General features: G+C 43.4%; 1 protein-coding gene across 1 annotated transcript; it reads left to right on the top strand.

Moving 5' to 3' along the window:
- The first annotated feature begins 8,532 nt into the window (after window positions 1-8,532).
- ATP6V1C1 (ATPase H+ transporting V1 subunit C1) lies at window positions 8,533-46,420 on the top strand. The gene is made up of 13 exons (XM_079795978.1): window positions 8,533-8,718; window positions 26,927-27,097; window positions 27,829-27,896; window positions 30,202-30,287; window positions 31,508-31,602; window positions 34,004-34,095; window positions 35,139-35,237; window positions 37,840-37,908; window positions 41,665-41,757; window positions 41,852-41,945; window positions 42,719-42,816; window positions 44,633-44,759; window positions 45,806-46,420. The coding sequence occupies exons 2-13, from the start codon at window positions 26,966-26,968 to the stop codon at window positions 45,899-45,901; spliced, it is 1,149 nt and encodes a 382-aa protein (XP_079652104.1). The 5' UTR covers window positions 8,533-8,718; window positions 26,927-26,965; the 3' UTR covers window positions 45,902-46,420.
- Window positions 46,421-72,089: the final 25,669 nt, after the last annotated feature.

Raw genomic sequence — 72,089 nt, forward strand, 5'->3', positions numbered from 1 at the left:
TCCCAGCCTTGGCTGGTGAGGAAGGGTTGTCAGATTTAGCAGGAGAGCCACATATGCATTTAACATTCCTAAGCAGTAACTGTCTCTTCGGTTGCTTCTCAGTCTGGGAAACAGCAAGAACAGTTCAGCACAATGGGGAAACTGTGTTGTTTATTTTAAAGCGAATGAAAATGTTTGAAGAGCCTCTGCCCACCGAGAAAGAGCCTTCTCTTTAGCCTCCCACATGACTTTGTGTCTCTGATCACATCGGAAAGAACCTTGAGTTTCCTAATGTTATCCAAGTTCTGCATTTGGGCCCCGGAACAAGGAAGTGAAGAGATACGTATGCAAGAGACACACGTAAGAGAAATGTAAAGAACAAGCATATCACCTGACAATATATGTGATTTGGAACAAAGACATTGTGGATGAAAAAGGGGCCACATCCTAAACATAACAAACTCAGGGGAGGCCTGGATGGCCGGCCTTACAAACTCGGAGCCACATAGGATGTTCTGAACATAAAAATGCCAACTAAAAGCGAGTCATAGTGGGTAGTCACCTCCTATGCCTGTGGCTTCCTTGACAAAGGTCAGTCTTTACCTTAACTTAGCCTGTCTGTCTGTCTGTCTATTTATTTTTGCATCTAGGATAACATACCTTTGGAATCACAGGGTGATCCCCCTTTTCCCAGACCCCCTCAGGGCACAATCTCCCACCAGAGCAGAGACTACAGCACCCCTCATCGATATTTTGTTACCCAAATACCATCTCTGTGCGCTGTAAACATTCATTGCTAACTATCCTAGACCCATTAATGTAAAAGCAGTATTTGTCTCTGTTTTGCTTTTTATTTTAATTATTTTATTTTTTAAGTATATAGTGAGTATGATTTCAAGAGCTCCCACTTCCATGATCTCAAATCTCAAAATTTATGAGGTGCGAATATTAATCTCATTTAATAGGTTAGGAATGTGGTATTTTCCCAGGATCATAAAGCTAGTAAATAATGGAGCCAGAAAAAAGTTGTGTGTGTGTGTGGTTTTTTTTTTTAATATGCCACAGTAGATTTGGTGGTGTCATATAAACTGGATTTACTATTATAGGATTATTTTGTAAAGTTAAGAGGTCATCTCATATGCTAATATTCATTATTAGCTACATTTAAATGGTTTCTAGGTAAATTGCTACTTTGGGGGCTTAATTCATGTCAGGGATTGTTTTGTCATAATCCAATTGTTTAATGATGCTTTAACTTTTAAGAGTGAAAAAGCTTTAAAAGTAAATGTGTGGCCCGGCTGGCATGGCTCAGGTTTAGCATCGACCTAGGAACCAGGAGGTCGGCGTTTGATTACAGGTCGGGTGCAGGGCACATGCCCAGGTTGCAGGCTCGCTCCCCAGTGTGGGGCGTGCAGGAGGCAGCTGATCAATGATTCTCTCTCATCATTGATGTTTCTGTCTCTTCCTCTCTGAAATCAACAAAAAAATATTTTTAAAAAAGTAAATATGCGGCATGTGTGTTAACAGGTTGTGATTATTCACATGGTTTTTCAGCTTGTGCTCAGCTTCTAAGGCAGCTTTTTTCCTGGAGGCTCAGGGCTCTGTTTCAGTCTCTGAGGTCAACCTTGAGGGATGAGGGAGCAGAGACAGGGGACCCTCTAGCTCACCATGCCGAGATTCACGATCATCGCCCCGTGCCCAACAGACCAACTACTGTTTTGGTAACTTGGCTACTGCCCAAGGCCCCCAGAGAATCAGTTATGCCAAGAGTATTTTGTCAGATGTTAATTTCTATAATTTCTATTAGATACACTGTGTTCCCCTCCAAAAATAAAGTGATAGTATGATATTAATTGTACTTTCCAAAGTACATCCCGCTCTGTCTGAGGATCCCTACTTTGGAATCCAGGTCCCTTTTGCTGCTGTACAGTTCAGGACGGGAATCCCACTGCTGAACTCCAGGCCAAGAGCCAGGGCCCGCCCAAAGGCTCAGGGACCTCACTGAATGTCCGCCAGACCCTTCTGTCACTGAGCTATGCTGATGTGACTTATGGTATGTTACCATGCTCCTCATACACCCTCAGGAGCTCAATACCTGAGGGTCTATTTCTGCATCTTTCGAACACCAGGCTTACCAATTGGTCTAGACTTCTCTGTCACCTTGCAGATAGCTCTAACTTGTCCAACTCCCCAACCCTCTGCTTTCTCTCACCTTCACTTCGATGATTGCTTTACCCCCATGGGCCCATAGAGTGTGTTCCATTCCCTTAGGCAAAGTCTGAGTGATAAGACCCAATTCTATGCAGATAACAGCTTGACCTCTGACCTCAAATACACTCTACACAATTGATAAAATAAACTATTACCCCATTTAATTCAGTTCAATGTGTCTTTATCAAACAGGAACCTATTTCAGGCCTGCAAGGAGCAGTTATGTGGGGAGTGGGTAGGGGAAGGGGGGTATTGTTAAAATGTGAAAAATTGGGGATTTTATTCTGCTTGTAAGCTATCAAGTCAGTCTGACATATTTTAATGGATACCGTATAAGAGACAACAAGCCTTTGGGACAGAGAGAAAGGATTTTATTATTCATGGCATGAGCATAGTAATCGGCATGAGCATTATCATGTTTATGTCAGCTCCCCTGGCCTCTGAGTCCTATAGGGTTGTGTGGACAGACCCAGCCGGACACCTGGATACATGGTGGTTTGCATTACAGGAGAGAAACCCTAAGCTGAGGGAACCAAATCTTTCAGACTAGATGGTATACAAGCTCACCTAGACAAATACACCATACTAATATAAGGTAAAAGAATTGTGGAAACTGAGTGTAGGGTTTATGGGAACTCTATTATCTTTACAACCTTTCTGTAAACCTAAAACTATTCTAAAATAAGTGTTTGTTTTAATAAATGCTTACCTAACCCTTGCTCTGGAGGGAAATACTATCTCTGTCTCCCAACACTGTTATATAGACATCCTTGAAAAGCGTCCAGAACAATGGCAGAAATGCAAGAAACCCTATGAGGCATTGTTTCCCAGTTTCTACACTGTCTTGGCTTCAGGTGAAATTTCCCATAAACAAGCCACTCCACTGGCCACTGTGATTAACCTGACAGGCTGAGACCACATCTGTTCAATTGTCTCATATAGATTTTATTGAGGCCACTATGATCAGGCATTCCAGCACCCAGAGGCCATCCTGCAGCCATGGCCTCAGCTAAGTCTTCTGGGGTCTCAGACTCAATCCATGAACACATCCTAGAAACCATCACAGTCTAACTTAAGAAAAGTCCCAGGACTCTCGCCTGAGTTTCTGTACTGATCTTTCCCCTGGGCCCAAGCCATTCATGTAGGCTCAGCAGGATGTACAGTATCAGCAATAATAGAATCTATATTATAGATGGCCTTGGCCCCTGAGGAAGGAGTGTGAAACAATTCTACCATGTTATAATATTTCTCTGGCTGATAAGTTGGGGCTGACGTGAATGCCTTCCAGGGTCAAGTTGGTGTCATCACTTCAATTAAACTCAGGGACAATTTTTGCACTGCCTTTTCTAGTTGACCTCCATTGTAGCAACAACCGGTTGCTGATGGTGCATAAATGCTGCATAATCAAAGGAAGCTTCATTTTGGAGAAATCCCCAGAGTCATTCGAGGGCTATGTTCTTTACTAGTTGTGTTTCCTTAAATTCTTGAAAGTATCTTATGATCACTCCCTAAGGTTCAAGATACCATGCTTTTAAAAGCAAGTCAAGATAATGCCTGGCTTCCATGCAAGCAATGTAGTTTTGGGGGTGCACATGGTAACCGTGAAAAGAAAGTATTATTTACAACTGTCGGGGCCCCCAAGTCAGGACTACACCATTCAGTGGGCACAGGTTAACAAAACCACCAACATGGCCTCTCCACCAGCTGTTAAATCTTATGGTTTTCAGGCAGCTTTTGAACAATTGAATTCAGTCCTTGTTTATGGAGGAGTTGCCCAAGGGCGGTCAGACTGCTGTTTGTCCACGTCACCAGGCAGGTGGCATTTATCCATCCCATGGAATGGCTGAGCAATGGCTATAGGAATGGGGTTGGGGAAGACGTGCAGAGGTGTTGACAGGTATTTTATGGGGGAGGGTTAGGAGCTGGGGCCATCCCTTGCTATTCAGATAAACATCCTTGTAAGGTTAAAGGGAATGGCAATCAAACTGCAAATCATACTCAGAGCCATCTGGCAGGGGATGGTGGACCCAACAGTGAGTTAAACAGAATGTGCTTGCAACAGTTTAGGAGAATCACTCTAAGATATTTTCCTTCCTGAAAAAAGCCTCCGGGGATGATTCTGAAAGACAAAGACACTGAAGGTCCTTCCTCCCCAACTCTTGCTGAGGTCTAAGGTGTTACTTTCCCAGGTGAGGGTTGTTCTCCCTGTACCCTCACAAAATCAGTCTGTCCCATTCCAGTAGCTATACCTTCACATTTCCCCCGTCATTCTCTACTCTCACCCAGACCTTTCATCTAGAAGAGTTATACATGAGGGACAAGGCATTTTTATAAATTACAGAGACTTATGTCTCCACTTTGGCCCACATGGGCCACTGTAGGGAGACTTGGCAAGTAATGTACACAACCAAGTGGTCATTATCCGAATGATCCCTGTAATTATTGTTTGACAGAGGGTGGGACCTTCTGCCTACCCAGGACAAATACCAATACGAGTCATTACAAGGGGCAAACCTGAGGCTGATTGCCGAAATGGTGAGGAAGTGCCTCTGTCTGAGGGAGAGACTTGAGTAGCATAGCAACCATGGCCCCATTTGGAGTCTTTGAGACAACATGGCCTGCAACAACTTCCCCAATTCTTCTGCATTAACAGGCAATAAAGCAGAGGGCAATTTCTTGTTCAGCAGACCAAACAATTTAGCCTACAGCTGATTCCAAGGGACCATAGTGAAACGGAATTTTTGGACTGGAACCCGGATTCTTTGTCCGCCGGAGTCGAAGAATGAATCCACGGACAGAGAGTAGTATAGCAAATGTGGAGATTTATTGAATAACAAGTACAGACTCCCACGTCGGGAGGGGGAAAAGGGTCCCCCTGAGTTCCTTTTCCCTATGGCAGTGGTTGGCAAACTGCGGCTCTTTGGCCCCTTGAGTGTGGCTCTTCCACAGAAAACCATGTGCAATTGAAACTTCGTGGCCCATGCGCAGAAGTCGGTTTTCGGCTCTCAAAAGAAATTTCAATCGTTGTACTGTTGATATTTGGCTCTGTTGACTAATGAGTTTGCCGACCACTGCCCTATGGCTTATAAAGGCTGCAGATCCTGGTGCCTTGATATCCCCTCTGATTGGTCACTATTCCCTTAGCCTGGTTACTAGAGTAACTCCTGAACTCAAAGGTCAAACACCACATGGGACATATGATGCCCTCCTCCCTCACTGTTCTTTTCTTTCTGGCTTTCTTCCTTCTTTATTTTGTAAATATAGACCTTTTTGGCTACTTCCAGCTCCCTTGTCTTAATGTAAATGCAACTGTTGCTGCTCCCTGCACCCGGCTTCCTTGTGTGATGGAGATGTACCTTCTCCCAATCTGCAGCCCAGTGTTTTTCCATGGACCCCGATTCTAAAAATTCCCTAAGCCTCCCTATATTCCCCTAAAATTCCTGTTTCAATACAATTTGGCTCACTATCAATTTCTATGGACTTCCTGAAAATTCCATTATTGGCCCATGAGATCCTCATCCTTTCTCTTCCAGAAAGCCCTGTCTTTGATGTATTCCATCACTGTCACCCACACTTTCGAGAACTGAGGAAGGGCTAAGATTTTACCCTATAAATTAGCCTGGCATGTCACAGTGTCATGGGTACTGACAGCTGACAGAAGGTCCCTGGGTCAGAGATGGGATTTTTACACACAGCACAGCAAGCAGTATGAGCACAGGCATATTTGTGTCAGTTCCCCGTGCCCCTAATTCCCACAATGGGACACAGATGGGCCCAGATGGATGAGGGGACACACAGTCATTACAGGAGAGTAACTCTGAGCTTAGAGAACCCAAATCTTTTACACTAGACAGTAAGTGTGGCTATTCAGTTCTTCAGAGGGAATGTTATTTCTCTTCCAATGCTGTTTGCTATACAAACATCCTTGAAAAGATAGTTTGGAAAGAAGGGAGTTAGTGTTTCTACTCACAAGATATACAGAAATGTGGAAGATCCATGAGTAATTATTTTCCTACAGTAGTCACATAAATAAATACATTCAATTGAAGCATAGTAACCTCCATCTTGGGTAAAAACTGCTGTTTAAAATGTTAACCCTGCTATTCTGGCTTCTGTAAACATTTGCTTGCTTAAATAATGGGGAAAAATAAGACTACTCCCATTCCAGAGAGGCCATAAACTATGCCCCAGGCAGAGTTCAGTCCTGGCGGCCAGGCTTGAGATATGGTCTCACGGCCTGTCCCAGCACACAGGAGTTTTTCTCAGAAGGTCCGGAAGTCTCATTCCAAATTTGGAAAACAAAGAGCTGAAAAACATATAAATAAGGGAGACTTCCACCAGATTGGGCCCCAGAATTTGAGAAGCAAGATTTCCTCTGGGCCTGCTAGTGCTAGCGAAATGAACAGGACTCCAAATAAATGTGGCTTGTTGATTAAGGCGTCTTCTGATTTACAATATAACACAATAAAATAGTAATATTCAAAGGGTGCTTAAAATGGGTGTTCATTATTTTTGTTGATAATTTTTAAACACATTCTCCCTTCAGTAAATCAATTTTTTTGGAACGGTGTTTGTAAATTGAGAAATTAGGTGTAACAATAAAATAGGAGATGAAAGAGATGTTTATAATTATTAAATACTAGGGCTTTCTTTTTGCATGTTTTTGAATTTTTTTGGTTAACTGATTGGTTCATTATAACTATTGAATGCTAACTTACTGTGCTATTTTAGGACATTTGTGTAAATAAGATGAAAATTAAATAGATTTTGTTCATGGGCAACCACTTAGTACAGGACAGTAGTTGTTCAAAACCTTTCCCACGGTGTCATTTGAAATTGCATTGAGCAAACTTGACTAGTAATAAAGGTAGCAAGATCTTGAAATGAAGGTCGGAGGACAGAACTACTTTTAAAAAATATTTTTCTATGTCTATGAATATTTGCTGCTCCCCAGGTTTCATGACATTTCCAAGAAGATAATGACAAAGACGACAATTTCTATTAGTTTAGGGCCCAAGAATACAAGGGAACAGAAGAAAAGAATGGACAGGTTTAATTACCCAGATAACCTCTTCCCTTCCCCGCTGTCATAAAATGTTTGAAAATCTCGCCTGCACTTTAGTTGTGAAATCTCTGTGGTTATCGAATGCTTACTATGTACTATGTGCAATGCACATGTAAGACTCTGAGGAAAAGGCAGACTTTGTAAGGTCAGGAAGAATGTAAGTGAAGTGAGCTTACATGCCATGAGCACATGAGCATTCAGGGTATGAAAGGAGGGTGCCTAAGAGACAGTTCCAGAAGAGGCTTTATGCTCCAGACTCAGCGGTTCTCACCCTTGGGGGGGGTGGGGGGTGGGGGTGGGGGTCGAAGGACCCTTTCACAGGAGTCGCCTAAGACCATGGGAAAACACAGATATTTACGTTACGATTCATAACAGGAGCAAAATTACAGTTACGAAGCAGCAATGACAATAATTTTATGGTTGGGGGTGGGGTCCCCACCACATGAGGAACTGTATTAAAGGGTCGCGGCATTAGGAAGGCTGGGAACCACTGCTCCAGAGGTTGAGTCAGGACAGGGGAGTCAGACAGCCCGGGGTCAGAACTCCGATCTGCCACTTGCCCCCTCCCCCACCCCCGGGTCCGGTTACATAATCACCCGTGTCTCAGTTTGCTCCCATGTAGATGGGGTGCATCAGGATACCGGTCTCAAAGGGTTGCCCGCCCCGCAAAGGCTCTGCTTCCTCGCGTCCGTGCCTCTGTCCCCCCACCTTCCCTGGCTTCCCCTTCTGAAGTGGTTTCAACTAGTTATGTCTACCACGCACCATGCACACGCATGAACTAGATGACATTAACTAGGCGACATGCTCAAGGAGCGAATGGCTCCGGCACATAATCCTAAAAAATAAAATTAAAAAAAGAGCTCAATTCCTAGTGCACAGAAAACGCGCGGTGACCCTTTATGGACTTGACGTCCGGTGGCCTGGAAGGAAAAGGTGAATCAGCTGAAATGAACTCGGGAGGCTGTGACTCAGAACACGGGGCTGTCTGGACCCACCCCCGAGCGGAGAAGGCTGTGTCGAGGCTGGAGACAGGTACCGGCCCGCAGAAACCTGAAGGAGCGGGATAACGTTAGGAACGGTGGCGGGGACACTCACAGGGGGCGAACGGGACTCCGCCCGCACCCGGCTGAGCGGGAGACTCCACCCACCGCGGAGCAGCAGGGCCGCCCGCCCGCCCCGCTCCCGGCTCCCGGCTCCCGGCTCCCCCAGCCCCGCCCCCTCCGGAGGCCCGGCAGGCGCTGCGGCTGCGCAGTAGAGCGCGCGGAGGCGGAGCGGCGCGCGCGCCGCGGTCAGCTGACCGCTCCGGCTGGCACGTGACTCGCTCCTGGGGCGCTGGGGTCCTGGAAGCCGTGAGGCCCGAGCTTAGCTCTGGGAGGGATGGAGCGCTGAGCCCTTAACGTCTGCCAGGCTGTCCGCCTCCGCACCTGTTCCTGCCGCCACTTCCTCGTTGGACACCTGCCGGGGTCAGTGAGCGATGGCCGCCCGGGGTGGACGTCCCGGCCGGGCCGGAGCTGGCGTTGCGGTCGCCGGCTGGGATGGATGGGGGCGGGCGCGGGGCCCGGGGCTGTGGCGTGGGAGCTGGCTTGGGTGGCTGTGACTGGTTTCTCGGCACTGGTTCTTCGTAATCTGGGGCCCCGGTTCTGCCTCTTAAGAAGAGGAAGGAGGGGAAAAGAAAGGACGCTAGGGGGGTACTCTCAATGGCAGAGGCAAAAAGGAGAAACACTGCGGGTCTGGGATATTTTTCCTTGGCGGAGGGAGGGGGTGTCACAGTGTATCCACGCCCGCTTGGTGGAGGGGGATGAAGGTGAGTGGCCCAGATGAGGACCCGGGGTGGTGTGTGTGAGGTCACAGCGAGCGAAAGAGCCTTCGCTGGGTGTAGGGGCGTGATGGTGTGTATGTGTGTGTGTGTGTGTGTGTGTGTGTGTGTGTGTGTGTGTGTGGCAGTTTGAAGGGGTTGGGAGCCCCTCCCTGTATGCAGGGGCCCCTCACCGAGGCCTCAGGGTCCTTGTAGGCATGGGAAGAACAAGAATCCAGAGAAGGCTAACCATTTATTAGAATGGGGGAAGGGTAGGCAAGAGACTCCTTTACTTATTCATTCAACTAATACATATTCAGCTGTATACCAGGCAAGAGACTCCTGGAAAGGAACTCGAGGGGAGAGTCACATAAGCCAATTTCAATCACCTGAGATACAGAGGCGTCCGGGGAAGCTCATGCTCTCTTCCGAGGAAAAATGGGGATGGAGTATGTCAGGGGAAAAACACGTCAGTGAGCGCTCAGTACTTAGTGCTCTGGGAGTGGAGAAGTGGGGTGTGAACAGGGCAGTTCGCACCAGTGATGGGGAGATAAGTCACAGACATGACACGTTGACGTACTCTGAGATTATATGTAATTAGAAAAAAGAATGCTAAGTGCTTTGGAATTGTGGAGCAGGGACAGATGTATGAATGAACCGGCACTACCACGAAATATCCTGGAGAAAAGATAACTGGAGTTAGGTCTTGGCAAGCCCATGGAATTTGAACAGGTGGAGAGAAATGGGGAGAACTCTCTAGGCAGGGAAAGCCACAGGGTTTGAAGGCCTGAAGATGAGGGAAAAGGTGCTTCTAGCAGCGTCAAAAGTCCGGTTTGGTGGATTTGAATTGCGGAGAAGTGGGAAGTAAAGTTGGGGTCAGGTAATGAAGACTTTTCAATGATTTCTTTACGTATTCATTCAACTGATACATATTCAGCTGTATACCAGGCACTGTGTTGGTCCTAGGATTTAGAAAACGCACAGGGTCTCTCATAGGGCTTACAGTCGAGCAGAGGGCATGCTTTTAATAAATAACCATGTAAGTCTGAAATTTGCTTTGAAGGGATAACAGAGAGTGTGATGTGTAAGAGTTTATAAAGGACACAGCCTTTATAGAAGGTTCAAAGAAGGCTTTTTGGAGGCCATGACTTTTGAACTGACGTCCGAAAAGGATGTTAAGGTGTAAGTGGAAACATTCCAGGCTGCGGGAACAGCACATGTTAACGCCCTGAGGCGTGAGGAAGAAGAAAGCTTTTGAGTAGTTGTAGGAGGACTAGCATGGCTGAATGTGGAGGGAGCCGTGGAAGGCAGGCAGGTGGGGGAAGCCTGGGGTCAGGCCCAGCAAGGCTTTTATTCCTAAAAGCAGAGGGGAGCCAGCGAAGATCATAGGCAGTGAAGTGAGTCGACATGGGTTTGAAAAGAAAGTTTTGTTGAGAATGTGGAGGATGCAAAAGTGAATGAAGAGAGATCATCTCAGAAGGACATTGTAATTTCACCAAGAGATGGCAAAGCAGTCCAAACTTTCCCGCAGGAAGTGAAAAGCCTCTTGAAAGACTGGAAGGCAAGACACCTTATCTCTTCCAAAAGGCAATTAAGGAGAATGCTATATAAACTTTTAGAGGGGCTAGAGATTCGGGGAAGGGAAAGAATGATTCTGTTTGCATCCTTCACTGAGGGTTGTTATAACTACCCCTAAGCCGCGCTGAAGTACGCGAGGTGGGGGTGGGGACGAGCAGGATCGTTTTGTGGTCAACTCCTTTGGCTTCCCAAATTTATCCTTTGGTAATGTTATCTTTCAGAATATCTCCTATGGAACAGTAAGTAGTTAGTCCCGGGGAGGACTCAGTTACCTTTCATGTTCATTCTCACAGGTCTTTGAGGGAAGTAGATGAAAATGCTATTCATTGCATAAATAGGAACCTATATTGGACTTTGGAACTAAGAAACAGATAAAGTGATTTGTCCAAGTCTAGCGTAACTTCCACAGTAGCTGGTGTATTGTTCCTGCTGATTACCTACACGGTACTTAACCACAATACCATCTAGAGAGAAGGGTGAGTTTCTTGAACTGCACTGTTAATCTTTGGTTCAGAACTTCGGGTGAACTTTTTCTGGTAGGATAGCTACAAGGGATTGGCAGCTGGTTAAAAACTGTGTTCTGTAAGCTTGAGTAAAGCTATTCAGTTTACAGTTCAGTTGGAGGTGATAACAAACAGCAAGCTGAAAGTGCTCAGGTTGTCAATCAGGGTTATTTTGTCAATAAGCAAGTCTCAGATTGTGCTGAAGACTGGGCCTCAGGGGTTGTCTCAGAATTCCTGGATCTTTTTTGGTATGTCTTGCAGGGACTAGCCTAGATAAAATCTAAAGAAACAGTACTTGGGGTCTGACTCAAGTAAATGCTGAGAGCTAGGTGGTTAGAGTAATTCTGCTTTTAAAACTGTGCCAGAAATGCTCATTTTTATTTTTTGGCATATTAGGATCCTCATATACATTCATTTTTATAACTAAAAAGAAACTTCTGGCTTCAGAAATCTCATTCTTTGATTTCCCCGTCCCCCACCCCAACTTGTGAAATAATCCATTGGCCAAAGAGCAAAACTGAAATACCAGAGTAAACTTTTGCAAAAGGCTCTCCTTATAGTCCACCAGCCCCTAAACAGTCAGTCTTTTTAACTTAAGTCTGTTTAGGGGTAACTATGGTTTTGTAACTAAGTATCTCCTAGTTAAATTTTGTTCTTGTCTATATTCTGATCTGTCTGCAATAGTAAATCTCTTTCACCCTTTGGATGTGGATTTTTATACAATTTTAATTATAAACTAGTTAATATTAAATTCTCATTTCAATGATGATTTTAAGACATAGTAGAAACCATTAGCATAATGCCCTTGGAAAGATAGCTCAGGCAATGAATGAGGGCAATCTAAAATTTCCTATTGACCTTGGAACTAGAAATTTTAAACTATATTCTTTTTTTAAAAACTATATTCTTGATAATGAAGCAAAATGATTTTCTCGTGGCAAATCTACTTCTTATGCTATATCATTGTGCAAATCTGCTGAAAGGAGGCAGGTGGGCAGTGGAGGAGAGGTGCTTTGGTTCCATCAGAGAATATAAAATGGGACATGAGCTGTATATTTAAAATGAGATGCCTGTGCATCCTATATAATCCTATATAATAAAAGCCTAATATGCTAAGTGTCCGGTCGACCAGTTGGCCATTCAACCAATCAAAGCGTAATATGCTAATGATATGCTAAGGCCACTCAACCGCTCGCTATGATGTGCACTGACCACCAGGGGGCAGACGCTCCGACCCGTAGGTTAGCTGCTGCTAGGGTCCAGCCTATCAGGACTGAATCAGATGGGCCGGACATGCCCTGGAGCCCTCCCGCAGTCCCTCTCCTGCTGGCCAACCTCCCATGTCCCTCCCCGGCCCTGATCGTGCACCGGTGGAGTCCCTCAGCCTAGCCTGTGCCATCTCTCAATCTGGGACCCCTTGGGGGTTGTTGGAGAGCCGGTTTTGGCCCAATCCCGCAGGCCAGGCTAAACACTTAGTATAGTACATATTCAATAAGTGATTGCCATTACCAGTAAAAAAAGGAAGTAACATGTGGGAGCCATGAGTGTAGACTCAGGGAACCCCCTGGCATGGAAGGTATTGTTTGCTCCCTGGGTCACTGCTGAGTTGCCAGAGGCAAAGAGGAAGTCTTTGGGAACTCAGAAGGTTCCGATGATGACTTCAGTAATAGGTGTACAGTGCCCTCCTTTGCCATGCCTACCAATTTATCCGGCCTTCCCAGAAATTATAATTTGTGCACCAGGCCTCTAGTTTGAAAATAAAATGCCAGATAGCCCTAAACAGTGGTTAGAGATCAGTCTGCTAAACAAAGGATCTCGGGTTTGATTCAGGTCAAGGACATGTGACTGGGTTGCAGGTTCAGTCCCGGGCCCCCGTTGGGGTGGCTGTGGGAGGCAATAAATCAACCAATCAATGTGCCTCTCTCACATTGATGTGTCATGTGTCTGTCTGTCTGTCTGTCTGTCTCTCTCTCTCTCTCTCTCTCTCTCTCTCTCTCTCCCTGTTTCCTTCTCCCTCTCCCCCTCTCCTTTCTCCCTTCCCCCTTCCTTTCACTCTCTAAAAATCAATGGAAAAAATATCCTCTGGTGAGGATTAACAACAGCAAAAATGCCAGGTAAAAGCAAAAATGGTGTTATGTAAAATGAGACTGATGTACCTTTTAAGGTATTTTAAGGAAACTATCAATGAATATGAAGTTACTTGTAAATTAAGCTCATTAACAGGTGGATTAACTTTACCATGAAAGATTTTTATTTTTATGAATCAGCCTATAGTTTAGTGTTTTTCTGTGGGTGCTATTGGCATTTGGACAGGCCCTTATTTAGCCCTTATCCACTCAATGCTGATAGTGACCCTCACATTGGGAAAACCTAAAATGATCCCATATATTTATTTCTAAACTCCTGGAGGAGAGAGGTACCATTTGGTTGCAAAACCCTATATGTGGTGCCATCATTTATTTGTTGGACAGATACCTGAGTGCTTGTTAGTGACAAGAAGTCTCCTAGATGTTGAGGATATAGAAGTTAAGAGTAGTATTTTAATAAACTAGCATATAAAATGTATGTAGTTGCTAGCAGTGTGACCTTGGGCAAGTAATTTCATTTACTGTTCTCCTTTGCAAATGGGGATAGTGATAACATCTGTGAAAGAATTAAGCACAAAATTGCTTGACATAAAGTGCTTATTATACAGTATAGTACATATTCAATAAGTGATTGCCATTACCAGTAAAACAGGGAAGTAACATGTGGGAGCCATGAGTGTAGACTCAGGGAACCCCCTAGCATGGAAGGTATTGTTTGCTCCCTGGGTCACTGCTGAGTTGCCCGAGGCAGAGAGGAAGTCTCTGGGAACTCAGAAGGTTCCGATGATGACTTCAGTAATAGGTGTACAGTGCCCTCCTTTGCCATGCCTACCAATTTATCCGGCCTTCCCAGAAATTACAAGGAATTTTCTGCCATTTAAAATTGCCTGTATTCTGTCCTCCATAAATTAAATAAAATTGTGCATTTCTTGAGTAAAAAAAAAGAGTTTAACCAGATTTTGTTTTGCCCTGTACACCATTTCATATATCATATTGCTTTCACTTTTTTAAAGTTTGTAAGCGTCCACAGACAGCATGCAAGAAGGCGGTTGATATATTTGAAATTTCTAAGCCCCATAGCACAAAAATCATTTCTGTATTACAGGCCTAACAGTAGTGTGTGATTCTTAGTAATGGTGATAGGACTTTTAGCCATCTTATTAAATAATATTTCCTGTAACATTCACTAATCTATAATAATAAAAGGGTAATATGCTAATTAGATGGAACAGCCAAACGTCCTTCTGGACGTCCTTCTGGACAAAGCCAGGGCAGCTGCGAGGACCGAGTGCAGGCAGCCCGGCAGCTGTGAGGGCCCAGTGTAGGCAGCTGTGGTGGCCAGCATGGCAGCAGCGGCGGGGTGATGGGGGTGGCGCCTTCTCCTGATTGGGCCGGTCACCTTCTGCAGAGGGATGCCAGACTGCGGCTTAGGACATCCCCTGAGGGCTCCCAGACTGTGAGAGGGGCAGGTTGGGCTGAGGGACCCCCCACCCCAGTGTATGAATTTTCATGCACCGGGCCTCTAGTCACTATATAACCACAGAAATGGCTGTTTTAGTACAGTGGTTCTGAAACCAGACCAATCATCTGAATTACCTGAAAATAGATTTAAAAAAAAAAAGAGTTTTAAATCTCAACCAGTATAGATTCATGGTATAAAGGAACAGAAAAAGATCCTGGATGTCATAATCCAATCCTCTCATTGTACAAATGAAATTTATGCGGACAGTGATACAAAGAACTGAGATTAGATTCTAAGTCTTCATAGTCTCAGTGCAGTTCTCTGGCCTTTACAGTGTGTTCCCTGAAGTTCGCTTGTGGGTTTTCTCTGGCTGTAGTTCCCGGTGAGATAGGGAGGCTATTACCAGCTTTGATCTCATGCTTCAGACATAGATAGCTACTGCTAACCAGCTTTGCCCTTCTCTTTGGTGTGATCACCGGAGTTCTTTGTTGCCATGCCATTTAATGAGTGGTCTCTAAACTTTTCAGTGTTTTCAAGTGTGAGGTTAGAATGCTTTTTAAAAAGTATTTTGTTTTGTTTTTTTGTGTGTGTTTACATGTAATTTATTTAAAAATTAAGAAATAGAAATATACAGAAAGATTGTAAACATTTATAATCCACTTCCAGGAGGTAATATTTAACAATCTTTAAAAAGTAATTTAATATTTATACCTATACCTATCCTTGTTTCCTTAAAGTTGGAAAAATTGGGCTAAAATGTGTGCACATAATTTGGCTCTCGATAAACATTGACAAACTACCTTTCAGAAATTGTCCTCCCTTTTTTAAAAAAATTTCAGAGAGGAAGAGAGAAGGAGAGATAGAAACATTGATGATGAGAGAGAATCATTGATCTGCTGCCTCCTGCACACTCCCTACCACCTACTGGGGATCCAGCACAACCCGAGCATATGCCCTTGACCGGAATCAAACTAGGACCCTTCAGCCCACCGGCCGACGCTCTGTCCACTGAGCCAAACCAGCTAGGGCTGTCTGTCCTCCCTTTTTAATCACAACATTTTTTGGGGGGGTCTCGTGACAAAATTTTAGATTAAGAATATATTAATGATGGCAGGTTATATCTTTATTAACAATTTTAAATGAATTTATATTTTATCAATCATGATACCATGCCATACATTTGCACATTAATGACACATATGTGCATGTGCGGGACATTTGTTCAGGCTGCATCTGTTCTTATATTTAATGAAAATGAACATTTTCCCTCCTTATTACCAAAGCAGTACATGTTCATTGGTGTGCTTCGTTCTTCACAAACAAAGTATTGCTATAGTCTTTCAGCCTAGACTTGTTACATTTTTCACGTCCTGTTGTTGTTACTCCTGTTTTTTGTTAAATGTTAAAACATGGGGCTGAGAGAGGCTGGGAGGTTGTGGCCGAATCCTTACATAGAAACAAACAGAGCAAAACCCAAAACTCAAGAACAATTCATACAACAAAACTAGATAAGACTTTAATGTTTGACCATGATGAAATAACTGGTAACATATTTTCTTTCCATGAACAACTAGAAAACAACAAATATGTGAAAAACCTATTTCCAGATGTTGGGTAACAGGTAGTATAGGAACTGAGAGGAAACAGATGAAGCGAACTCTGTAATCCCTCCATCTTTCTGCTTGGAGTCACTCTCTTGACCCTGGTTTAGGATGGGGAAACCAAGCAAAGCATGTTGTCATGCTGAGTTGAGGAGACTGGAGTTGGGGGAGGCTTGTCTGGCTGGAATTTGCAGGTCAGATTGGCAGAGAGGAGGGAGGTAGACAGAAACCTGTATTGGTATCTCTGCACAAGGGCCAGCAAAAACCCCTAGAAAGCTGTAAGCTGAATAATTTCCAGGGCTCCTGGGGCCGAGCGGCATTGGGATACTTTCTTGAATACCTGGGGCATTCAGTAGGACCCCAGAAGCTCAGCTCTTGGTAGTAGAGCTAGAGTAGTCCTAGAGTGCCACCTTAGACACATTGAACAAAGTTTAAAACAAGTTTTGAATGGGTCATGCTGATTCTCAAGTGACTTGTCTACTTGTCAGAACAAAATACAACATTCTTTAAAAAGAAAGACAACAAGCCCTGGCCAGTGTGGCTCAGTGGTAGGAGCATCATCCATACACTGAAAGGTTGTGGGTTCAATTCCCGGTCAAACTTACCTGGGTTGTGGGTTTGACCTCATCAATGTTTCTCTTTCCCTCTCCCTCTCCCTCCCTTTCCCCCCCTTGCCTTCTTTCTTAAAAAAAAAAAGACAAAATCCAGTGATCAACACTAATAACATTATAAATTATAAATATGCTTATTGATTTAACAGAAAACATGAACATAGTGAGGAAAGAAATGGAAAGTTTGAAAATATGGAACTTACAACTGGCCCGGTGCATGAAATTCGTGCACATTAAAAGGGAATTAGAGGAAATATTTTAATACTGCTATTTGCCCTTTCTCTATAATAGAAGTGTCAGAGGTGAAAGAAAATTAGTAAAACATATATGAAAATCTCCCTCCTGTCAGAGTCTGGGGTGCACCCCGGGACCCAGAGTCAAGTCCCGGCCCACCCGTGTGCACCTCGAAATCGTGTGAGACCCAGACCTGGCTGGCCCCACCCCCGTCAAGCCCCTCAGGGTGGGGGGCACAGCCTCAGGTCCCCCGGCCCGGTGCCAGGGTCGGGGGCATGGCCTCAGGTCCCTCGGCCCAGCGCCTGGTGTGGGGCACAGCCTCAGGTCCCCCGGCCCCGGCGTGATGGCGTGACGATCATTTGCATATTAGCTCTTTATTATATAGGATGGCCAGTGTGCGTCATGGCAGCTCCTGCGTTGAGCGTCTGATCCCTGGTGGTCAGTGTGCATCATAGCTACCGGCGAGACGGATGGACACTTAGCCTTTTATATATATTGATAAAGCTGAAAAATACATCTACTAAAGTGGGGAAAATTCACTTCATGAGGTGAATAGCAGATTATTCTAAAGAAAAGGTCAGCACACGAAAAGATACAGCAAGAATGTCCAAACTGAAGCACAGAGAACAAAACAGCTAAAAAAATTAATAGAAGCTCATTGACCTGTGGGACAATAGCAGGTAGTTTAACATGTAATTTCTATCTCAATAGAAGTGAAAGGGAAGCAGAAAAAATTTTGAAGAAAATAATGGATGAAATATTTCCAAATTTGATGAAAACTATAAACACAGACTCAAGAAGCTCAATGAAGTCCAAGCAAGATAAATCCTTGTGACCTTGGGGTAGGCACATTTTTCTTATGCTCAGAAAGTATATTCAGGGTTGGGCAAAGTAGGTTTACAGTTGTTCATATGGAGAACAATACAATAATACATAATAATACAATAATAAACTGTTTCAGGTACTCACAGCTGTAAACTTCCTTTTGCCCCTCTCTGTATTATAAAATAAAATATTGATATATTAGACATCAGAATTGAAAACTTCACAGAACTCAGTGTTGGTGAGCATATGGAACAACTAGAACTTGTATAGCTTGCTAATGGAATATAAAATGTTATAACTATTTTGGAAAACAGTTTGGCAGCTTTTTATAAAGTTAAATATATGCTAATCAGTCAACTCAGAAATTCCATTTTAAGATGTTTATCCGAAAGAAATGAAAAAATATTTTTACAAAAAACTTTGTAGAGGAATGTTTATAGCACCCTTGTTGTTAATGGCCCCAAACCAGTAACAATCCGAATTTCCATCAACAGATGAATAGATAAGCAAACTAGTACATTTATGTAATGGAATACTAAGCAATAAACAGAATGAACTGCTGATACACTCAGCATGGACAAAAGTCAGACATGCTGAGCAAAAGAAGCCAGGGACAAAAGAGTACATAACATGCTTCCAAGAATTTGCAATGAAATTCTAGATCAGGCAGACAGAAGTCACCTATAGTGTGACACAAAGCGGATTAGCATCTGCCCAGGGCTGGCATGGGGTAGGGACTGATTGGGACTGGGTATGAGGGAAGGCTTTGGGATGACAGAAATGTTCTTAAATTTGGTTTTAGTGCTGGTTATACCGATGTATGTGTTTGTCAATAACTCATGTAACTACTCTTATAATGAGTATATTTTATTGCATATAAATTATATTTCAGTAAAGTTGATTTTTGACACTTTTAAGTGAAGATACAATTATAAGCCAGGTACTTTATATTATCTCATTTAACCCTTACAATTATTTATTCATTCAAGAATATTCAACATAAACTTTTTGAGGTTCTACATACCAGCTTTCTGTGCCAGGTACTGCAGATACAGTTGTGAACAAAATCTATCCGTGTTTCCACTTACCCTAATGGGCAGTTTATTTGAAAGAGAGACATTAATAAATGGTGTCCTTCGGGAAGGTGCTATGAGAGCATATAATATGTTTATCTTGAGCATATATGTTCTTTGACATATGACATGAATACATATTATGTGGTCTGTGTCTTGGTTTCTTCATTTGCAACTACTACCCATCTAATAGGGTTGTTTTAAAAATACTAAGTGACTTAATACATGTAAAGTGTTTTGACTGGTGCTAGTAGACAGGAAGTGCCCATGCCCAGTAAGTATTGGCTGCTTTCTTGATGACATTTGACAGTTCTAGTTGTCGCCTGGACTGACTCAGGAAACACTGGAGTATGACCAGGTTTGGGGGCGAGATTATGAGTTGGATGGGAAATGTTGGGTTTTAGGTGCTTTTGAGACACCCCAGTGAAGGCATCCTGTAAGCAGTTGTGGAGACTTGCTAGGTACAGATCTAGAAGCAGTGGAGGGCCTGGGCTGGAGATACAAATTTGGGAGAATGTTCAGCATCTAGACTGAAATTGCCTTGAGTGTAGAGAGAAAAACTGTGTACGCACACATCCATCCATACATATAACAGAGGGACTTAGACCTAGATCTGAGTCTTGAGGAACTCCAACATTCAATTGGTATACCTTTTTAACAATTTCCTCTTTAGTTTAAATATGATTGGCCTGCATTTGTTCCTGTCTTCCAAAATACAAGCTGAAACAAAAGGAAATAATTAGGAATAAAAACAGAAGTCCAGGTGCTTGGTGAGATGATAACCAGTGGACACCAACAGTTTTCACTCTGTTTATATGCAGCTGAGAGAAGGGAAATGTGTTTAACAACAAGGATTTCATTTTCTCACCAAAAAAAGCATATACATTCATCTGCAATGAAAACTTTTGTTTGGAACTGAGCTTAAATTGTTCTTACATTTCAAGAAGAGTTTTTTTATGTGACTTGCATAGATGACAGGATAAAAGACAGAGAAAACAGGGATTTTACAAAAGACATTGATGTCCTCATGGGTAGGTCTTACATTTGTCCTTAGGTATTTAAGTAGCTTGTCTTTCCCATCAGGCTCCTTTTATAGATTGCTTTGACTAGGAGATAAAAGGACTGAAGCCATGGCTTTGCTAAAGCACAGGTAAGTTTTTTTTCCCCTCAAGCCCTCTCTTTTATATTTTGAACAGAGGCCTGGTGCAGGAGATTCATGCACTCGGGGTGGGGGTGGGGGTCCCTCAGCCCGGCCTGCACCCTCTCGCAGTCCGGGAGCCCATCAGTTGGACATCCTTAGCGCTGCCACAGAGGTGGGAGAGGCTCCCGCCACTGCAGCTGCACTGGCCAGCTGTGAGCCCGGCTTCTGGCTGAGCAGCGCTCCCGCTGTAGGAGCGCACTGACCACTGGGGGCAGCTCCTTCATTGAGTGTCTGCCCCCTGGTGGTCAGTGCATGTCATAGTGACCAGTTGTTCTGCTGTTCAGTTGATTTGCATATTAGCCTTTTATTATATAGGATTAGATTCACCCTTAAAATAACAAAAGACAAAGGCTTAGTAATCTGCAACTTAACCAATTTTTAATTTATAAACTAAAGTTAGGATTTGTTTTTTGAAAGCCTCTAAATAAAAAATGATTACATATTTTTCTTGGTCCTTATTTTTCCCCTAATTAGATGTTTTGATTAACTCAGAGTCACTGTTATAATTATACTTCATTTATTCATAAGACAAGTATTGTGTATGCTGGCATTCAGGGCTTCAGGGACGATATGATTTTGGCCCTTCTGGATTTCCCAGTATGGTGGAGTGGAAAGTATGTTATTAAAAAGGAGGGAGGATAGTGTGATAAATGCATAATAGTGACATTTGTAAGATATTAAGTAAACAATATATTTTCCATCTGGAATACTGGGAACAGCCTTTGGAATTAGGACGGGTTGGGGCAGTAGCAAATACGGTCACCCCCAGGAAGGGAGGTTGAATGGAAAGGTGAAGATCTAGATGCATCGTTTTATTCCTTCCTTCCAACAGCTCTGGGAGGAGATTTGTAATATTCCACTTCACAGATGAGGAAACTAATAAGGGGGGAGAGTCAGGGTTTTAACTATGTGAGACTCCAAAGTTTGTGCTCTTGAGCTCCAGGTCCTTGAATCTCTATTTTTTTTTTTTTAATTTGCTTTTCTATTTGGAGGAATCATTGTTCTAGGAGATGGAATAGTTTTGGAGGTTGGATGCTACTGTTTTAGAAATGAAAACAAAAGGGAAAGGAAGCCCAGATCCCTTTATCTAGTAGCAGAATTCACTGGGCCTGCAGGGTGCTCTGACCTGGAATCAAACCTGAGGTGAAAGGGTTTAAGGCTGTGTGTGGATCACTCTTCAAATAGGAGAGCTCAGGTAGACTTGGGTGCAGAACCTTCTCTTCTCCTAGCATGACACAGAGAAATAACATGGTCTTAGTGCAATACGACAAGATTTGAATTCCATTTGTTAGTTGTGTGACCTTGGTAAATGACTAACCTCTCTGAGTATTTCTATCTAGTGTATAGGGATGATATGAGAATTAAGATATTGAATGAGAAGTATATATAACACAGTATTAAGCACGGAAGAGGTCTTTGCCTCCTCGTCTCCAAATAGGCTCTAGAGAAAGCTTCAGTTAAAAAATGGAACTAGAGAACATTCTGTAATTTTCCTAAACATTTTTGGATTCCAGTTTCGTTTAGAATCATCGTGATAATCATTTTATTTGATCCTGATGAAAGCTCAGTTGAAGTAGGATAGAGCAGGTATTTATAGATGAGAAAATGGGATCCTTTTTCTAATTTCTTTTTTAAAAAATTTAAATATTTTTATTGATTTCATAGAGGAAGGGAGAGGGAGAGAGGAATATAAATTATGAGAATAAATGAACCAGGAGGTTCTAATTTCTTAAAGTCCTTTGGAAACCTGTTGGATGAAAAAGATTTTCTAGAACTCTTAATGGTATGATAGTGACATCTCTAGTAGTAGCTCATATTATTACAGTCTTTTAAGAAGCTGCAATTTACATAATTTAACAGTATCATCAGGAAGAACTTAACAATTGACTTTATCACTTGCCATTTTTGGGGAGAAAGGGGGTATAAAAAATATGTGATTAACTATACTTTGTTTAACAGAATCACTTGTATAATTACAATAAAACCTCAATTTTCCAAAACTACTATCACTTAGAAGATCTGGATTATTAAATTTAAAGATGTATTGAATTCAACTGAGAATTAAAAAGGTCAAGGTAGTCCTATAATTGGTGTTGGGGCTGAAAAAGCTAGATTGGTTAAGTGCAAGAATATTAGATCCAGGAGACCAGAGATAAGGTGATAACCAAGGCCAAAGAGGACAAAGGAAAGTGAAAAGGTAGCAAGTATCGGAGCAGCTGATGTGAGGTGGCCTGGGAGTTGCAGCAGAGAAAAAGGGGATGACAGGAAAGCAGGTGATAGACCCACACCATTTCACTAGGAATTTACATTTTAAATTAAATTAAAAAAATTTTTTTTAGAGGAAGGGAATAGAGAGAAAAAAAGAAACATTGATCAGCATGCCCCCTACTGGAGATCGATCCCACAACCCAGGCATGTGCCCTGACCAGAAATCGAACTGGCAGCATTTTGGTGCATGGGATGATGCCCAACCCACTGACCAACACTGGCCAGGGCTCGAAAATACTTCCTAAAAAAAATCCTGAAACATCAAAAAGGTTTGTGTTCAATATATTACACTTGGTTATAAGAGGGTATAAACATTTTAGAAAGCATATCTGCTAGGGTTAAAACCGAAAAGTTGCCCGGCCGACGTGGCTCAGTGGTTGAGCGTCGACCTGTGAACCAGGAGGTCACGGTTCGATTCCTGGTCAGGGCACATGCCCAGGTTGCAGGCTCGATCCCAGTGGGGGACGTGTAGGAGGCAGCTGATCAGTGATTCTCTCTCATCATTGATGTTTCTCTCTGTCTCTCTCCCCCCACCCCTTCCTCTCTGAAATCGATTAAAAAAAAATACTAAAAACAAACAAACAAACAAAAAACAGAAAAGTTAAAAACAAAGAAAAGTTGTGCTTGGAGGATTAATTTGGTAACTAGATTATTCTCTGGCTATTCCATTTGAAATTTCACGAAACTTGTATTTTTTATAAATTTGCTAAGTATTGTTCTATTTAATTTATCATAAATTCTTAAAACATCTTAAATATTTAATTTTGAAATATTTCAAGTATACAGGAAAAGTTGAAATATTTTAGATTAATAGACATCCATGTACCCACTACCCAGTTTTAACAGGTATTACATTTTGTCGTATTTACTCCAAATATTTTTAAAAGAAATAATGTCTTATATAAACAACTAAAGAAGCCCCTTTTATGCATGCTTTTGTGCTTTCTATAAGCATATAGTTATGAACAATGTATGCCATTGTGTGGGAATTTATGTTGGTAATTGCTTTAGAGAACAGTTTGGCAATACCCAATAGAATTGACGTTGGTCTTTGTCAATTATCTCATGATACATAACAAACCACCCCCAAATTTAGTGCCTGACACAGTGATTTCTTATTTCTCCTGGTTCTGTGGGTTGTCTCTGTGGTTCTTCATCTTGTTTCATCTGTGCTCACTGATGGGCCTGCATTCAGCTGGGACACTGGCTGGGCTGAAAGCTTCAGGATGGCCTCACGTGTTTGCCAGTTTATGCTGGTTGTCAGCTACAGTGTTGTTCCTCTGCCATGTGGCCTCTTGTCTCACAGTGGGCTAGACTGGCCTCCTTCCATGGTGGTCTGAGGGCAGCCACCCAGTAAACATAAGTTGAAGTTTCAAGGTCTCTCATGGCCTGGGCCCTGAACTTTATATAATAGTGTGGCTTCCATGTGTTTTGTTGGTCAAAGCAAGCCTTCCTTTTTGAGAAAATTCTACCACATTATCATACTCTTCAATTCAGCTGTTTTACTCCTCTCTGTCCTGGGGAAACTCACAAAAACAGAGACATGCAGTACAAAGTTGTGCACTGCAGACTTGTTTATCATAGCCCAAAAGTAAAACAATATAACTATCTTTCAGAGGAAAATGGATAATAAATTTTAGTTTGCTTATAAAATACCATATAGCATTTAAAATTAATGAACTACATCTATATGAATCACCATGAATAATTATAAAAATAGGGTAAGTGAAAAAGTCAGGTTGGAAAAGAATATGGGTAGACTTATCCTATCCTACATAATAAAAGGGTAACATGCAAATAAACTGAACAGCGGAACGACCGGTTGCTAGGACTTGCACTGACCACCAGGGGGGCAGACGCTGATTGCAGGAGCTGTCCCCTGGTGGTCAGTGCGTTCCCACACGGGGAGCACCGCTCAGCCAGAAGCCAGCTCATGGCTGGCGAGCGCAGTGGAGGTGGAGGGACATCCCCGCACGGCTCCCAGACTGCGAGAGGGCACAGGCCGGGCTGAGGGACCCCCTGCTCCCCTCCCCGCCCCCCCCACCCCCAAAGCTAAACACACACACACACACACACACACACACCCATGCACGAATCTCGTGCACTGGGCCTCTAGTGTTTATATAATAGCTTTGAAGTTTAACATTTGAAGTTTCTCATGTAGGCTAGTGAGGATTTTGGTTTTGCTTTTGTTTTAAATCTCAGCTTATCTCTGGATGGCCTCCTTAGAACTGGTGCTTTGAGTGGCTCCCATCCTTGGACAGCCAGTGAAGTTGTACCGTTTTCTGGCCAGACCAAGTGCTTTGTCTGGTCTAGCCATCACTAACAGGTCTGTGTTTAGTTTGTTGGCCATTCGATTGTAGCCCTTTATGCAGCTTTATCCGTATTGTTGGAAAAGACATCTTAGAGTACAATTCTTGACTGTCTAAACTTATACCAGTTTACCTTCTCGGAGTTTCTTACCTGTAAGTGGGTAGGGTGATATGTATTTCATAGAGGTGTTGGGATGACTGGGATAATAATGCATAAAAACTTTAGACCAGTACCTGGTATAATGCAGATGCTCTACAAACTGAAGTTAAAAAAACAAAACACCCAGACATATAGAATGGCATCTATGTTAAGTTCACTTTCAATTGTATAATGATTAGGTAGGGTTACTTTAATTGCAGTGGGCTTCTGAAATTATGAAAGTTCATTATGATGAACTATAATTTACATTTTAAAGGTAATTTAAATTTATCAAGTTCTTTATAAAGTTCACTATCTGAGTTTGTTATCAAGACAACTTTGTAAGATAGTTATCTTCTATCTGAGATAGCCTCCAAGTTTCAGGACACGTTAAACCAGCAGTGGTAGTAGAAAGCTAATAGTGGTTCTAATGAAGGCATATTAAAGTAGAAATAATGATACTATTAGATTTTAATTTTTATGAGTTCCTTTTGGTTTGTGTGCTTTATTACTTAGATTCTGAAAAAATTTGGCTCTGTACTTTTCATGTTTGTGTGTGTGTGTGTGTGTGTGTGTGTGTGTGTGTGTGTGTATGAGAGAGAGGGGGAGAGGGATCTAGGGAAAGGGGGAGGAAGAAAGACTGTAGAAGAGGGTTGGTTGTGTCTTAATGGGACTGGAACTGCTGAAAAAGGAGGCATATTAAAGTAGAAATAATGATACTATTATATTTTCTCACTCAGATCCAATAGTGTTGTATCCTCCACCCCTACCCTAAGGTCATATTTTTAAATGCAGGGCTGATTGTCAAGATTTATTTTTTTCTTTTGCAAATGTATAAATGTTTTATGGCAGCTAAGTATATGCCAGGGATTTGAGGAGAATTCCTTAGGTTGAATATGGATTAAAATGAACCCCAATTTGGCTAACCATGTAGGATTTGCTAAGCCAGCTGTGACAAATATATTTGGTGGCTACTGTTCAAATGCATTGATTCAATTTATGTATATTAAACTAATTTTTTTGAATCCTCATCTGAGGATATGTTTTTATTGTTTTGCGAGAGAGGGAAAAGGAGAGGGAGAGAGAGAAACATCAACGTGAGAAACATGGATGAGTTGCCTCCCGTACGTCCGCCAACTGGGGATGGAACTTGCAATCTGGGTATGTGCCCCGACTGGGAATCCAACCCACCACCTTTCAGTGCACAGGACAGCACTCCAACCAAATGAGCCACACTGGCTAGGGTGGCATGTTTTTTTTATTGTATTTCATGCTTTAAAAGTTTAAGAGAAACTTAAAAATATTTGACTCTCTGACTTTCGTGGAATGTAACTATTGGTGGTTGGTATTTTGGGTAGTCTATCTTCTTAAATAATTCCCCTTTTAGGATGTTTTGTGATTTTTTTAAAAATTAGATACTTAATGTATTAGGTCTTTATTATCTCTTTTATATTATCACTAGAGGCCTGATGCACGAAGATTCGTGCAAGAATGGGCCTTCCTTCCCCTGGCTGCCAGCACCGCCTTTGCTCTGGCTGGAGCCGCCTTTGTGCTCTGCCCCGGAGTCACCTTTCTGCCTTCCCACGCTGCCCAGAGGCCCTGAGTGGCTGGGGTGGTGCAGAACGCCTGTGTCTTCACCATGGTGACGATGCAAGCGTCCTGCACCGGCCACTCAGCGCCTGTGTATGCAAATTAACCCGCCATCTTTGTTGGGTTAATTTGCATACTCCTGATTGTCTGGTGGGCGTCGTGAAGGTACGGTCAATTAGCATGTTTCTCTCTTATTAGTGTAGATAAATAACATCACCTTTTACCATTTATATGGATTTACTTCCAAGTAAGTAATTTTGACTTTGGGATCATATGTCAGTGGTAGATTAGTTTTGAAATAGGTTATATTTATGACTTATCCTGTGACTCTGAAATACTTTAGAAGCAAACAATACTAAATTTTTTTGTTGTTGTTTTACTTTGTATTTCAGAGTCTCTGTTGATTTTGGAAGAAGTACCTGGTAACAAACATGACTGAGTTCTGGCTTATTTCGGCTCCTGGGGAGAAAACATGTCAACAAACGTGGGAAAAATTGCATGCAGCAACTACAAAGAACAATAATCTTGCTGTTAGTTCAAAGTTCAACATTCCTGACTTAAAGGTAAAACTGCACTCTGCAGCACAGTGTGTGAGTTCATCATGAAAGGGAGGGCAGTGTGTCTCTGCTTCCCTTTTGGTGGCAATGAGATATCCAGGTTCCTTCTCTAGCCATGGCATAATTTAAAACCTGTTCTTGTTCTTTCCAATCTTCAGATTTTAGGTAATAAGTAAATTGAGATTTTAGAAGTGAGCTACCTAAACAAAATAACGTTTTTTCTAAACATTTATGCTTTTCTAAACTGTAATTTAAATTGTAATGAGAAATTTTATGAAAAGATTTGATATCTATTTTGGGAGTTATGAATTCCTTCAAAACACTGGACATTTCTTCCAAAACATGCTCATTTACACACACACAGTTTTGCATATAAATTCAGTTACAGACCCTCTAATGCAGTCACGGACCTGTGCTTAAGAGCTGCTATTGTAAACCATGGCTTCAGTTGATCCACCGTCACTGGGCAGGACAAGCAGAGGCACAGGCCTGCCTTTGCAGAATTGTCATGTCTTAAACAGTGGTTATACCCCTGCATTAGAGGATTATCTTGTACATGTAATAGTTTTGAAATGTCTGGCAAACATTTTTTAACCACACTTGCACATTATGAAATAAAAAAAGGAGAACTTAAGTTTGTGGGCCCTTCAAATTAAGATGTTGTACCATCTTGTAAAAAAAAAAAAGAGAGAAAGAGAGAGAAACCTAAGTAATAAAATGCTGTATTGCCCCTCTAGGTTGGCACACTGGATGTCTTGGTTGGTTTGTCGGATGAACTGGCTAAACTGGATGCATTTGTAGAAGGGTAATGTACTTATATGCACCACACGTGGATACTGTGCTTATTGGAATGGTTTTAGAAATGTTGACTCTTTTTTCAACATTTAAAAATTTGCAATTGACTTTATGATGATACTAGAGACCTGGTGCACGGATTTGTGCACTGGTGGGGTCCCTCGGCCTGACCTGCGCCCTCTCGCAATCCAGTACCCTTCGTGGGATGTCAGACTGCTGGTTTCGGCCTGATCCCTGCAGGCCAGGCCGAGGGACCCCACCAGTGCACCCTCTAGTATGCATGTAAGATTTTTGGTTAATCTCTTCCCACTCTCCCCTCTTCCCCCTTCCCTCTGAGATTCATCAGTCTGTTCCATGTTTCCATGCCTGTGCATTGAGCATCTGTCCCCTGGTGGTCAGTGCATGTCATAGTGAATGGTCGAATGGCCGCTTAGACTTTTTATATATATAATTTCCATACAATAACATACACCTGTTCGAAGTGTGATGTTATCATTTTTATTGCGATATACTTTACATATCATGCAATTCACCTATTTAAAATGTACAATGCATTGATTCTTAGTATATTCACAGAGTTGTGCAGCCATCACCATAATCAACCTTACTATATTTTTATCAACCATGAACATATGCACATTTTTGAATGTTCATAGCAATGGTTCTGTTTAAAAGAAACTTGTTAATTTATAGGGGAATAATAGTTTGTCTCCTCTGAAGGAATTCAGTGATGGGCAACCTTTTGAGCTTGGTGTGTAAAACTTCGCCAAAAAACTGAGCATAACTCGGGTAGTGTGTCACTTTGAGGAAAAAACATTATTTCGCAAATGTTTCATCCTCAGGAGCAGCAAATGTTTCATCCTCGGCATGCGGCCGCGTGTCATCAGAAATGGCTACGCGTGTCAGTGCTGACACGCGTGTCATAGGTTCGCCATCACTGGAATAGGTGAATTTTGGAGACACAGCCAAGTGTATGTACAGATTTCAGGTTAAACATGTTGAAGATTTATGGCATATTTTTTTCTGAAATTGTTCCACTTCCTTAGGTTGAGGTCATTCAAATTTAGCCCTTCTGTCCATTTTTCTGGCCCTTATTATTGGTTCTTGTGCAGGAGTTTCTGAATTTGTCTTCCAGTTTACCCTCCCTGCCATTGAGCACACAGTCATCAGATTGTCCGAGCCCTGTTCTGACCGTGTTATCCCTCTCTCTGAAGTCTGACATCAGCGGCTATCTGTCTGCAGTCTGGCCCAGCCTACCTTCCCAGCATAATATCCCCTTGTCCTCAGCATGATATTCCAGGCAGTCTGGACTGCTCATCATTCTCTGATTGCCTGTTGCTTTTCTACCTCTCCTGGTCTTGACTCATGTGATGCCCTGCGGCAAGAGTATACTTTCTTCCTGTCTGATCACCCTTTCAAAACCATTCCCTTCCTTCGTTACCCAGTTCAGGAGCCATGTGCTTCTTGATTACAGTAGCTGGGAGTGATCCCTTTTTCCTTTATGCTTCTCTGTCTATAGCTTGGTAATCTTAGCTGGCACTTAGCACAGATTGCTTTGCATTTAGTCATTTGTGTATTTTGGTAGCTCTCCAATTCAACTTTAAGCAGTGTGAAGTTAGTGATTTTGTCTTGTATACTTTTGAATTTCATCCAGGGCCTAGTGGCACAACTGGATAAGGGAAAGAACACCAGACTGCAGAGTCAAGACACCACATTTCTAGTCACAAATCCGCCGCTAACTGGTTTTGTGATTAAGTCAACTTATTCTCTTTGTAATTCGATGTCTTTACTTATAAAATGAAGAAATTGACAGGGTGATATCTAGGTGCCTCAGAAGTTTTGGCACTAAGGTTTCTTGTATACGATTGCTTCTTGCAAATGTTGCTGAATCATTACTGTTGCTTGTATTCTGTTTCATCCTAAGTGAAAGCATATAATTGGTGATTGCTCACTAGCTCTCTGCCTCCTCCTTTATTCTTGGTCCTTGCAAATCCATCGCCCAGTTTTTCAGTTTATAATATATGGCTATTTACAGACTGTTTCTCGCTACTTTTTCAGATTAATAAATATGTTTCATGTCTCTTTGAAACTCTATGGTTATTCAGTTGAGTTTTGCATAAAACAAAATTTTGGTCCGTTTTATCCTTAAAACATTATTTAAAGAAGTTAGGACCTACTTGTTTTATATTATATAGATATGTGTAATGGGAACATATATAGTCAGTTTTATGTCTTTTTGTAATGTGTTCATTGTATGGCATGGAATTTGGGTCTTTCTCCTGAAAATTATTGTTGATTTTCTTTTTTCTCCCAAGGGTGGTTAAGAAAGTGGCCCAATATATGGCTGACGTATTGGAGGATAGTAAAGATAAAGTTCAGGAGAACCTGCTGGCAAATGGAGGTAAGCTCATGTCTCATGATTTGATGTTGACTTGTACAGAGTGAATGACTAAGCTACAAAACAAAACAGAGTTCAATGTGTGAAGTATTGGCTTTATAAAGGTGGCTTTGACATCATTGTTGTCATTTGTACTGCATTTGTTGTTTGTTATGAAATACCACTTTAGCGTTTGCTTTATTTTAAATTAGGCTGATTTTTAGTTTTATGTCATTACAATACAAAATAACTCCTTTCCTTTTTTTCTGTATTGCCTACTATAAGATCACTAATGTGACTTTGTTAAATTAACATTTGTTAAGTAGAGCCCCAGGGTGTCATGGGATGGTGAGCCACTGTTCAACAAAAGACCTCAAGGGAAAGTGAAATAGAGAAGTTCATTACTCACAGGTCCTGGAGGAGGTAGGGCCCATGGAGAGGTCAAGGCAGGGTACAGGCCAGAGCATCAGGACACATGCCTTTAATAGGGTCTGTGGGTGGAGTGCTTTGGGATTCCCGGGCTAAGTCCTCATTGGTCAATTGAGACCCAAAAGAGTAGGGTTTTGGTAACTTGGAGAGGGCCTTATCTAAAGGGTACTCAAGGGGAAGGCCCGGGGCAGTGGGGGATCAGGGAGAGTTTAATCAGGAACTTACACTTAGTTGTGACTCTGGAGGCTGTGATTTAGGGCTGTTACTGAGGGAGAGGGTAGTGTAATTTCTAGGCCCCTGCAGGCCACTTGGCCACACAAAAGGGATGCTGAGGCAGCATTATGGAGCAGTGTGGTTAAGACTCTCAGAAGGAGCAGTATTTTGCCCAGCCAGTGTGATTCAATGGTTGAATGTTGACCTATGCACCAATAAGTTGCAGGTTCTTGGGTTCAATTCCTAGTCAGGGCACAAGCCCAGGTTGTGGGCCCGATCCCCAGTGGAGTGTGTGCAGGAGGCAGCTGATCAGTGATTCTAATCATTGATGTTTCTATCTCCTTTCCTCTCAGAAATCAATAAAGACATATTTTAAAAAAAAATTGAGTAAGTATGAGATTCAATCAGATTGCAAGGTAAAATTTTGATTAATTGATGTTAATATAGTTCCACATTTATTTAATCAGAACATTTCAGAAATGATGACATATCTTTACTGCTTTTCCAAATGCCAATTTCAAATATCTGAATGTTTACTGTGTAGCAGACTACAAAAAATTCTATTGCTTCTCCTCAGTAATTAATTTATTTCCTTATTTCAGTTGACTTGGTTACTTATATAACAAGATTTCAGTGGGACATGGCTAAATATCCAATCAAGCAGTCTCTGAAAAATATTTCTGAAATAATTGCCAAGGTAAGATAAAAAAATGGCACAGTAGGACACATCGATTTATAGTCGCTTCATTTATTTTATAAGCATTTAGCTATGGAAGTACTCTTTAGGTTTTTTTGTTTTGTTTTGTTTTGTTTTTATTAAGATATTATATGTGTACATATCTTACCATTGCCCCCCCCACCCCACCCCTCTTTAGGTTTTGACAAGGCAACTTAATTACAGGTGATTGATACAAACAGGAGCTACCCTAACTACAACTTTACTTAAAAAAAAAGAAAAAAAAAAGATGTTAATAAGAATAGCACTTTCATGTGTAGAGTATCCAAGCTGTGTAGTTTACTTATTTACATAGTTAATTTAAATATTGCATCAACAATGATAAAATAAGAAAAGAATCTTTAAATTCTGTAATTATTCCTTATTCACATTTTAAGGGTAACTGAGGTGTTGCAGAACAGGAAAGTGGAGTCTATTAAGGATTTATGAGGCATGTAGATGGCAATGGTCACTTAAGTATGTTTATGTGCAGTACTGATTTAGACGTTAAACTTTATGTGTCCTCTGACGCCTTCTGACAGTCATTATTGCTTCTCTACCCAGAAGGACGCCATGCTCACATACCACATGAATCTGTGTACAGTTTCAGAGAGTTCACAGGTCCTGAAGCCCATCCATGAACTCGCTGAGCTAAAAGCTCCTTTTATATCGCAAAGTCCTGGCGCTGGAGAAAAAAATGTAAAAGTCTTACCTGAAATTATAATGAGGCAAATAGACAAAGAGCTATTTGTCAACATTTTTATGACCTGGCTAGAGTGAAAAGTATGGTTTAAACTACTTGGACAGACTTTTCTTACCCCTCAATGACTTTATTTGTATAGTGTGCTCTATAGTTAAATGTAACTGAATAGATTATCAAAGATTTTAACTAAAGTCATAAAATTCAATGAACATGAGTAGTTTGATAATATAAAATGGTGTTCTTACTATGAGCCTTATTTTTTTTTTATCCTTATCAAGGATTTAGTGTTCTTCTTCCTGATACTATCCTACCTAATAAAAGGGTAATATGTAAATTACCATCACTCCGCTACGCCCATGATTGGGCCAGCGGAAGGCGCAGGGGGCAGGACTCAGGGTGGCCGGGGTAGCCGATTGGGCCAGCGGGACGCTGAGCTTGTGTCGCCAGCGGAGGCGCGAGCTCAGCGTCTGCGCCATGGCTGTGCTGCGGCACAGAAGGGGCCTCTGGGGCAGCGAGCTCACGTCCCGCCGCGGACCATCAAAAGCGGGGGAGCTGGGTGCCTGTCTGCTCCGGCACCAGGCCTTTCAGAAACCTCCGGCTCGGTGGAGGCTTCTGAAAGGCCTGGTGCCGGAGCAGACAGGCACCTAGCTCCCCCGCGATTGAAAGCGAAAGCGTGTAGGGGACCCTACACGTGCATGATTCAATCCTGCACTGGGCCTCTAGTATTATATAGATGAGGAAACAGGCTCAGAGAAAGTGAAGGGACTTACCCAGTACACAAAGCTAATAATGCTAGAGTTGAGTTGAAACTAGTCTTTCAAATACTGTCAGGATTGCTGAGTGGTCGAAGGCCTCAGACTCAAGGTGCTCAAATGTGAAATCTACTGCTTTGCGTTTTCTCCCTAAAGTATTAGTAGTTTTAGTCATCTCTTTGAAAAATCAGCTTTTATAAAATTTATAAGCAAATTTAACTACAATTCAGATTATATTGAGAAAACATTTTGTGTAATGATAGTAATAATAGAGTTGTGAACAATAAAACTTCAATTTAGTTCCTTTGGGAATTAATCCTTCAGCTGTATAAATTGAGGCCTTTTAATTAGTAATCTCTAAACTTGGTGGCCTAGATTCCATTTAGGTTTAAGAAGTAATACAGTAAATAATTAAAATACATGTGGACTAAAACACTAACTTTAGTAGAAAAGATTCATATGGAAATTACCATGGTTATTAAAAATAAATAGGTTATTTTATAAAATGACCTTATGAAGATGTGCTTTTAAAATAGAATATTTTTACATCAGGAACTAATTGTGTGTTTTTTAAAGTTAGTGTTTAAGTACAGCTACCGGTACTTTAATTGTATTAATAGAGGTGGATTTAGGAAAATCTTGCCTATTTTATTTATTTTTTATTGATTTTATTTTTATCTTTTAATTAAATCTTTATTGTTGAAAGTATTACATGTGTCCCCTTTTTTCTCCCATTGACCCCTTATAAGCCACCCCTGCCCCTCCCCCCTATCCTAGGCCTCCACCACCCTGTTGTCTGTGTCCATGGGTTATGCATACATGCATACAAGTTCTTTGGTTCACTTCTCACCCACCCACCCACCCTCTCTCTGAGATTCGACAGTCTGTTCCATGTTTCTTTGTCTCTGGGCCTATTTTATTTTTAAAGGGAGTGACTCAGATCGACAATGACCTGAAATCTCGAGCATCTGCATATAATAACCTGAAAGGGAATCTTCAGAATTTGGAACGAAAGAATGCGTAAGCATATCAAGTATTTGTGAATATTAAGAATTAGAGAAGCACTCTAGCATACACTGAATGAGATATTGTTGGGGTTTAGTAAAGTTCCAGCTGTTTCTATAATCATAGTGGTATTTTTTCACTTCATGGAGAAAAGTGTATTAATTGAGTCTAGTCAAAACAGATGTGAGGCTGATTTATTATACTTGTTTCATAAATAACACCTGTGAGTGCTGCTCAAGCGATCAGCCCTGGTGTATGCATTTAGTAGAGAAATGTCTAAAATTAATTGTTTTAAATCAAATCATAGTTTAATTGCACAATCTGCTTAAAAGAATTCTATAGAGGAATTCTTTTATAATCCAATATTCGTTCTTTATTTGTTTTCCAAGTTTAGGTGTTTTACACATTAGGTTTTCTTAAAATCGAATACACTTCTTTTGGTTGATCTCCTTGTAGCATGACTATTACAAGTGTAGCTTTAAGCACTTAACTGTTGAAGTTAAGCATTTATATCCCAGAGGAAAAGTTGGTTGGTACATATACTGTCAGTGGTGCAAACAGGCAAGACATTTTCATTGTGAAAGGATCAGTACTGGGACACTAAATGAAGACCGATTGGGAGAGTTGATTGCTGGGTTAACTAACCAAAATTGCCTGGTATCAAAGGATACCCAGGGAGAGGGAGGAAAACCCAGGTGTGCCTAGATGATATAATTTCATAATTATGATGAAATAGACTTTAGTGGCTATCTAATGAATAACACTTTCCCAGTCAAGATATTATAAATGTAATCAACAAAAGACCCAAGTTTCAATAATGAAGGCAAACACGAAGGTAGACACTAGAGACAGATTTTGATAAATGTTGCCATTTCCTTCATTGCAGGGGTGAGAAATAGCTAAATTTTGATGACTTATAAAGTAAAAATGCTAACTAGACTAATGCCTCTCTTGAGATGTCTTTATAGTGTATGTGAATATAATTAGCTTGCTGTTTCTTTACTTGTGTTATGGGAGCGCGTAATTATTAGCCTAATGATTTTTTTCTTCTTTCTCAGAGGAAGTTTGCTAACTAGAAGTCTCTCAGAAATTGTGAAGAAGGATGACTTTGTTCTTGATTCAGAGTATCTCATCACGTTACTAGTTGTAGTTCCCAAGTATGTTTTTTTATTAAAAAGGTTTTTTTACCTGTTAAAATACAAGAAAAATGTTTGTATCTGACATTTAATTTGAAGTTTTCCATAAAATCCAAGTGTAAAGGAACTCTTACCTGTCATTCATTCTGTCAACTAGCATACCCATGTGGCACAGACAGTAGAATTTAAATTTAGTTCATAACTTGAGACTTCAATTATAAATTGAGATTCCATATCTAATTTAGCAGCTTAATAGAGTTGGCTCATTAAAAGTTAAGTAATGTTAAATTATTTGATTTAGAAAATAGATTTCAATTTTTCAACATACAAAGCTCTTTATATGTGTTTTTTGAAAATGTTTTATGATTGGCTAGGATGAATTAGACCACGTAAGAAGCAAAGGATGGCCCTGGCCCAGGCTCCATTGGTTGGAGCGTCATTCCATGCTCTGGGAGGTCGTGGGTGTGATCTCTGGTCAGAGCACATACCTAGGTTGGGGGTTCAGTCCCCAGTTGGGGCACCTTTGGGAGGCAGTGTATTGATGTGCTTCTCTCACATCAGTGTTTCTTCCTTACCCCCTCCTTTCTTCCCTCTCTAAAATAAATAAATAAATAAATAAATAAATAAATAAATAAATAAATAAAGAAGCAAAGGATGGAATAGATCGGAGCTTAGAAAATTTTTTTTTCTGTAAAGGGCCAGAGAGTAAATATTTTAGGCTTTGCAAGCCATATGGTCTCTGTTATAACTAGTCAACTCTGCCACACCAACTTGGTGGTTTTAACCGAAAGTTGCCATATACACAGTATGTACACAAATGGATGTGGCTGTGGGTTTTTTTTAATCCTCACCCAAGGAGTGAGGATATTTTTCCCATTGATTTTTAGAGAGAGTGAAAGGGAGAGGAAGAGAGAGAGAGTGAGAAACATCCACGTGAGAGAGATGCATGAGAGAGACTCATCCATCCCACTCTCACCCCTACCTGGGCTGGGGATTGAACTTGTAACCGAGCTATGTGCCCTTGACCAGGAATTGAATCCAAGACCCTTTGGTCCAAGGGCCAACACTTTAACCACTGGGCCAAACCAGCCAGGGCTGTGGCTGTGTTTTAATAAAACTTTATTTATAAAACAGGCACAGGCTGTGGGCATAGTTTGCTGGATTAGATAACTCTTTGAAATCTTTTTTGTTAATCCTAACCTGAGGACATGTTTTCCATTGCTTTTTATAGAGTGGAAGGGAGAGAGGGAGAAAGAGAGAAACATGGATGTAAGAGAGACACATCAATTGGTTGCCTCCCACACACACCTGCACCTGGACCAGGGCTGGGGATCAGACCTGCAACCCAGGTACCTGCCCTTGACTGGGAATCGAACTTGTGACCCTTCGGTGCCCAAGTGGGCAATCTAACCACTGAGCAACACTGGCCAAAGCTATTTTCCCCCCTTTACTGAAGACTGTATTATTCTTTGCCTATGGATAAGAGCTTAAAACTAAGAGTTTGGGTCCTGGCTGGTGTAGCTAAGCAGTTTGAGCATTGGCCTGAGCACTGAAGGGTGCCAGGTTCAATTCCCTGGTCAAGAGTTGCAGGTTCCAGAGCTCATGTGGGAGGCAACCAATTGGTGTGTCTCTCACATTGATGTTTCTCTCTCTCTCCCCTTCCCTCACTCCTTTCCCTTCTCTCAGAAAAGCAATGGAAAAAATATCCTCGAGTCAGGATTAACAACAGCAACAAAATTAAAATAAAAGGAAGGCTAATTACCTAGTTTAAAAAAACACACAACACAGAAACTAAGGGCTCCAGAAGTTATATTTTGTGTGTGAGTTATGTAACTCATCCCTGCTGTACTGGAACACTGATTATTTATTGTCAATTTCTGTGTATTTGTGTTTTTATAATATATAGGAAAATACCTTTGCCCAGATAAAAGATTGGTCTCATTTAACCTTTATTTGAAATTGGTGTTTAAAGCCAGAGGTTTTCATAGTTTTCTGTACACTGTAATTGAAACATAGAACATAAGCACCTTAAACAGTGAATTATTTTCTGTCCTGGTCTACAAACACTGAAGTTCTTTATTTTAAATTACAGACACAATTGTCACTCCCCACACCCCCAAAAGCCAGTGTTCTTTAGAGAAGGGTGTTGCACAATTCGCTGTGGCAGCATAGTTTGCTGTCCCTTTATTTACTGAACACTTCCTGGTACTCTGTGCTTTCAGTAAATATAATTTCTTCCAGCCTTTCTTAATGGCCCTGAAAAGAAATGATCACGGTTTGTCATGCATGGCCTTTTTCTTTCTTTTTTAAAAATGAGGTAATAGACTTCAACCCTAAAGTTTGAAAGTAGTTGAAAATCTATACTTTGCCTTACTTCCTTTCTAAACTTAGTCCAGGGCTGTGTCTGCTTTGCAGTAGTTCCTGGATGCAATGTAGTTCCCGTTTCACTCAGCAAGTGTGTTTGAAATTCACTCTCAGTAGGATACTTGAAGATTTTATTAAATAGGTTTGACCTATACTTACTGTAGCCACATTTCCTGTTTGTCCCATCCTTTTTCTCTACCTGGGTATGGCAGGAGGTAGGACTTGTTTTCCCTCAGTACTTACTGCACCTTTCCTGCAGGTTAAACCACAATGACTGGATGAAGCAGTATGAAACGCTAGCCGAGATGGTCGTTCCCAGGTCTAGCAAGTAAGTCGGAGTCTTTGTAAAACCTGTTTCTTTCCTAGAATTCCTTTTACAGTTTGGATGTTGGGTTAGGAAATACCTTTATGTCTTTCCTTTATGGTAAATTATATTTTAGAGTCATCTTTTTCACCTTATCAAGGAGTTATATTAACTCCAGCTATCATACTTTTAGACCTGGGATTGCACAGTCTGGTTGACCTGCTCATGTTTACTGGTATAGACATTTGAGGCCACAGAAGTGAGGTGGTTTGTCCAGAGTCACACATCTGTTAATGCAGGGCCGGCACTAGAACCCAGGTCTTTTGCTACCTTCTAAAAATTCTTTTTAAAAATTTTTTATTTATTTTATTTTTAAATATATTTCTTTATTGATTTCAGAGAGGAAGGGAGAAGGAGAGATAGAAACATCAATGATGAGAGAGAATCACTGGTCAGCTGCCTCCTGCATGCCCCCTACTGGGGATCGAGCCTGCAACCCAGGCATGTGCCCTTGGCTGGAATCGAACCTGGAACCCTTCAGTCTGCAGGTTGATGCTCTATCCACTGAGCCAAGCTGGCTAGGGCAAAATTTTTTATTTTTTTAAAATATATTTTTAGTGCTTTTAGAGAGGAAGGGAGGGGAAGAGATAAAAACATCAATGATGATAGAGAATTGTTGATAGGCTGCCTCCTGCACAGCCCACACTGGGAATCAAGCCCGCAACCTGGGCATTTGCCCTGACCAGGAATCAAACCATAACCTCCTGGTTCATAGGTCGACACTTAACCACTGAGCCACGCCAGCTGGGTCAGATGTTGATTTTTTGAGACCTAAACCACAAGCCAGTGTTCATCATGAAATATTCTTTTGGAGGGAGCATGGTGAGGGAGGGGGGCTCTCCCTTTCACTCACACCAGCCCTTCCCTTGGTAAACTGAAGACTCATGTGTCTTGACACTAGTTTTCCACTAAAGCTCTTTGTCCTGACAGATCACACCTCTTATACCTCTGTGCTCTGTAGGGCATTAAAGCCATAGGGGCTGACTTTGTCTGGGAGGCAGGGGAGGGAGGAGAAGAAGGACCCCGTACATACGGTATGTCCCCCCAAGTTGTACATATGCCAAGCCTGGGTTCCAGGGGAGTAGTGTGTAGGCTAGTTAAGTAAGCCCTAATTTATTCTAAAGGAAGGACTGTAAAATACTGCTTTAGAGCCTGGCTGGCGTGGCTAAGTGGTTGCGCATCGACCTATGAACCAGGAGGTCACTGGTTTGATTACCAGTCAGGGGACAAGCCTGGCTTGTGGGCTCGATCCCCAGTGTGGGGTGTGCAAGGAGGCAGCCTATCAATGATTCTCTCTCATCACTGATGTTTCTCTCTCTATCCCTCTCCCTTCTCTGAAATCAGTAAAAAAAGATAAAAACAAACAAAACACCAAATAAATAATCTTACTTTAGAGATGTCCACCTTTTAAAAGTCACTATAGTAGTTTCAAGGGAAAAGTGTCAGGCAGTTTACAGGTTAGCCCAGGCAATACCAGTCTTCTGAACGGCCTGCAAGTGCTCATGACCACCTGAGAGTCCCAGCCCTTCCTCACCCAGTGAAGACGTCTGTTGTACTCTGTTTCTCAGCTCAGAAGTCATTTGGAATCACTGACTTGAAAACTTACTGTCTAAATGTAGTCAAGAGCAGAGCAGCGGTGCAGCCAGCACTGGGACGAGGGTGGAAGGTCAGTCCCTGTGGGGAGACAGGCTTTAGTGGGTTAGTCTGGAATCCTGTCCGCTGTTTAGGAAAGGTCTCTGTGGCTCGATGCTGGGTGTTTTGGTTATCATAATAACTAACATTTTGGAGTAATGACGATGTGCTAGTCATTGTTCTAAGTGCTTTATTTTTAACTCAGTTATAAGTAGTAATGCTTGTGGCTTTTTGGCATGATACTTGGGAGGAGTGAAGATGCAAGTGGAATTCTGAGGTAGAAGAATAGATTGAAAAATACTATCTCAAACCTGAAAGAAACATTCATTTAAAAATGCATGAAATCTAGACTCGTATGGTTCAGTGGTTGAGTGTCAACCTAGGAACCAGGAGGTCACGGTTCCATTCCCGGTCAGGGCACATGCCTGGTTTGGGGGCTTGATCCCCCAGTAAGGGGGCAGAGGGGTACAGGAGGCAGCCAATCGGTGATTCTCTCTCATCATTGATGTTTCTCCCCCTCTCCCTTCCTCTCTAAAATCAATAAAAATATATTTAAAAATGCATAAAATCTAGCTATTTGCAAAATATTCTACCTAAAGTCTTCAAGTATTGGACAATTTGAACTATTGCCATTATTGTGTTTTATGTGCATGGATGTGTATAAACGCCATGTCAGTATGACAGCCAAGAAAGTGGAGGCCGGGCTGCTGTTCTGCTTCTTGTGTAAAATAAAAGCAGTTCAGAAAGAGGTACTTAGCATTTGTGCTTTCAGAATTACCACTTTCCTCTTTGTCTGTCTGCTTTTGCTTGTTAAGGTGATTTGAAAGGGTCAGGTCCCTGGTTCACCTCTGCCTCTGTTGTTAGAAACAAACTCATTGCTGCTTCATAGAGCTTTTAATTCAAGGAGCGAGAGCTCCAGATGGGGCACAGGAGCCTCGCTCGGAAGACCTAGAAAAGACCCACTAGCCACTGTGCAGAGGACTCTCTCTTGTTTCGGGACAGAGATCACTTTTTGAAGAAAGTCAGGGAAGATGTCTTGACAATGAAGCAGGCAGGTGGACTGGAAGCAGTGCAGATGGCAGGTCTTTTCAGTGACGTCCCTGAGAGCTGTGACTGGGTGGACGGGCTGACCTCTCTGGGATCTAAAGCAGGGGTGGGGAACCTTTTTCAGCCAAGGCCCATTTGGATATTTATAACATCATTCACGGGCCATACAAAATTATCAACTTAAAGATTAGCCTGCTATACTAGTATTTGGTCAAACATTTAATTAACCCCCCTCTAATGTCTTGGCAGGGCCAGGCCAAATGATTCCCACTGGCCAGATGTTCCCCACCCCTGTTCTAAAGCCTAACATGGCCCGACCGGCATGGCTCAGTGGTTGAGCATGGACCTATGAACCAGGAGGTCACGGTTTGATTCCAGGTCAGGGCACATGCTCAGGTTGTGGGTTCAATCCTCAGTGGGGGCGTGCCTATCAATGATTCTCTCTGCCTCCCTTCCTCTCTGAAATCAGTAAAAATAAAAAAAATTAAAATTAAAAAAAGCCTAACATGGAGCCCTGAGATGCATAAAAGTGTGTTTTTTCAGAGGTTATTTAGACGTCTGTGTTAGTTTTTGATCTAGAGTGTGCTGGGAGAAAAGGAGAGAACTGAGGTGGGAGGTTCGGGCAGTACAGAGGGTGGGCCAGGCCCCAGGGGATTGGGCTGGCCTGGAGAGAGAATTAGGTTTCCAGAAGAGAAGAGGATGCAGCAAGGAAGCAAAGAGACTCTGGAAACAACCCAGCTGCTGTTGGCCAGCCTGACACTGATGTGGATTGAACAGCATGGTTCTTAGAATGTGGGTGCTCTCCTTGAGTTACTGTTTAATATCGTTTAGGATGCAGTAAGTGTAATACAGGGCTATTATGGTGAGTAAAAACGTCCAAGACTCGATGTCCTCAGTGTTTGAGGCAATACAGATGGATAGCATTGAGATGGTTTGGGAGGGCTCTTCATCCTCCTCCTCCAATGTTTCTGAATTCTGTCTTCACTATTAAAGAGAACAAATCAACATAAGTTTTACTCGGACTTTGTCTTCTTCCCATAGTGTGCTCTCAGAGGACCAAGACAGTTACCTTTGTAATGTCACCTTGTTTAGGAAGGCAGTTGATGACTTCAGACACAAAGCCAGGGAAAACAAGTAAGATTATTACTTTTTCTGTTTGTTTTTTTATCTTGTTGAATCACCTATACACCAGTGTGGACAATTTTGTTTCCCCCCTCCCCACGTTTAGATTCATTGTTCGTGATTTCCAGTATAATGAAGAGGAGATGAAAGCAGATAAAGAAGAGATGAACAGGCTTTCTACTGACAAGAAGAAGCAATTTGTGTGTATTCTTAACATTTAGCATTAGCCATGTTAAGCAGAAGAAAATCTGATGTTGCTTTTATTTGTTTTAAAAGGAAGCAAAACTCGATGTCGAGTGTGACTCGACACGGTTAGCATTAGAATAAAGGAATAGAGAAAAAAGCAAGCGAGTGCAAAGGGTTAAAAGGAAGCAAAACTCCTATTTTGCTTTTAATACATTTGATTTTAAGTATTTTTTCTATTAAATAATCAGAATGAATTTTCTCTAAAGCTGAGATTTGTGAGTAGTTGTCTTAAAATACATACCTAAAATTAATTACTCCTTTTAGTCCATATCAGATATTAATTTTAAATGCAGTGTTTTGGTTAGAACCTCTGTGGTGGAAGTATTATTTAAGTAGTAGCTTTCTCTTTCCAGTAGTAAGACTTTTTCTTTTTTTTGAGGCAAATTTTTTTACTGAAGCAATTTATTGAAACTATTGGAGAATTATTATGTTCTAGGCAAAATGGGAACAGGAATGGATTTGGTGTCCACTTTCTTGCCATCTTCAAATATCGGACTATTGTGAAGACCAAAAGATTGTGTGGAAGGGGAGACGTGACTAGTGAAAAGGTGTTTCTCTTGTAATGAAAGAGAAAAGAAAAGCAAGTTTCACTTTATAAACCATATTATCTTAGTTGAGAGAAAACTAACCCTAACCAAGTAATATCTAATAAAGCCAGTGGGTTCATCTAATTCCTACTTGCCATTTTCAAGACCAGATTTGTGGTAATTTTTTTCCTCTTTTATAGGGACCACTTGTGCGGTGGCTGAAAGTGAATTTCAGTGAAGCATTTATTGCGTGGATTCATGTGAAAGCATTGAGGGTTTTTGTAGAGTCTGTTTTAAGGTAAAGAAAGTTAATTGAGAAATTTGGATCTGAAGAGCTTATAGAAGCCTTTGTATTGGACCCCTTTATTATAACACACAGTCCAGTAATAGGAAATTGACTTGTAGAAACCAAAGGGCCAATCGTGAGGAGAGGCTGTCAGTGTCACCCAGCTTATTGCATGCGTGTGAGTCATGTCCCTTAACACTGGGTTAGGACAAGAGCTCCCTGCTGCTGTACTCTCAGGTTCTCTTCTCATGTATTTAAGCTAAATGTATATCATACAATATTAGCCAATATTTGTTTAAAAGAGATTTTTCAGATATTTACATGTTATACACATATACTAATGACTTATTTGAAATCATTGTTTCATTTAACCTATAATATTTAATATCCTAATATATAAAAACCCTGGGTCCACCACAACCAGAGGCTCGACCAACTGGAAGTCAGTCCTGCAGTCAGCACTGGGTTGCCGTGGCAACCCAGCACTGACTGCTGAGGGGGCTTCGAATCAGGCCCAGAAAGAGGCCTGAAGAGAGAAGCAGGGTCTGATCCCTAGCCTCTGTGGCAGCTGTTGATCAGCACTTGCCTCTCTTTCTCTTCGGGCCGGGCCAGCAGCCACACCTCCATTTCTCTCCAGGCCTCTACCAGGGCTGCTGATCAGCCCCACCTTTCTAATCAGGCCCCGTTGATAGGCCCAGAGACGCTGACTGGTATAGAAATCGACCAATCAGAACTAAATCTGGGTAAAGTGTGAGGAGCCAATGGCTGCCTAGGAGGTGGAGCTTTTGATGCTGACTGGCATAGAAACTGACCAATCAGAACCAAATCTGGGTCAACTGTGAGGAGCCAATGGCTGCCTAGGAGGTGGAGCTTTTGATGCTGACTGGCATAGAAACTGACCAATCAGAACCAAATCTGGGTCAACTGTGAGGAGCCAATGGCTGCCTCGGAGGCGGAGATTTTAACGCCGACTGGCATAGAAACTGACCAATCAGAACCAAATTGGCCAGCAGAGGAGGGCATTTGGGGGCGAGATCAGGCCTGCAGGAGAGGTTAGTTGGGGGCAAGATCAGGCTGGCAGGGGAGGGCAATTGGGGGTGAGATCAGGCCGGCAGGGGAGGGCAGTTGGGGGCGAGATCAGGCCGGCAGGGGAGCAGTTAGGTGTTAATCAGGCTGGCAAGGGAGTGGTTAGAGGGTGATCAGGCTGGCAGGCAGGAGAGCGGTTAGGAGCCAGCAGTCGCGGATTGAAAGGGATGTCCGGATTGAGAGGGATGTCCGACTGTCAGCAGTCAGACATCCCCCGAGGGGTCCCAGATTGGAGAGGGTTCAGGCTGGGCTAAGAGACACCCCCTCCAGTGCATGAATTTCGTGTACTGGGCCTCTAGTTTTGACATAAAATCTAAACCATCTTGTGATCCTCTGTACATGTTACTCATATTAGAAATTGTTACAGACTTACCTGCAGCTATGCTATTTTAAAATTACTTTGAATTTTCAAAGTAGAAGTGGGTAATCTCATATTGTTTATCTTGTAAGTATTTACTAAGTTTACACATTATCACTATATTATTCATAGGTTCCCTTAAAAATTGAAGAGTCATTAAAGTAATTCCTAATAGATAATTGGCTTTCATTTTAGAGAAAAATACCTAGTGGACAATGAGGACCAGAGAAGGCTTGAGTTTCTATGTATATTAGTTGAACTTGTAAAAAGGAGGTACCATCTCCCCATTAGCTGTGGTTAAAGAAGAGTATGAAAATATTTGCTTTCACAATAAAGTCTGTGTGTGTGCTTGTGTTACATACTATATTTTTGCTTCCTTATAAGGTATGGCTTGCCAGTGAACTTCCAAGCAATGCTACTTCAGCCCAATAAGAAAACAATGAAGAAACTAAGAGAAGTATTATATGAATTGTATAAACATCTAGATAGCAGTGCAGCAGCTATCATTGATGTAAGTACTCATTAGATAGCCTTGGAGAATAAGAACTGGAATGAATTTCAGAAAAAATTGGAAAAGATAGACAGAAAAGGAATAGTGAAATCATGATACCCATTTTTTAAAAGTTATTTCTAAGTACTTTTGAGATTCTCAGTTAATTGTTTGATAAACATAGCCAGTAATTTACCTTGTTTATCCTGTTTTATGCTAGTTAGAGCTGGGATTTCTAAAAGCCAGTCATTATCTTTCTTTAAACCAGATGTTCATAGTTGCAGAAATACAGAACCAACCAGTGATACTAGTTATTTACAAAAATTATAAATTTCAGAGAAGAAAATAAGTAGTAGTTATTTTAACTTTATTTGGTAGAAGTAATGAGTTAATAGATGAGCATTGTAAAGCAAATTGTTTTTCTAAAATAGTATGTGTTCATATCGTTCAAACAGAAAATAAAGCATATGTGTTTTTTGTCATTGTTGTTTAAAATTGTAGTGGGCTTTTATATATTTTTTTCAAATATCTTGATTTTTTTCCTCTTTAGGATGGTAAATCTCACATGTGTACTAGTTAGAACCTATGAAAAATCACGGTTTTTTTTTATAGAAGCAAGTGCAAGAAATGACCTTCTGCATTTTCATGGAATTGTCAATAAAATAGAAGGTCTAAATATTTGCTACATAATTTCCTAAATTCTTCCAATACTTTATTTTCTTTTATCCTGTAAATTCAATACTCCAAGCCTGAGATTTAAAAGTAACTTTTTACAGTGCACATAAAAAGGGATGGCAGGGTCAGGTAGTCAGTCACACAGGCTTTGGGGTCAGAGCAGGCTTGAAGTTTGGCCTAACTGCGCTGCCTTTCCGAGGGCAAGTCAACTTCCTGAGGTGGTTTCCTCATTTGCAAAATGGAGGTGATAATGCCTACCTCAAATTAAATTAGCAGAAATGCAAAACCTTAGTCCAGAGGAGGTGTTTAATAGAAGGTACATGGTAATACTTGACTTCTTTGCTTGCTTTTTCTGTAAATACATAATCGAGCAATTTGTCTGATTTCCATAGGCGCCTATGGATATCCCCGGCTTAAACCTGAGCCAGCAGGAATACTACCCCTATGTCTATTACAAGATCGACTGCAACTTGCTGGAATTCAAGTGAACAGAGCTCCTCCCACAGCCCTTCCTTGTGTGGGTGTGTGCTCACAGGAACAGGCTGAAGGATGGCAGTGCTTTTAACCCTATCACCCTGGCTTGCTTCTGACCCCTCTTCCTAGGTGAATTCTCCCATCGTGGTCCATTTCCAAACATTTTCTTTGAAAAGAAAAGTGTATGTCTTGTTTCTTTTTATTGATCAGGTCTGTAAATGTGTACTGAAAAAATCAGAGTCTATTTATAAATAGAATAGTTTATTTAAAGAGGTCTTTCCTCATCCATGTTGTGATATGCGTAATTCCATTTGTTACTGTTGTGCACAAAAGCCTTGTTTACAAGGGAATGGTGTAAACATTTATACCATTTTGCTCACTATATTTAGTAGACATAACTGTTTAATAGTTACTGAATCGTGATGTAAAGAAATGTGACAATATTCAGGTATGTGCTTTCTCAATGTTTCAAATGAAATCTCTGAGCTTTGTTGACATCCACAGGAGAGAATAAAATGACCTGTGCAAAGGTGTATGTGGTGTGCGTCCCTTCAGATTACAGTTCAGCTTCAGAGTTGAATGAATGGGATCATAGCTCACTTGCTATGCCACTTTCAGGATGGGCATTTACATTTGGACACTAGACTCATGGTTCTCAAATCATTAGGAAGTAGGGCCAATTTTGAATAAAGTATAGCAAAACTATGCAGCTTTAGTCACTTGTTTTGTCTAAGTATTTTACACATTTTAAAGATCGATAATTATAAAAGCCTTTATTTTGACATTTATGACCTAGTCTGAAGATAGAAGCATTGCTAGCCTTAGTGCACGACTTAGTTCAGCATCGTTAGAGCTTTTAAAGGAGGGTTTTGTGGCAGAGCTGCCCTTCCTGTGCCCTCGCCGCCTGGTTAAGTGGGAGAAAGAAGTTTACATTTCATTTTAAGGGCACTTATAAACGATCCTATTTTCTCTAGAAAATTAGTCTCCAAGAAGCTTGTATTTCAAAAGTAATTGTTAACTTCAGACTATATAGACTTCTAAAAGTAAAACATGAGAGATGACGCCTGCTCCCTCCACTGCCCTCCCCACCTTCCCACCCCAGCCAACTGCTTCTTCCCAAGGAAGTTTATGTATGTATTCTTCCAGGCCGTTTTGTATCTCCACAGCATATGTCACACACACACACACACACACACACACACACACACACACACACACACAGTTTATCCTCTCTAATAAAATGGTAATATGCAAATTAACCATCACTCCGCTACATAGACCACGCCCACCAGCCAAGCCACGCCCACCAGCCAATCAGGGCGAGTATGCAAATTAACCACAATCCAAGATGGCTACAGCCACAGAGAGCAAGGTTTCCCAGGTAACAGAGCAAGCCAAGCTTTCCATAGGCATTGCAGGCCTAAGCCTCCACTCAAGCTACAAAGTTTCAATTATAGAAGGTAAACAAATTCAAACAAATGGCGGCAGAATGAGCTTGAGAGAGCAGGCCAGGGTTGCCGCCGGCAACAGGGGAAGCAAAGCTTTCCACACACCCTGGCCAGGCTCACCCGCTTAAGGCTACAAAGTTTCAATTGTAGAAGGTGAATTAACTGCCACAGAAATGGCTGCCGCCCCAGGCTACAAAGTTTCAATTATAGAAGGAAAATAAATTCCAGATACCAGGGCCTCCCCTTGGGTTGCCAGGGGGCGTGGCCGGCCTGCAAACCACCATAGGCCCCTCGCTCAGGCCGCCCCACACCCCAAGGGAACCCCACCCTTATCTGTGACACCCTTCAGGGCAAACCAGCTGGCCCCCACCCGTGCACCAGGCCTCTATCCTATCTAATAAAAGAGTAATATACAGATTGATCATCACTGCAACACACAATATAGCTGCCCCCATGTGGTCAAAGATCCTGCCCCCATGTGGACACAAGATGGCCACTACAAGATGGCCAGCAGGAGAGGGCAGTTGGGAGGCACCTGGCCTGCAAGGGAGGGCAGTTGTGAGGGACCAGGCCTGCAAGGGAGGGCAGTTGAGAAGGACCAGGCTTGCAAGGGAGGGCAGTTGGAGGTGATCAACCCTGCAGGAGAGGGCAGTTAGGGGTGACCAGGCTGACAGAGGAGGGAAGTTGGGGGCAAACAGGCTGGCAGGGGAGCAGTTAAGCATCAACCAGGCTGGCAGCGGAGTGGTTAGGGGGTGATCAGGCTGGCAGGCAGAAGCAGTTAGGGGCAATCAGGAAGGCAGGCAGGCAAGCAGTTGGGAGCCAGCAGTCCTGGATTGTGAGAGGGATATCCGACTGCCCGTTTAGGCCCGATCCCACCAGGATCGGGCCTAAACGGGCAGTCGGACATCCCTCCAGGAGTCCCAGATTGGAGAGGGTACAGGCTGGGCTGAGGGACAACCCCCCGCCGTGCACGAATTTCGTGCACCGGGCTTCTAGTTTTTAAATAAAAATAAGAGCATACTGCACATATTGTCACCTTTTTTCTTACTAGTGTACCCCAGATATCCTTATGTGTCCATGTATCTAGAGCTACCTCATTCTTTTAACCAGCTGCGTGGTTTTCCCTCTGTGTTTGTGCCATAATACAGCTGACGGGATGGATATCAGCTTGTTTTAGTTTTTGCTTGTATAAACACTGCTTTAGTAAACATCTGGCACAGATGTCTTTGTTTCCTTCTATTAGTATTTCTGTAAGAGATCCTGGAAGCAAATTGGAAGGTGTGTATGCTTACATTTTGGCATATACTGTCAAGTCATCCATTAATGTTAATTGTAAACCTCTTTGGAATGCAGATTTTATTTTCGATTTTCCGTCGGATAAGAGGAAGCTGAAAAGTTTTGCTTTTGATATAAAATTCTGGTTCTGTTTCTTACGAGTATTCTTTGAGTCTTAGGATCTGTAAAAGGAGTATAATCTCTCTATCATGGGCAATGTGTTTTGCTGATTAAATGATTTGTAGGCCTACGCAATATTTAAGGTTTGGTTTAGACTTTAATACTATTATGATACGAGGAGGTAGAATTGTATCGTTTAAAATCCCAGCGTAGGTCTGGAAATACGGGACTTCGCTATGACTTTTCTCAGGGACGCCGTCCAGCAGGGTGGCTGAGTGTAGCTCTGGAGCCAGAGCCCAGCTCTGCCACTGAACAGCTCTGTGGTCTCCACGCTCGGTCCCTCCTTCACGGCCTAGAGATTCCCCACTCACAGGGCTGCTGTGCTGAGGAGGCAAGTTCCCATCCGCACATAGAGAACGTAGGAAGGTGCCTGGTAAGTGCTTGAAACATGTACTTACAATCCTGGAGGAGTGCTGGTCGCTCCTCGTTCACTGGTGTGTGATCTGGAATTTCATGGCCGGGACACTGTGGAGTCTGAAGACCAGAAAGAAGTAATTGTGGGGGCGGGCAAGATGAATAACAGAGCTTGTGTCTGTAACATAACATTAAAGCAGTTTGAGTGTCTCGAGCTCAGTCGTGGTGGATTATTGACGTTACTGGCAGCTCCCTTTCCTGGGAAGGGGCTATTGCATCGCTGGCCTTGCTTTGTGTGACGAATCTACTGGTTCTCTAGAGTAGAGCTGAGACCCTTCAGCTGGTGCGCACACTCGCCACCTCATCCCTGCCCTGTTCATGGTGCGAGGACTGCTGGTCCCCATTCTACACTGCAGGGGCCGAGGGTCAAAGAAGTTAAGGGATTTCTTTGTTAAAACTCACAAGATTTGAGTTGGAAACAGAACTTGAACCTCGGAGTTCTGACTGCTGAGATCTTTGCTTGGCACCATGTCTCCTGCCTTCCACTAGGTACTTACTGTGTAAGTGAGCCAAACACATTCCATATCCGGAGTTCAAGTTAGTGATGTGGAACGGACATGGGGCCCAGCCGGTGTGGCTCAGTAGTCAAGCATTGACCTATGAACCAGGAGGTCATGGTTCGATCCCTGGTCAGGGCACATGCCTGGGTTGCGGGCTTGATCCCCAGTAGGTGGCATGCAGGAGGCAGCCAATCGATGATGTTCCTCTCATCAATGTTTCTATCTATTCCTCTGCCTTTCTCTCTCTTAAAAAAAAAAAAAAATCAATAAAAACCTATTTTTTAAAAAAGAAAAGACATTGGGCCAGGTCTTTCGAGCATTGGCCTGTGGACCGAAGGGTCGTGGGTTCGATTCTTGGTCAAGGGCACGTACCTCAGTTGCAGGTTCAATCCCCGGCCCCGGTCAGGGCGTGTGCAGGAGGCAACTAATTGATGTGTTTCTCTCACATCAATGTTTGTTTCTTTCCCCTTCCTCCCACTCTCTCTAAAGAAAATAATGGAAAAATATCCTTGGGCGAGGATTAAAAAGAAGACCTTGGGTGTGGATCATGAGATACTAAGTTGTGCTGGTGTTTGGCAGGAACCCGGGAGCCCAGAACATTTCGTCATGGATGGACAAGGAAGTCTAGGTGTTGCATACTAATTTCAGTAGCCTAACTTACTCAGCCAGGAAGATTTCCCTGCCTCTGATAGTACTTCCTGGAGTTGCTCTGAAGCAGACACTGGTCTGGTGGAACATATCCATGTGGCTTTTTGAATGAGCACAAATCAAGTAGTACCTTTAAAGTAATGTCTATATAACAAAAGCCTAAGTGACCCTTACAGTGGAACGACCAGAACGACCGGTCGCTATGATGCGCACTGACCACCAGGGGGCAGATGCACATGCAGGAGTTGCCCCCTGGTGGTCAGTGTGCTCCCACAGGGGGAGCGCCACTCAGCCAGAAGCCTGGCTCACAGCTGGTGAGCGCTGAGGCATTATAAAGGGGGGTGGGGGGGGGAGAGGAATGTTGATGATGAGAGAGAATCCTTGATCGGCTGCCTCCTGCATGCCCCACACCGGGGATCTAACCCACAACCTGGGCGTGTGCCCTGACTGGAAATCGAACCATGACCTCCGGGTTCATAGGTCGATGCTCAACCATTGAACCGTGCCAGCTGGGCAGCAATCTACATTTTTAACCTACACCCAGGAGACGAGCGGTCAGCCAGTTACAATCAGACTGCCTTTTAAAGATTCTTCTGTGAACCCCAAATAGAGCCCTTGAGTTAGGATTTGTGAGCCTCTTGCGGTTCCTTCCAAATTGTGATTCTTCTCCACTTCACACAGATCATACTCAGGATCATTATGGGCAATCAGTTTTCCTGCCCTGTCCCCTGAAGAAGCATTATGTATCATTCATCAATAGAACCAGCAAGTTCTGCCTCCATGTAGGTGTCCTCTACCCTTTCAGGACCTTAGTATGTCAGACTGAAATTTGCAAACACTGTCTAGTATGACCGAGGTCACATTTTTTTTATCTTTTAATTCTAAACCCACTTTGGGTGTGATTTATCACTGCTTGTAAAGTTTAAAACAACAACCAAAACACAGACTTTCAAAGAATGGTGTGCATGAGGAAACTAAAAGGAGATACTAAGATAAAAGTGAAAAAAGGAGTTGAACGCAGCAGAGTATTGCCTGTTTTAGACAAAAAAAAAAAAAGTTTTGTAAATTGTATGTACAACACTACCTGAACTTGAAAGAAGCGTTTGCTTAACCAGAGGATGAACAGAAATGATCAGAATAGTAAATCCAAAGAGCAGCTTTCGTGTACTTCACCATTTCCTGGTATGTGGGACTTTACTGGAGAGTTCTGTGACAGGTCGTCGTTCATTTATCTTTTTCACCAATACAGCTGGCCAGATTTCATATTTAACTAGGTACATATTTGGGTTAGTTTTCCAAGTAATTATTCCTCAGTACAGGTTTTAATGTTACTGAAAGCATAAAGTAACGTTTTAAAATAAAAATTGACTTTTGTGCACAGGTACCGATTTTACCGCAAGAGGGCACTGTGGTACCACTGAAAAGCAAACAGGTAGTTTTTTTTTTTTTTCCCCCTCCCCTCCTCATGGTTTGGTTATGAAATACTGTCGATGTAGAGAAACCCATTCTGATTTGGAATATTTTTGTTAGAAATGTTTATTGACACAAAGTTCTCAGAAAATGGTAGACGACGCATTCATTCTGTGACTTAATCCAGCCTCTGTGTGTGTGTCTGTGGCTGTGGCTGTGTCTGTATATAGAGCCCAAACACCTTTCAGATGACTTGTGCCAACCAGTGACAAAATTTCCACTTGCCAAAGGTAAAGTAAAAAAAATACAGATGTATGTCCACATGTATTTAATAAGCACGTATTCAGCAAATAGTTCTGAGCACAGACTAGGAACCAGGCCTTGTTTGAGGTCCTGGGAATGTGCTGCTGAGCAGTAAGAAGGCACAGTGGCTAGTGGCTCCTGCCTTGGACAGGGCAGGTGTTGTTGGTCACCTAGGAGTCAGGAGCCCCATAACTTGAGTTTCCAATACGCCCCATGTCCTTTGGCTTTATTTGTTCCTCTAACTGGAAGAGCCAGCCCGGCTCCTATTCACCTTGCTCTCCAGGTTTAATTTCCCCACGAGCCTGAGACACGAGGCGAGGAGAGGGTTGCTTTCTGAGTCCCTGTTGATGTGCCTCGGACGGCTGCACAGACAGCTTGCTTTCTCTCTGATCACAGAAGACAACGGCACGTGCTCCGTGCCTTTGTGTACAGGAGGGTAACCGGGTGCGATACTGAGAGACCCAACGCTGTTTCTGATGGAAATATTGACTCAGCGGGACTGAACACACAGCTGCGTGGTTCTGATGGGAGCGTGGTTTCTGCTGTCAGTCAGTGCTCACCAAGCGCGCGTCCCGTGCGGGCGTTTGCTGCGCCAGGCTCTGTAGGGAGGCAGCAAGGAGCCGCTCAGCACAGGATCTTGAACCTTGGTTGTCTCTGTTGACTGTTAGGAATTTAAGAGGTTCATAAAATAGTGAGCAGTTCCGGTCTCTAGCAAGAAGTCTGGTGACGTCCCGGGGCCCGTGGGAAAGGGGCAGGTTGTATACGGAGGGGTAGCACCTTGTCCCGGGTTGTTTTCATCAGTGACATGTCGGCAGGGATCTTACCTCTCTCTCCAGGTCAGTGGCACCGCTGGGCACTGCGGGACAACGGCCGAGGGAGGAGGGCGTGTGGCCAATGCTCTAGCTTCTCCCCTTTAGCTGCTCTTGGCTCATTGGCTGTCTCTCACCCTTTGCATTCAGGCCCTCCGGCACCCAGGGGCCCTTCTTCCCTCCTCCACTCCCAGCCCTCCTTCCCCCCAATCTATTGGCAGCCTCCAACGGGCCTCCTTGTCCCCCTCCCTGCTCACTTGTCCCCCTCCCTGCTCACCTTCCCTTCACCCCGTTGCTGATGGAAACAGGATTCTTTCACGGTATCGTGGGAAACGCATTTCAAGGATGCATGCCTAGGAGGAGGGGCGGTATTGTGGCAAAAGTTATGGGAGCGAAAACAAAGACTGTCCCCAGGTGCCCGATGGCCCTAGCTCATCTCGCGTGGAAAGGAGTGCAGTCGCTGGAGCTGCCGGCCCACACTTGTCCTCAGCAATCCCAGGAGAAGGGCCAGGGCCCGGGATGCTGTGCCATGACGCCTAGTCTAGCTCAGTCTCTGTTCCCGGCTGCGCTGGCCTGTGTCTCACTTCCCCATCTGCACGTCCGCCACCAAGGCTGGATGGCGGAGGAGCCAATGAATGAACAAACCCCAAGCCTTTGTTAAGCTTTGGTTCTATGTCCTTGGGTTTGGGAAGGAGTCAGCTTTCTGTCAAACTACCCAATCTCTTTCCTGGCTCATGGAGGGCTTGTGCTGGGCCTTCCCCTGCACCATCTTAGCCTCTGCACAGGCCTCAGCAGAGGAATTTCTCCGGTACTATAACCCCCTCCCCCGCACCCCCCCTCCCCACCCCCACCCCCCCACCCCCCGCCAGGAATCCTCCCTCCTCAGCGGGGCACAGAGGGAGGCTAATCCCCTTGGCAGGCAACGCAGCTGTCCTATCCCGGGAGTGTCTGGAAGCTTCCTAGTCAATCAGGCTTAGGCGCCTTCTCTTTGGTTGATAACTAACTAGCTGCCCCCAACAGCCCTGGCACCGCTGACAGAGGCATGCCAAGGCCCCAGTCCGTCCGGAGGCCCTCGCTCCTCTTCTTCTCCCAGGAGAGGGGGTCCCTTTGTCCAAATGGGAATTTTTCCTTTATTTTTTGAAATTTTCATTTGCCTCTCTGTGTCTTTTCTAAAATCAGAATACTGTTTAATATTGGTTTAATATTTGTTTTTTACTTGGACCAGAGTCTCTTTGATGGGGGACTGATCACGGGGTGTTGGTTGTGAATGTTCCCAGGGCTGGTCTGCTTTTCTCTCCTGCCCCTAGGAGCTGCCCATCGGCCAGGTTTTAATCTTTCTTTCTTTCTTTCTTTCTTTCTTTCTTTCTTTCTTTCTTTCTTTCTTTCTTTCTTTCTTTCTTCCTTCCTTCCTTCCTTCCTTCCTTCCTTCCTTCCTTCCTTCCTTCCTTCCTTCCTTCCTTTCTTCTTTTTTAAAAAATATATTTTTATTGATTTCAGAAAGGAAGGGAGAGAGAGAGAGATAGAAACATTAATGATGAGAATCATTGATTGGCTGCCTTCTGCACGCCCCCTGCTGGGGATCGAGCTTGCAACCCAGGCACGTGCCCTGACCTGGAATCGGACCATGACCACCTGGTTCATAGGGCAATGCTCAACCACTGAGCCACGCCAGCTGGGCCTTGGCTTCTTATTTTTATAATGAACAGCTTCAAACTGTTACAGCCTTTTCCTGGGAGTCAAGTGGCTATGACCTCCACTCATTCATAGGAGAAATGTAAATCTATCATTAAATTGTTGCTCCTCAACCTCTCTGTGGCCTCTGCCTCTAAAGTCATTTGAGGTGTTCCTTTGTCTCAGCGATAACGGATCCCTCCCATCCTCCCAGAGGAAATAGCATTGGGATATATGAATTGAGAAGTGTTCGTGTTCCATTCTGGAATAGGGCTGTGTAATCAGGTACTGATGTTGAAAGGAAATGTCAAATTTTCCACAGTCATAGCTTTCCAGATTTTAATTGGCTGCTTGCCCTTGCGTCAGGATTTCTTTTCTAAAATACTTGGTCTGGAAGGCTCTTATCTGTACACCCAGGCACACAGCGGCAGTCCTCCGGCCTGGGGAGTCCGCTCTGCAGCTCTGAGGAGGTGCAGCATTGTCCTGGTTTAACCAGCCTCCCCAAACCCACCGAATCCCACATTAAACTTGTAAAGCCACAGAAACACTAGACTCTTTCTTTAATGCCATTGTTCATTAACTTATTTTTATTGCTTTTTTTGGTTTTCTAGTTTCCCCTCCTATTCTTTGCTTCTTAATTTTATAAGATAAAAAAATTTTTTTTAACACTCTGGTAGTCTTCATCTGGGTAATTCCGTCTGTTTATTTTTTCTTCCATCCATCCCTTTCATTTCAGAACCCCTTTCCAACAAACCTGCCTTTTCTCCTGAAAGGATTGCAGTTGAAAAGAAGGCTCTCATGCCTGAAACTTCGTGTTGCTAAGCAGCCATTTCAAATATTTTCTGAAGTTGAGAGTGTTAACGAAAAAACCATTGAAACCTGTAAAGAATTTTAGTGAGTTTATTTGAGCCAAACTGTCGACATATGCCGGGAAGCAGAACCTCAACGAATTGAGATTATGCTCCGAAGGATGGTGGGTTACATCTGTATTTATGCATTGCCATCAAAGGAGGGACATAGGTGGGCTACATGAAATTCATTGGATAAAGTCAAATGGTGGGAAACCCCTGGGATTGGACAAAAAGTAAAATGATGGACACATACTTAGGTGGGTACAGGAACAATTAACAGGATAATGAAGGAATTTGAGGCATCTGTCCTGGCGCCTACCACATTTGGTTGTGCCCCAGGGGCTCCAGCAAAAGAAGGAAGTTACAAGTTACCCAGACATCTCACAGATATGTTATCTTAGAGGCAAAAAGGCAAATGGGCTCAGGAAAGAAGATCTAAGTTGATCTTTGTCAGGGAAGGTATCAGCTTAGGAATGACTGCCCACTATAACCTGTTTGTAGTTAAATATTTAATTTTCAAACCATCCTTTGTGGTTATTCCAGGTCTCTGAGTTTGCAAGACTGCCACGCAGGCCTCCCCTGAGCTTGTCAGGTTAGCATGTGGCTCCTTTCGTCCACACATTCCCCTTTTGGTCATAAATCAATCCAAAGGATGCATTGATGACCAACCTTTTGGTTGGATAATGGAATCCCACGTTGCTAGGAAGGCTCATTCCTAGGATGTCTCAGTGTCAGCATGTCTTGCTGAACAGGTGGACCACTGGGGATGGGGCAAGACCATAACCTTAGATGGCATTTAAGGTCGAATTATATATTTTAAAAAGGCAGGTAAATGGGAGGCAGTCAAATCCTATATGTCCTTGTTAAAAAGTATTCTGGATCATTTCTAATTTTGAGCCACCATGATCCGAGTCTTTTTGCTGTTTGTCTTACGTTTTGCTTTTCTGCATCTAATATAACATTTACATATCAAGAACAAAAGTAACAATAGTAAACCAATAACAACACTGATTAGGAACAGAAAATGTCTAATACTAGACAAGGAAAATTCTAAGGGGAACAAGCATCACAGCTAACCAAAAAACCCTTTACATGTATTATCATAATCTTTTATTAAGCTAATTATGCTTTCCTCCTTCATCCACTGTCATTTGTACCTTATGATATGTTTGGCCAAATGAATTAAGACTCTACTATTTCATTATCTAGAAGCTCTAATTTTCTTCTGGCCAATTAGTTCCCATAAAAATGGCTTCATGGGGAGGAGTTCAATTTCCCAATACATTGGTTTTTCAGTATCAATATTATCACAGATTTTATGAACATCAGGCAAAGTCATTCTGCCTATAATTTCAGTATTACACCATATTCTAGTATTATTTAATGTAAACTTGGTGATATTACAGTAAAGATTGCTTTTAACCCTTCCCAGCAAAAACGCCCCTTTCCTATATACTATATTGTTATTTGTTGGGGTAGATACAATAAGCCAGGACTGGGTGAATTCAGTATTCCATATGGATTGAGGGCATAACCATTCACTTTTCCAATTTTCAGACAGTGAGATGGGTTCACATTGTTTATTATTTTTAAATATGGCCCATCTACTTCCCATTGGAAGTATTCTAGTATTATTGAGGATGGTCCCTATGCCGGCCAGTTGAACTACTGGGAATTTAAGCCTAGGATTTAACTCGCACCTGGGCTTTTAAAAACACAATATTGTAGATCACATTTCCCATTTAAATTTTCCAAATTCCTGGGGAACCATATGAGTCCCATAAGTGTCTGGCCTGGGCTTCTGCAGCCATTATAGTTGGCCATTGTTTCATAGCCACTTCAGATTCCTTGCATTAGCATAGACAACAGGCCCAGTTGAATTAGGGCACAAGCACATTCCCATTGTTGGGTTTGGACATGAGTTTAGTCTGTCGAGCCTGTTCTATCCATTAAACTAAGGCTTTATTATCTTTCCATGCTGCTTCCCACTGTTTTTCCTTCTTCCAGAAACAGCATTCCCTCTATGTGACCTATTTGAGATAAAAATCTTTTTCTAATGAATGACATTCTTCATTAGCTACATACAACTTCAGCTTGTCCCGGATACCAAGGCCAGCCCCTACTGCTCCAAGTATTCCCCTTTTGCTTCTTTTAGGGGGACCAATGTTGTTGGATCCACCAGAAATGTTGTTGCCATTTGGGTAGCTATGGCTTGGGAGCAGTTAGGGTATACTGAGTGGAGCCAAAAATGTTGAGTTTCCTATGCCATAGTTAAATGGGTGAAGGTGACCCCCAAATGAGCTAGAGTTTGAGTATTCATAGGGCTCCTCAAACGTCCAGGACACAAGGACAGTGGGGTAATTATAAACATATCTACCCACCAAGTGATGTCAATAATTTCTGAAATGGGGACCCATTGAATTCTCTCTTGTTTCACAGACATCCAGCCATAAGAGCATGGCTGGTGAGTCTGAGGACATGAAATGCTATGACAGATAGCACAGGCTGCTGCAAGCCTTTGGCCATCATATCCAGGTGTTTTTCTTAGTTATTCATCACCCATCTCTATAGCCATACAATATTCATCCAGATTACATCCATATACAATTCTACCAGTGGAATTATCAGGGAGATATTCTTGGAGGTATTTGCCTAAGGTGGGTCCTTTATAATAGATAGAGCCAGAAAACAACAACAACAACAACCAAAGCTTATATTGATAGGAGAAGACCAATGTGTGGCTAACAAGGCATTAATTTCACTATCATACCTGATAACCAGAACATCATTGTGTAGTAGGTAGGAAAGATTAGCAGGTATTTAGGTTAAATTTTTTCATATCTAATAAAGAGGTCTGGGGAGGTAGATATTGTTTCCACTAGGGAACCATAAGGATAATAATAATATGAAAATCATTTTATGTACATTCAATCAATATCAATCAGATGATATAAAAACAAGCAATATCAGTTTGTGAGTATACAGGCCTTGTTGACGTCATCTTGGGATAGCTGTCTGCCTCCGTGGTCAGCGACTTCTCGTCCTTGAAAAGTCTGTGATCTCCGCTGCAGACGGAGATGGTGTCAGAGATGGGAGTAGACGTCCATTCACAGTCAGATGCCTTTTTTAAATGAGAAATGTGAATCCATGAGCTAACTCCTTTAAGCTTAGCTGCACATGGGTTAGTTAGTAATACCTGGTAAGGTCCCCTCCAATGAGGTTGGAGAGTTTTTTATTTGGTGTCTTTTCCTAGACAGCAAATCTCCTGGTTGTAAGCCATGATCTTTGAAACCTTCGTCTCCCGGGAGCGCACTGTGAAATAAATCTGTTACCAATTTGTTAGTTCCTACAATGCAGAATGTCTGCTCTTTACTTTTCCCTATATTCGGGAAACAAAAGATTTAAGAGTCAACAATATTTTAAATAGAATCATAAGAATAATTATCTTCAATTCATTTAGTCCCATAGTTGTTTTTGTTTATTTATTCCTTGAAGTTCTATACATCTTCATCCAGTTCAAAATATGACCTGCTTAGAAGCCTGCAAGTTAGAGTAAATCTGAGTCCTTTTCATGGATTTTTCTAGACATATATACCTACAAATGCATCAGAATAAAGCTGTCCACAAATGACAAAAATTTAAAAGTGGCATGGTTATAGATTTGATAAAAACTTTGCTTTTCTATAAAATATAACATTCCAAGACAACAACTTCTTGGTAAGTAATAATCCCTGTAAAATGACATAGAGAATAATATAAAATTTGTATACCTTTAGATTCAATTATAATTTCAACATATAAAGAATAATATGTAAGAGTTTAAAATGAGGCACATGGCTTATTGCAAGCAGTGTATTGAGCATTGAAAATAATACATAAACTCCCAATATGTGAAACGCAAATACCCAGAGTATCACTGGCAGACGCCCCCACAGGGAATCATGACGCTTGGCTTGCCAGTGTCCCTGACTGGACACATGCTACCCTCCTACAGTTTCCTGTTTGAACTTAGCTCTGAGAATCTTTGCAATTTTCTTTCTGAAGCAGAGTGCCTTAACAAGGCACGTAACCTGTCCTTGCTCTTGATTGGAGCTCAGGCACACGGTCTTTCCCGATTGGCTAATTCAAAGGGAGGGGTTGGCCCTTGCTCTTTCAAGGGGAGCAGCAAGCCATGCGGCCAACATGGCGGCTGCCAAGTCACAGTCCAAAATGGAGGCTGTCTAAACTATTCTTTGACAGAGAAGATGATTTGTTTATTCTCACAACAAATAAGGAAAGAGCAAACCAAATCCCTAAAAGATAGACAGCCACAATTATATTTTCAGACAAACAGACAGAAATCTCACTAGCTGTTTCTGGAGGCTGAACCCTGAGAGGGAGAGCAAGAAGAGCCCCCAAGATTAATAAGAATTCTTGGCAGCTGCTGGGACGTTCTTGCAATCTCTCTCACGCTTTCAACCCCACCACACACAACTAGGCTTCTCCAAAGCGGGAGTTGCCTCTTCTTTCAACAAATTAAACAACAACAAAGAGACACAAAAACATCAACACTCTTATACAGGCGCGCAGAAAACACACTAAGAATTTACACCAGAGAATGTCTAGCATTAAAATTACCAAAGCAGTGTCTTTTGTCCCCGGTTCGGGAACTGCCTCTCTCTAGAATTTCAGTACATTCCCAAAGGACTATTCAAAAATGGCTGTAGACATTTGTTAACTTCAAAATAGTTCTGAAACAGTCTCTGAAAATCTTTTTTATTAATTTCCATCTTATTGGAAGAAAATTTTTTCTTAGAAGCTTCTAGTTTCCAAATCAAGATACGCTTCCCATATACTCATTCACTTTAATTTCAGAGCCGGCAATTTTTTTTTTTCTGCATGCAAAATATTAACATAGGTACCCCAAACAAACTGCATTTTTTTTCTTTCTTTTTTCTGGCCATTCCTCAGTTAATATTTTCTAGTTAAATTTTCTCATTTCTGTTAAGTACTTGCAAGTAAAGGCTTCTTATCAGGAGTGTTAAATGAGGGCTGGGGTCTTGGGAGCTTCTAGCCTTGGAGGCACAATTTCCCATGTTAAATTTTTTTTATTTTTGGATATCTGTAGTCTGAGCAAACTTTAGATATGTTATGTAGTAGGTCAAATGTGGCCTCAGTTTCTCTCCCGGCTGTCTAAAACCACAAAAAAAGTTTTGGGGCCCGGGCAGACCAAATCTTATGGTGGCCCCCTAGAAAAGCCATTTAGCAGTTGTGTCGGAACTTCCAGATGGGGCTCCTGCATTTCTGACACTTCCACAAAATTCTTAGTCACCTAAGAACACCTCAGAATCGGACTATTCTTTAAAAATAAAGAAAATGTTGCCCCTTTATCTTCGGAGCTGAATGAGTTCAGCTCATTTATACGGCGAAAGTTACTTTTGCTCAGACTCTCAGCAATTCCAATTGAAAAGCCAAAATCAAAACCAGCCACCCATTTTTTTTCTCCAGTCCCGCCTTAGCCTGGGTTCTGCCAACCCTTAACCTGGGGTTCTGTCAACCCTGGTTCCACCTCGAGGATTTTAAAACACAGCTCAAATAAAGTCAGACCCTCTACCAAAACGAGGGAAGGTCCTGGATCCAAGAGACGACTCACCCACGTTCACCCAATGGGCGGAGGACCGGTGGGCTTCAACGGGCCCTTTGCTGGATCCTAGCTCCAAGTCCAAGTCCGAGGGATGATCCTGGGTGAGTTTTCTTTGGAATCCTGCCGACTACGCCAAGTAATGTTAACGAAAAAACCATTGAAACCTGTAAAGAATTTTAGTGAGTTTATTTGAGCCAAACTGTCGACATATGCCGGGAAGCAGAACCTCAACGAATTGAGATTATGCTCCGAAGGATGGTGGGTTACATCTGTATTTATGCATTGCCATCAAAGGAGGGACATAGGTGGGCTACATGAAATTCATTGGATAAAGTCAAATGGTGGGAAACCCCTGGGATTGGACAAAAAGTAAAATGATGGACACATACTTAGGTGGGTACAGGAACAATTAACAGGATAATGAAGGAATTTGAGGCATCTGTCCTGGCGCCTACCACATTTGGTTGTGCCCCAGGGGCTCCAGCAAAAGAAGGAAGTTACAAGTTACCCAGACATCTCACAGATATGTTATCTTAGAGGCAAAAAGGCAAATGGGCTCAGGAAAGAAGATCTAAGTTGATCTTTGTCAGGGAAGGTATCAGCTTAGGAATGACTGCCCACTATAACCTGTTTGTAGTTAAATATTTAATTTTCAAACCATCCTTTGTGGTTATTCCAGGTCTCTGAGTTTGCAAGACTGCCACGCAGGCCTCCCCTGAGCTTGTCAGGTTAGCATGTGGCTCCTTTCGTCCACAAGAGGGAGCATGCTCGACTCTGCAATTAGGCAGTGTATCAGTCAGGGTTCTGCAGAAGAAGAAAACCAATGGGAGATCTATATATGGGGTTTTTATAATGAATTGGCTCATAGGGTCATGGGGGCTGGAAAGTCCGAAATATCTGGAGCCAATAGCCCACTGAAGTCCAGAAGCTGCTACAGAACCAGGAAGAGCTGATGTCCCAGATCAAAGGCCATCGGGCAAGAGAATTCTCCCTTCCTGGGGGGAAGTCAGCTTTGTGTGCTAATCAGGCCTTCAACTGATTGGACGAGGCCCACCCACATCTGGGAGGGCCATCTGCTCACTCAAGTCCACCAATTCAAATGTTAATCTCCTCCCAAAACACCCTCACAGGAACACCCAGAATAATGTTTGACCACCTATCTGAGCACCCCGCGGCCCAGTCAGGTTGACACATCAGATTAACTCATCACAGGCAGCACTTGCTTTCTCAGTCACCACACAGGCCTGGGTTTGGGGGTTCTTATTTATTTGTTGTTTGATATACACAGAAGCTGAACCGAAAGAGAAAAAACTGAAATCTGAGTTCAGAGCTGTGACATTGTGTTGTTTTTTTTTAGTTTTTCGTCGCCCTGGTTTTGCATTCAGTTCGTGTACCCTCTCACCATGTTTTGTGTGTGCTCTTGTTACTGGTCTCTGGTCAACCGTCTCCCATTCCCCACAGGAATCGTTCCAAATTTCCCCATTTCTCAAGGCCCGTCCCAACTCCGCCTAAGATCGGCCCTCCTCTTTCACAGGTAGGTGGGAGAGACTGAGACTCAGAGAGGTTAATGACTCTGCCTAAGGTCACACAGCTACTGAATGGTCAAACTGGGATTTAACTGGAAGCAATTGGGCTTGTTACTCCTGGGAGCCTACTGGTGCTCATGCCAAGTGCTAAACGCCCTGTTTTCCAACACCTCCAGACTGCTGTGCCTCTGCCCCCCCCATTTCGGGGAGGGTCTGTCCTGCTCCAACCAGCATTTCCCTGCCCCTTCCGCATGCAACACTCTGCTCCAGTCTTACGGCCCAGCGCCCGCCTCCTGGTGCGTAGGTCTCCGCTGTTTTTACTCCTATAATTTTCTCCTCTTTCCAGTTTATTTTTTCTCTTTATATCTGTATTGTATAAGCATAAGTCTGTTCTTCCATCCTGGGAACTCTCCTGGGCCCTATGTCCTCCTAGAGCTACTACTGATGCCTCCTGCTGCTTTCACTTCCCAGTCTTTATTCTTTTTACCTCCAAGTCAGCCCTCAGCCTGCTGAACGCCACTGTGGGCCCATCCGCTGAAACGAGTCTTGGTAAAGTCATTGAAAGCATCCTGTTTAATCCAATGTAGTGGCTGCTCTGCTTGACTCCATAGCATTTGTCACTTTTTATCACTCCTTTTTGTTGTTGTTGTTGTTTTCAGAAACTCATTTCTCCTTTCATGCCCTGCTTTCCGGTGGCTCTCACACGTGATTGCTCATCAGAGTCACCCTGTCCTGGAGGGTTTGCTACACCACAGGTGGTCGGGCCCACGCTGGAGCCTCTGATTCAGCAGGTGAGGGCGGGGCCCACGGCTTTGTGTCTAATGGATCCCAGGTGATGCTGATGGGTCACGTGCTGCTGCCCAGAGACCACGCCTTGACATCAACATTGCTGGGGTTTCAGAACGGCCTGGCCTGTGAGCGCTCCTTCGAGCCATACGTCTATCACATGGATTCTGATATCATCTCTGTCCTGAGGTTTGGTCACTCATTCCCACAGCTCCCCAGTCTGGCAGATGGGTGTCCTTTGAGATCGTCGCCAGCATGTCTCAGAGGGTCACTTTTGGCTTTTGGGATCTGACAGTTCTCCGTGGAGTTGACTGTCCCTGTGGCTTGAAGGGTGTTTGGTCCTGTCTGCTCAATGGATCAACCCAAACACCCCTCCCCCCATTTCTAAACGCCCCCAGGGGTGCGGTGCTGCCCCCGGCTGAGAAGCACTGGATTCCCCCATCCCGTTCCCCTGTCCCCTGGGGCACACCTAGTCAATCAAGCGGAGGCCTCTCCCTCCCACTCAACCTTCCTCACTTTTAACTGGTCACCAAATCCCATCCATTTAGTCCTAAAATTGCTGGAGTCAACCAATGGATGTTTCTCTCTCCCCCTCCTTCCCTTCCTCCCTCCCTCACACTTCTCTCTAAAAACCAATGGGAAAAGTATCCTCGGGTGAGGATTAACAACAACAAAAGGAAACCAGTAGATCGAGCCCCTGGAGTCAGAATTGCCCGAAGCCTGAGGCGGGCCTGCCTTGGAAGTTATGGGTGCCCTCACCTTCCCCTTCCTGGCCTTAGCCGGTTAAGTTGTGTTTGTGATGACCGTTGTCCTAAAACAGTGAGCGAAGGTGGAATCATGGGATTTGTGTGTTCAGCTCCACCTTCCAGGCCTTCACTGAGATGTTGAGTGATCTTATACTCTCTGTGGAACTTGTTACTATTTCTCTGGAGTTTATCTGAGGATCAACGGCTCCTACAACTTCGTGGTAAGAGACTCTCTTGAGAGACACATCTAGTTTCAGTGGTAGGTCCTTCATTTTTAAATTCCTTAATAATTCGGTGCCAAGCTGCGGTAAGGAGATGCCGGCAGGACACCGAGTGCTGGCCCTGAGGCGGGGCAGTTCTGAGAGGCTCCAACACCCAGCAAGGGGAGCAGGGAGTCCTGCCTGCTCCCCTCTGCCTGTCCCTGAGGCTGTCTGCTAAACAGGCCCCCCGCCACAGACAGGCCTAGAGGGACGCTCGAGCACACAGATGAGCTAGCATCCAGGAATCCCCTAGTGTTTGAGGAAAACCAACGTGGTGAATGGAAGGCAACCAACAGAAAAAAAAAAAAAAGTGAGACCAGAGGTTGGACTAGAGTGTATTGTGCTGAGTGAAATAAGTCAGATAGAGGACAAATACCATATGATTTCACTTATATGTGGAATCTAAAAAAATAAAAAATAGTGAACAAACAAAACAGGAACAGACTCATAGATACAGAGAACAGACCAATGGCTGCCAGAGAGGAGGGAGTTGGTGGACTGGGTGAAAGGTGAAGGGATTAAGAAGTACAGGTTGCTAGTTACAAAATAGTCACGGGGATGTAAAATACAGCCTAGGGAATATAGTCAATAATATTGTAATAATTGTGCATAGTGCCAGGTGGGTACCGGAAATATGGGGGAGGGGGTGGGTATCACTTTATAAAATATATAATTGTTTACTAACTATGTTATACACCTGAAACTAATACAAAATAATATTGACTATAAAATAAATAAATGACTTGGTTTAATCAAAAATTTAAATTAAAAAAAGTGAGGCCAGAGCCATTACTTACTCAGTATGTATCTCTATGTCGCAGGAGACAATTATTGACTATTTATAATATCACCAACATTTATAGAGGGTTTTATAAGTGACAGACTCTGTGCTAAGAGCTTTACATTCATTATCTCATTTAGTCTTTAGAACAATGTTGTGGTGGCCATAACCACACGTAATGAGATCCAGAGTCGTGGTCCCCTGCCCCAGGTCACACAGGGCTCTTCCCCACGCCTGCCCGGCCCAAGGCTGTGTTCCCAGAACCACTAGAACTCACTGCTTGGGGGGGGGTCATTCTTTTCCTTTTGAACAGTCGTGAGTGTACTGAAAACCAGCCAAGCCTTTTATATTCTTGTTTTGGATTTTGAGGATCAGGAAGAGAATATTTATCATAACCTGAGGTTCAAGGGAAAAAAGGAAATGGCCTTATTTGTTCTGAAATCTGAAATCAAGTGCCAGGTGTTCAGATCCTCTCAGCCAAAGTGGATTTTCATCTCTGTTCATTGGCCTGCTGCAGGTGCATTTGAAAACAGGGGTCTGTGTTTTTATTATTAATTAATTAATTAATTTTTGAAATCCTCACTGGAGGTCATGTTTAGAGAGGGGAAAGGAGAGAGAGAGAGAGAGAGAGAGAGAGAGAGAGAGAGAGAGAGAGAGAAACATTGATCAGCTGCCTTCTGTACACAGCCTGAAGGGAATTGAACTGGAAACCTTTTGGTTCAGTGCACAGGATGATGTTCAAGCAACTGAGCCACTCCGGCTGGGCCAGGGGGTCTGTGTTTTTAAACCCAAAGGTCCTTTGTTGGTCCAGGATTAGGCTAGGAGGCAGGAAACCTGGATTCTGGTCCAGACTGCTCTCCGGTGGCCTTGGGTCAAGTCCCTCAGCCTCTTAGAATCGTCGTTTTCTTGTGTGAAGTGGATGTCGCACGGCCTCCCCGAGAGCTCAGGTTGGCAACGTCAAGTGCTGCACAAGCGTGGGCATCGCTGTTGTCAGGAAGAGGGACCATCTGGGCACCTGAGAGAGCAGCAGCTGTGCGTGAGATCCCGCAGCCTTCCCTGAAGGGGCCCGAGTGAGCCAAGGGCACACGCCCGAGAGCGGAAAGCTCCACAGAGACAGACGCAAACCCCAGGCCCTGACATTCCGGTGACTCAGCCCAGTGGGTGGAAGTGATGTTAAATAATGGCAGTACCAGCCGTCGTCCTCCTCCCGCAGCCACACGTCACTGAACACACACCCTGGGCCTGCCCTCGCCGAGTCGGCTGCTCTAAGGGGCTGAAAGGAAGGGACTCACACATGTATGTCAGCCCATCCCTCTGAGCCGAGGGGAGAACACAACCCGTCTGCCAAGCAATGCCCCTCTCTTCCCCAGAATCCAAGCCCAGATAAACAAGGAGTGACAGCAAGGTCACCTTGTACATCCCCTCTTTTGAACAGCCCTCTCCGAGTTAAGTGGGGCATAATTATAGCTGCCACCACCAGGGAAGAGGCCACTTGAGTTAATTAGAAAGGGAAGCCACCCAATTTCCGTGGAAAACGTTTAGAAATGGTAGCGTTTTAGAGAGAAACGGCAGTAATTGGATCCGGCAGCTTACAGATGTCCCTTTTCAGGCAGCACAATAGGGGAATCAGCTCAGGAAAGAGGGCGCGGGGCAAGGCCCGGTTTGGATCTCAGGAGTTTCCTGTGACGGGCGTTTTAGAGGTTGACTCAGGGGACCAAAAAGTGCCCGGCCACCCTGGGAGCCTTGTGTGGCCCTTGGCCCCAGGTGCCTCCAGAGGAGAGGGGTCTAGTAAGGACTTTGCTGGGGCTTCGGAAGGATTGCAGGGACTCCAACAAAACTCGAAGCCTTCCCACTAGCCATGGGAGGAGAGGGGAGGGCGATTTCTCAGGAGCAGCCGCCTCGGATACAAAACCAGTTGGAGGTGGAAGGAGTTGGATGGACAGAAGGATGCTGAGCACAAGACCCATTGCCTGAGCCAGAGGTTGCAGTGGGTTGGAGCTCAGGCCCATCCTCACCTCTGCCCGTCCCAAAGCCTGAGGCTCCATATTGGGATCTGGGACCGAAAATGTTCCATCGTTTTAAGGAACGTTCATTGTGAGCTCTCAGGACAAATGCAAATTCAGAAGAGGTCTACTTCCGCTGGTGAAAATAAAAGAAGCTGTTTCCCTCCCTCCTCTCCTTTTCCTTTGAACATTGACTGTGCCTCGCCAGCACGGCCAAGGGTGAACCGGAGAGGGGGCGGTGAAGGAGTTAGAAAAGACAGACAAGAGAAGAAAGCTGGGGCTTGGTGGGACGCTGCCCTCTCTGATGGAGAGAGACACTACCACAGCCTGTAAGCTGTCTCTTTATTTTATAGCCAAATTCCACGAGGCAAAATAAGGGTGTGGTTACAATGTTCTCGTAGGTTTTGAATCAATTACATGCATCTGAACTCTATCAAGCCCACATCACTCAGGCACGTGGGGCCACGTGTTCGGACCATAGGTTCAAGCTTACAACTATAGCTGTTGGCTATAATTGTGCTGGGAGGGCTCTGCCCTCCAAGCTGGGACTTGCACGTGATTTTTGCCGCGAGAGGACTGTGCCCTCTCATTAGTCTGAGGCTCGAACCTGTCCAAACGCTGTAGCCGCGCCCCACAGTTGACTTTAGACAACTTGTCATGGTGAGTTCCCCCTCCCCTCTGTGAAAGATACATCCATCCTTTTCTAGACCAGATTGGCATTCTGTCAGCTTTATGACCCAGGGATGTCTTCCTCAGGAACCTGGGAGCCGTCACTTCGAAATGCAAACATCAAGGAAGATGGCTCCCCTGTCTCCCAGCTTAGGTGGGAGGGTAGGAGCCCAACTTCAATTGTTACCTGTGAAACAATGAGGCCTCGGTTCTTGTCTGCTTGAGGGAAAGATTTCAATCAAGAGACAAAGTGTAGAAAAGCAAGCAAGAATGTATTGACCACAGCAAAACTATGCTTATGACCGTGAGACAAGGAAGGGCTTAGCATAGGAGCAGCAACAGGAGAGCCCAGGCTGGGCTGCTTTGGCTCACTGGGAAGTCAGAGGAAAGGGGGCCGTGGAGACAGATTCGGGGGGTTAGCCTGGGATGAGCTGACGCTGCCCACTGTTACCTGGTTGCAAGTCTCATGGGGTCCCTGTCGGGGAAGGAGAGGCGGAAGGGAATGGCATAGGCGTGTTCCTTGGAGGGAGAGTGCACTGGGACCTTCCCTTTCAGGAATTTTAAAGGCTGGACATTTAGGGGAGGTCTTAAGGGAGAATCAATAGAATATTCATCAGCTTTATGCTGATGGACCAAAATGAGATTTATTCTCTTAATTTGTCTTGCTTTTGGATATGGTTGGCAAATGGCACTAATTGGATTCTGTTTTCTGTCTCTCTGAGTGGGATGACTTCAGCTATTTCCCCTCAGGCTGGGGAGGAGAAGAGCAAACCTTGTACTATTAAGTGTCCCTGGTTTAGGGAAGACTGGATTTGCTAGGTGGCTGCAAACTGCTGTTTAACTATCTGTCTCAGTTTCCCTGTTCCGCTTGAAAATTCCCTGGAATTTTCCCAGCTTCTTACTATGTGACAACACAGTGGGCGCCTCCTCCAGGCTGCAAAATAACCGCCTGTCTTAAAGTAGACGTTTGTTTTCCCTCTGGATAAAGCCAGTTAGCTAATAGATGGTGACCGCCCTTACCAGGTAAAGTTAGGATGAACTCGGTGTGACAGATGGTGTGCCAAGTCCTCTCTTACAGTGCTGGTATGTCTTGAGAACATGTCTGTATGGGTAGTATCTGCGTGGCTCTATAAAAGGGAGAGATTCCTTTCTGTCTGCATTTCATAGGGGACTGCCTGTGCCAGGCATCCCATTTTGATTTAATGCTTATTCAGGAAGAACACCGATTTTGTTCTCTACCACCTTTATGGAGGGGATTTCTGGATTGGGAGAAGATTTTGGCTTTAGTTATATTTCCCCAACAGAACCCACCACATGCCTGTTCTGTGCCTGACCTCCCACAGTCCACATCTGTAAGTACAATGTATATCACCTTGGCTTTTTATAGCTGAAGTTCTCTGAAAGGACCCAAACATTTTCCAAGAGATGATTTTAAAAGTGCAGTGAAATAAGGATCAGCTGTTATCAGTAGCTCGCCTCCTCCCACAACCACATCAAAATTACAACTAAACCACAGAACAGCCATCACGCAGAACCGCCTGAAATCTGGAAGTCCCACAACCAGGGAATTAAAGAAGCCACATTAAAACTGGGTCGTGTTGTCGGCCATGGGAATGGCACTGGGTGTTGTTAGATTGGTGGGGTCAGATTGGACCTGGGTTCAGCAACCTCACTATTTGAGTTCTGGCGAGGAAAGAATTCAGAGCCAAGACCCAAACTACAAGAGAACGTTTATTTGGCAAATCACAGAGGTAGAAAAAGTAATTTCTAGGAGAAATGGGCTTAGGAAACAAGTTATAGAGGTAAAGGAAGGACCCTTGGAGCTTGGGAGTAAGGAAGGTAATGGTAATGAGCCGGTGGGACAGGGAAGGGGGTAGAGGAGGGGGAAGGGGAAGGGGAAGGCAGGGGCATGCTCCAGGGAGGGAGAGTGTGTGTGTGGGGGGGGGAGGGTGGTCCTCCATCCTAAGGCTTCTAAGGGTGGAGATTTCAGGGGAGGCACCAGGGGAAGATCTCAATATTCAGCAGTTTTCCATGTGTGCCTTTTCAGGGTTGTGGTCTCCACCGATTGATGGGTCTGCACCAGGGGGGTCATTATTCAATGTAGCTGCGGCTGGTCCTGAGGTCATCTGTCTGGTTTTCTTGCTCTTCTGGTCCTGGAGCTGAAATACAACTGAGGCCTAGATGTTGTCTCCTGGGAGGAAAGGTCAGGGGGTCCAAACTGCATGACCAGCAATATGCTAGGGAAGGAAAGGTCCCCTGGGGGTGAGGTCTCACCCTACAATTGTCCTTTGTTAGGCACCCAGCTGGCCCATCATCCTTGGTCTGTTCTTGTCTATCTAACTGCCTACCACAGTAGGAGGGGCAGAGATGCAAAATGGGCTGGCCCCACACCCACATTTGGCAGTAAAAATTGGGAGGGATATCTTGGCTGTAGCAGCCTCCCCCCACCCCCACCCCCACCCCCAGACTTCTAGTGCCAGGAAGAGAAATTTCCTTAACTTCTGGCTGTAAAAACCAGCAGGGTTTGAGGCTGAGGGAAAAAGAGGCTGCTGGAGTCCCAGGCAGCCTCTTAAAGGGCCCATGCACAGACCTACTTGGACTCACTCCCTCTGAGCTCCAGTGCTGTGGCAGTAGCTTAAAAGGCACCAGAGACATACAGGGAGGAATGAATTGTCCGGCATCAGGGCGAGAGGTAGGGGAACAGCTTTCTCCAAGACAGAAGTGCTGGCAGAGGTCATTGTTCCTTTGATTAGCTATCTCCCCACAGAGCCAATGGGCACCATATCTGAGACTCCATCACCCTGGCTCACACTGTTTGCCCCGCCCTGGTGATTCCCTGAGGCCCCATCCCACTTTCAGGCCCACCCAAGTTGTTTCCAGTGGCTTTTTCCATATGAATGCCCTGTCGTGGCTCATGCTTCAGACTTTCCTAAAATCTCTCAAACAAGCAACATCTGGCCTCAGCATGCTCTGTACCTCCCACTAAGTGGCCCCAGGCGTGGTACTAGCAGCAGCTGGCTTTGGCTCTCATCATGGCCTCACCTGGGCACCTCTAAGCCCAGCACAAGTAGCAGCCATCTACAGATTGTTTTGTAGCTCTTGCCAGGTCACCCCAGGCAGAACACAGGTGGTGGCTGACCTTGGCCTGCTCCTCCTGGGAGGCCCCAGAGCTAGCATACCGGGTGGACAGCTTCAGACCACATCAAAGCACCACCACCCAACCACCCCCTCAAGTGACACACTCAAGGCGCAGACTCAGTGGGCACTAGGGCCCTGCTGAAGTAAGTCCTGCTCTGTGGAACAGGCCCCTGACAGCTGATTTTCCACAGTGTGGAGGGAGGGTGGTCCGTGGTTGCAGCCAGTCCTTGCAGCTGAGCCACCTGAGAGTAAATCCCTGTCACTGACATGCCAACAGAAATCAAGGCTGCTCCATTATAAGAGGAGGGTGTACACAGCCCATATTGGGGGGGGGGGGGGTGCACCTTAAGTGCCCAGCTTCGGTGATTAGGGAGGTTGAGCCACTGGACCCTACAGGACACCTCCTATATTAGGCCACTCTACCAAGCCTGGGAGATGTGGCAGCTCTACCTAATATATAGAAACAAACACGGGGAAGTTGCCAAAATGAGGAGACAAAAGAAACATGTCCCAAATGAAAGAACAGAATAAAACTCCAGAAAAAGAACTAAACAAAATGGAGACAAGCACTCCACTAGATGCAGAGTTCAAAACACTAGTTATAAGGATGCTCAATGAACTTAGTGAGAATATCAACAGCATTAAAAAAAAAAAAAAAGGCCAGTCAGGAATGAAGGATAAACTAACTGAAGTAAAGAATAATCTACAGGGAATCAACAGTAGAGTAAATGAAACCAATAATCAAATCAGTGATTTGGAATATAAGGAAGCAAAAAACACCCAATCAGAACAGGGGAAAAAAAAAAAAGGGAATCCTCCAAAATAAGGACAGTGTAAAGAACCTCTGGGACAATTTCAAGCTTATCAGCATTCTCATCATGGGGGTGACAAAAGGAGAAGAGAGAATGCAAGGAACTGAAAACCTATGTGAAAAAGTAACGCCAGAAAACTTCCTAACCTGGAGAAGGAAGTAGACACACAAGTCCAGGAAGCTCAGAGAGTCCAAACAAGATGAACCCAAAGAGGCCCACACCCCCACACCAAGACACATCATCATTAAAATGCAATAGGTTCAAAACAAAGACAGAAGCTTAAAAGCAGCAAGAGAAAAGCAGTTAGTTACCTAAAAGAGAGCTCCCCTAAGACTGTCAGCTGATTTCT

Source organism: Cnephaeus nilssonii (genome assembly GCF_951640355.1).
Source record: "Cnephaeus nilssonii genome assembly, chromosome: 18".
Taxonomy (NCBI): domain Eukaryota; kingdom Metazoa; phylum Chordata; class Mammalia; order Chiroptera; family Vespertilionidae; genus Cnephaeus; species Cnephaeus nilssonii.

Excerpts from the sequence above, each read along its gene's own strand:
- ATP6V1C1 (XM_079795978.1), top strand. The coding sequence starts at position 26,966 with ATGACTGAGTTCTGGCTTATTTCGGCTCCTGGGGAGAAAACATGTCAA. Across the intron at positions 30,288-31,507 it reads GAACCTGCTGGCAAATGGAG|TTGACTTGGTTACTTATATA; the intron begins GTAAGCTCATGT and ends TCCTTATTTCAG. Across the intron at positions 41,946-42,718 it reads CTGACAAGAAGAAGCAATTT|GGACCACTTGTGCGGTGGCT; the intron begins GTGTGTATTCTT and ends CCTCTTTTATAG.